The sequence below is a fragment of the Carassius carassius genome, chromosome 33 (genome assembly GCF_963082965.1).
Source record: "Carassius carassius chromosome 33, fCarCar2.1, whole genome shotgun sequence".
Taxonomy (NCBI): domain Eukaryota; kingdom Metazoa; phylum Chordata; class Actinopteri; order Cypriniformes; family Cyprinidae; genus Carassius; species Carassius carassius.
The window spans coordinates 12,742,378-12,814,466 of NC_081787.1; the positions used below are offsets into that span (position 1 = coordinate 12,742,378).

General features: G+C 36.1%; 3 protein-coding genes across 3 annotated transcripts; 1 reads left to right on the top strand and 2 right to left on the bottom strand.

Annotated features, from left to right (window-relative positions):
• Positions 1-7,877: 7,877 nt before the first annotated feature.
• Positions 7,878-13,014, top strand: LOC132114238 (alpha-1A adrenergic receptor-like). The gene is made up of 2 exons (XM_059522345.1): positions 7,878-9,040; positions 12,389-13,014. Exons 1-2 carry the CDS (start codon positions 8,083-8,085, stop codon positions 12,886-12,888), a joined length of 1,458 nt encoding a protein of 485 aa, XP_059378328.1. The 5' UTR covers positions 7,878-8,082; the 3' UTR covers positions 12,889-13,014.
• Positions 13,015-13,290: 276 nt separating this feature from the next.
• Positions 13,291-16,980, bottom strand: LOC132113747 (eukaryotic translation initiation factor 4E-1A-like). The gene is made up of 8 exons (XM_059521716.1): positions 16,854-16,980; positions 15,694-15,797; positions 15,490-15,585; positions 15,298-15,361; positions 15,102-15,215; positions 14,848-14,987; positions 14,152-14,281; positions 13,291-14,059 (listed from the first exon to the last, which is right to left on the bottom strand). The coding sequence occupies exons 1-7, from the start codon at positions 16,869-16,871 to the stop codon at positions 14,167-14,169; spliced, it is 651 nt and encodes a 216-aa protein (XP_059377699.1). The 5' UTR covers positions 16,872-16,980; the 3' UTR covers positions 13,291-14,059; positions 14,152-14,166.
• Positions 16,981-17,401: 421 nt separating this feature from the next.
• Positions 17,402-42,349, bottom strand: LOC132114128 (alcohol dehydrogenase class-3-like). Its single transcript, XM_059522255.1, has 12 exons — positions 42,293-42,349; positions 42,040-42,177; positions 22,488-22,599; positions 22,272-22,370; positions 20,472-20,611; positions 19,923-20,064; positions 19,725-19,812; positions 18,932-19,151; positions 18,581-18,841; positions 18,183-18,318; positions 17,731-17,869; positions 17,402-17,616 (listed from the first exon to the last, which is right to left on the bottom strand). Exons 1-12 carry the CDS (start codon positions 42,347-42,349, stop codon positions 17,592-17,594), a joined length of 1,557 nt encoding a protein of 518 aa, XP_059378238.1. The 3' UTR covers positions 17,402-17,591.
• Positions 42,350-72,089: the final 29,740 nt, after the last annotated feature.

Consider the following 72,089-nt stretch of genomic DNA (forward strand, 5'->3'; position numbering starts at 1 on the left):
AGGGTGAGTACCAGAAGGCTTGATCCTCATTATGTCCACAGTGAGGGGTCTCAGGAAACTTAACATTTCTCATGATGAAAATATCTCTCCTTCCCCCTTTGGATTTAGATCTTGGCACAGACAGATATCAAGAGAGCCATCCCAACTTCTCTTATTCTGGAGATGTTTATAAATTTCCTTAAATGTCCATTCAGCAACTGTCACTTGTTTGCTCCCAGAATATCTAAAGATCAATTGCAGCGGATGTCTCTGCTCCCATAAGTATGTTGTACACAGATTAAGTATGCTATTTAAACCATGGCTTTACCGCTTTTACACAGACAACAGAGGACACTTAAACCGATGATGACAATTTGAGACAAAAAATCCTGTTTCTATAACTTTCACAGGAAGTCCTAAACACTACTGTTCCCTGAGGAGTTTTTTCGGCAAGTGTTGAGTGTCCCTCTGTGCTTTCAGCAACTCGCCTGTGTCCTCATTGTCGAGAATATAAAAGACCAGATCAGAACAAACTATTCTTGGCACAACCAGCTCCTGGTGCTTGTATAGCACTTTTTAATATACCCAAAACCATGCAATTACATAATTAAAAAGGTTTAAAGACATGTAAAAGTGTTATTTAATCTATATCAACATCAAACTGATCAAAAGCTTCTAAAATTGAACTTATATAAAATGTAAACAATGTAAAACCACTTTCTGAGAGAGAATCCCAGCATGAAAGATGTTTTGATTTGCCCGATTACACTTGAAACGAGTATCGGTAAACTAAATTCACTGGCATTAGTTCCCCCCGACCAGGATCAATGCTGCTTTCAAAGACTGAATTCCTCAGCCACTACAGATAAAGACACCATGTGTTTTACATTCAGCTGTTCACAATGTAACCGTGTGCATTATACAATTTCTAGTATAAGGCTCATGCTGTTAGGCATCATGGAGATGGAAGCTACACTTTGACCTTACCACTGCCATTCAAGGTCTTGCTTGCTTTTCTTTCTTTCAGATGCCATAGATCTCATGAACAAAATAACAGTGTGGTATTTTCCTTAGATTTGTTAAGGTGCTGTCACATTACCAAAATTTCAGCAAAATTTCATGAGCTAAAAAGGGTCCTTTGTCCATTGTCAATAGTTTAATGATGCCTGAAATGGTAACAATTTACAATAATGTCCTATTAGCTAATGTTGGTTAATATATTTGTTAATGTCAGATAATAATATATATATATATGATATTATTATATATATTATTCAGACGAAATTACTTTTTCTCTGGAGAAAGCAATATTATGGATAAAGGGCTTGCATAGGATTTGAAGATAAAAACATCTTAATGATGCATTTGTTTATTACAAACATACAGCTTTACACTTCACAAGATGTTAATTGAAGGACTAGAGTTGTGTGGATTACTTGGGGATTATTATGTTGCTTTTACCATCTGTTTGGACTCTCATTGGACTCTGTTTGACGGCACCCATTCACTGCAGACAGGGGATCCATTAGTAAGCAAGTGATGTAATGCTTAACCTGATAACGTCACCGACCCCTTGGTGGGATGCCAATGTTTACTTCACTATATTACAAGTAATTCCTAATCTAATCATGACAAACTATATATCGTTGGAAAGGTCTAAGACTCCTAAATAGATATCTGATCTTTTTTTTATTATTTATTTATTATGTAGGAAAAGTATTAGATTAATGTATGGCAAGATTGCACCTCAAAAACCTACACCATAACAGGAGTTCTGACCTTTGTCAAAAAAAAGTAATCTTTGTTGCCTTTTTCTCTATCACACTTTAGAAATCATCAGAAATTATATATCACTTGAAAACATAAAATCTCAAAATTCATCCTTTGAAATCCATTTTAAAATCAAACATTGCATTACCTTGAAAAATCATGTTACAAAATGTTTTCAGGTTTGGATCATGCACTTTCAAGTTTATTTTCAAATATGTGAGTGCCAGTTAACAGGTTAATTTCCCTGAATCTGTTCTGATGAAGAAACAAACTATTATATCTTGCATGACCTCAGGGTGAGTATTTTCACAGATACAACTTCTGATATGAATAGTGTTTTGGTAAATATTAGAATACACATTAACTAAGATTAATAAATACTGAAGTATTTTTCATTGTTATTTTTCACTTATGTAGTCAACTAATTTCAACAAACTGAATCTTATTGCAGTGGTTCTCAACCCTGTCCATGAAGTACCCCAGCACTGCACGTTTTGTATGCTTTCTGTTGGTCAGTGCAGCAAATTTACTTGACCATCATGAACCTGATGCAAAATCTATTAAACAGTTTGAAATATTCCAGATCACATGGATTCCTGTTGAAATAGATTTCACCCATGAAAATTCACAGAACAGCAGTAAATGTGACCCTACCTTTCCCAACTGCCTTCCCACTCTTCAACAGCACCCAAAAGGCCACTAATGTACCCAGACACACATTTCAGACAGGATATTTCTTCCAGAAAGCCCTCTTTCTTTCCTGTCACAGCCGTCAGCTCAGACTGACTGTAATTCAGACAAGCATAGCTGACACTAGGAGCAAGAGGGCATGTTCAGCCCCAGTTGCCTTAGACTTCCTCCTTGAAGTGTAAATGAGATTTGTGTCCCTTGGGATCCACATCATGTCTGTAACAAAACTGTGTTGGTGTCTGTTTGACCTGAGATGGAGGATGAAGCCACATCAAGAGGTCCGAAAAGGTGCTGGGGTTTTAAAAAGGTGTATTATGAACACCGTGACTTGAGACAAATGTGTCACAACAGGGTGCTAAGGAGCATTTTACTCATGAGACACAAGGCTGGCTGTACTTAAGGCATTTGAACATGATTTTACACAGGCGCACTTTCCAAAAAGAAATGCCACAGACAAGTTTTTATTACATGCCCCTAGCCATTTTATTGTCGCACAAAGGAAATGTTAAAATGACATGCTTTATTATGTGAAGTCTTTGTGTGAAATTTGCATAATGTACCCAGCACAGGGACTTTATTTCTAAAAGTGAAGGCTAATTTATTTTTACTGCACTTTAGCTTCCGAAGGTTTTGTCGAGATAAATCATATACATTTTAATAAATGTCAACATGTAGACATGTTATGTTGGCTTAGAGAGCTATAACTGCGCTGACAGTTTGCCTATTCCTGAAGCTCTCCAGAGTATCTTATAGTCTGAAGCACAACAAAATACGATCGAAAAGAGACATGTTAAGATTGCAACATTAATCTGACACCGTTTTAATATGCACATTTCTAGCAAAGTGAAAAAAAGGGTTTGCATTTCGGCAGTAAATAAAGTAGTTCAGTGCAAATCATATTGTCAAATCTTAGTAATGAAAATAAGAGTGAGAGGAATTCCCAAAAGATAAGTTAACAGTAATGGTAAACCTGATAAATTAGAGTAATACCAAACTCAAGAAGTGAGTATTTCTTTAAGATGGCCCTGTGGAAAAAAAAAAAAACAAGGAAATGGAAGTAAACTGTCTTAGCACATTTCATATTTTACAAGTCTCACAGACAAATACTAGAACTTTTGTAAAAATTTCCAAGATATATCTTTTTACTCTAACTCTTATAATTTGATAGGATTCTTTAGGGGAATTTTGAAATGCCAGATGCTTTTCTCTTGCTAGAATTTTATATTTAAATGTAAAACAATTCTCAAAAAGTATGAAAAAAACAATCATATGTATAAAAAATAAAAAAAATAACAATAATAATAATAAGTGTATATATATATATATATATATATATATATATATATATATATATATATATATATATATATATATATATATATATATTATTATAAATCTTTGGCTTTGAAATAAGGTTAAAACAATAAAATTCATACATTAATGGCATTTTTAAAAAAGGCTAACTAAATTATGGAGGCATGGTGAAAAGTCTCATGAATTTTATTTTATTTTTTTCATAAAAAATAACCCCTGGGACATAAAAGTGCCTGATGCTGATGAAATACTCACATGTTAATTAACCAGAATGGACAGGGTATCTTTAAGTCCTAAATCATTCATCAAGACCAAGAAGGTCAGAAACATAATTTTAAATCTCATATGTATAGTAAACTAAACCTCATGGGAAACGTCAAATCTCCATCTGATAAGGCATTTAAGCCTATAACATGGTCTAGATGTAGTGGCATGTCCCGTTTCTCAGCTCCGGTACTTTCCCCATGCTGTAGAGAAGGTGATGCGCTCTTAGTTCCCACAGTCTGATGACTTGGATATCAAAAATTCCCTAGCGTTAGTTAAAAAATAAAAATAAAAGCATAATAATAATAATAATAATAATAATAATAAATAAATAAATAAATAACTTCTCTCATCTATGCTTAAGCATGACATGCTAACATTTTTTTAAAACCAGAGAACATAGACTACTGAAGACAAATATAGCTGACTTGCTGTAAACAAGCAATCACATAGTTTACTCGAACTGATGACGAAGATGTATTTGATCTGTTCTGTGAAAGAACATTATTTTATATCAAACAACCCTATTTTGAAAATGGTCTTTTCTACTGCCTTTGTAGGCCTACATACTGTATATAATTAATTTGTCCTATATGAAGAGTTGGGGTTAGGTCGCTATGAGTTTTCCTAAAAAATTAAAAAAATAAGTTTCTGACTCAAGGAAAGAGTCATATGTCAAAAGACATAACGGTGAGTAAATAGGACAGAAGCCCTATGGTTTGATCGACTGTATCTTGCAGGGAAGTTTATACTGTCCAAGCTGCTGGTCTCCCCCAGGATTTTAAGTCAGTCAGCTATTTCCATTTAAAGCCACTCAATACCACCTGAATTCTATATAAGACTATGTTATGTGAGCAATGTTTAGAAAAAAAGAAAAGAAAACAAAAAAACATTTATTTTCAGAGTTATCTCAAGGCATCGTAAACTGATTTTAAATGGATTGATTTGGGTTCTTATTTCGGGGCACCAGTAGATGCCATGGGCTTGATTAATAACCAGGGAGGTCAGGGGGTTGCAGTGTTCCCTTGCCAAACAAAACGTCTTCCAGGTGCGTGGACAACCAGAAATAACTATCTCAGTCAGTTCTCTGAAAAAAAGAGGTACTTTGCACATGGACGATCCCTCATGGCAAGTTTTAAATGTACCATCAGCATGGACTTTATTATGTTGTCAAAGAAGATTCTACACCTCTGACTAGAATTAATCGTTATTAAAGGTCACGTCTTTCGTGTTTTTTTAAGCTTTGATCGTGTTTACAGTGTGCAATATAACATGTGTTCATGTTTCGCGTGTAAAAAAACACAGTATTTTTCACACAATTCACTTATCTGTATACCGCTGTTTTCACTGTCATAAACTGTCATGACTTCCTTGTTCTATGAAACCCCTTCTTCAGAAATACGTAACGAGTTCTGATTGTGCCAGCGGTTCCTTTGTTGTGATTCGACATCAGCTTAGCGCACGTTACCCTCCTGAAAACGCGATTGGGCTAGTTTTGGACAAGTTTTGAGAAGCAAGTGAGCAGGATTTGTTTTGAAAACCTGGCAATCCTGATCTGAATTCATGTGCTGGAGATGTACAGTACTTCTAATCACAGAACGCCTTTACTGACGAGATGCGCATGAAAACCGCATTCAATTTTTTGCACAGCGCTACCATCTAGTTAACAAAGCTAAACAGCATTGCCCTTTATGTAATAAGTTACAGAAACTGTTAAACGCACCAAACTGTTAAACGCACCAACTTAAATAATAAAATACACTTAAATACACCGGTTGTGGTCCATAAACAACGCCTTCTCCAGACAAAGAGGGAACTGCTCCATGTTTCAGGAATAATCTTTGTGCGAATCCGGCATTAAACTGATTGAGATTGAGGAAGCTGTCCTCAGCAAAATGTGCTGCACATAGTTTTACATGTGGATTTTAATTTTTGGGAACCGAGTTAAACATAAATTGTAACCATTGATCTCTAAGTACAGCGTCCCTGGGAAGGCCAAACAAAGATGATTGGACTAAGAGATGAAAATAGTGTTTTGACGACATGGCGACAAACACACTCTTCAAACGCAACTCTTCCTCCTTTCTCCGTGCGAGCGCAATAAGACCACACCCCCTTTTTTGTGTATTCCTGTAAGCGGAGGTTAGTCAAAAAACAGTTTTGGTGACGTCATTACTGCAGGAAGTAGAGGGATGTAGTCCAAATGGGTCGTTCGTTGTAGGGGAATTCTGTTTAATAAAATATCTCGCTTGGCATTGAACTTTGAGCTTTAGAATTTTACAGATATTATTTATACTCTTAACAACAACATTACACACTAACTAAAGTTTAAAACATGCGATCACGAAGAACGGGACCTTTAAAGTAACCGCTTGTTTTATTCATCTCTGACCTATTTCATTCCCAAGAACTAGGTTGAAAAATAGACTAAAAGAAAACCTAACTATTTCTCAATATAGAACAATATAAAACAAGGCAGATATAAGTAGACAATAATTTATATAAACAATTACAAATCAGGAACAAATCATGTGATCAAATTCATACTGCTTTTAGATCATTTTGCTTTTCAATAAATTATCATGCTTATACTTTTAATATATAATTCACCTTTCTTTAAACACATGTAGTAGAAAAAAATGTCATCAAAATTATAAATAAATTAGCTTTATGATATATATTGATGCCATTTGTCGGTCTATAGGCATGTCATGTTTCTTTTTTGTATATGAAGCATTTTCGACACTTTGGGAATGTTTTCACATGATGCTAGCAAGTCAAGTCATTTATACAGTTTATATATATTTATATACTTTATTTATACAGTGTTTTTTACAATACTGAGTCAAAGCAGCTTTATGGTGTCAGACAGGAAAATAGTTTGTCAATAATGCGAGAGGACAAAACAAAGAGTCATTTTCCCAGCTAATGTCAGTTCATTGATGATTCAGTAATGTCACCATCCAGTTCAGCTCTCTTCCAATAGTACAATCAGTCAAGTGTCCCCAACTAAGCAAGTCAAAGGCGACGGTGCTACATCGAACCAAAACTCCATTAGAAAAAATCTTGGGAGAAACCAGGGTCAGTCGAGGGGCCAGTTTTCCTCTGGCCAGACGAGCAACATTAAGGTTGTGGGATCAATTCACAGGGAATGCATGAGCTGATAAAATCTATGAGTTAAATGCAACAAAATGAAAAATAATATGCAGAATCAATTTTTTTTTAACAATACTTTATAACAAGAATGGGACATAAGAAAAGCTCTCTATTCCTGGCACACTTTGGGATTAAAACCTCATGTCTCCAACCCAATGAGCTCATCTTCAGACTCCACAGGAGATAATGAAGGCTTTGCATGAAACAAAATTGTGTAACAAAGTTCGCATGGTTATGTGGTTTTGTCTGGGCTCAAGTGTAAAGTATAAAGCTTTTAGATAAGTACAGAAAACAACCTGTGACATCACACTAGTTTATTGCTTCACAAAATGTTCTTGTATACTTGAATTTTCCTCGATGGTTTGAAAAAGCTGAAAAAAGTAGGCTTTAACCACATGGCCATTAAGTATTTCAGATGTAGGTTCTTGCAATAGATAATTACCAATGACGTTGGAAGAAGGGCCTTTTTGGAGTGCAAATTTGTGAAATACTTGCAATTACTGAGTGATCGGGTTATTCTGGCCAATTTTTTTATTTATTTATTTTTTGCACCATTCTACACCAAGTTTCTCGGTGTAAATTTTAATTTGTAGAAAACTATGGAAAAATTATTTAAAGGTTAAAGACAATTCAAAACTCTCCAGCCTCCACTATAGTGTATTGTTTTTGCTTTTCAGCTCTTACTCTGAATAAAAAAGAAAGAATCAACATTTACTGAAGCAGGGATGGGCGGTATTAACGCCTTACCCCTGAGGCAGAGACTCTTGTTTCATTACATGAGTGCATCAGAATGACAAGGATGCTTATCAGTAACTCGTGCAACTTTCTAGACATTTTAATAGCAACCGGATTCAACTGGATTTAAGCAGCCAACCAACGTGTCAGCAATGGAGAACATTTTTCGCCAAAATGAACCAACAAAATGAAGATGAAGTCACACAGTCGTGGGGAAGCGGTTATTTGGATGTGCGCGAAGGGTCACCGAAGTTTTCCAACTCTCCCGAGTTAAATGGCACAGAACTCGAGCCACTCCACCTGTCCCGTGCCGTCCCGCTCGGCTTGGCTTTGGGGACTTTCATCATCTTCTCGGTGGCTGGAAACATCTTGGTGATTTTGTCAGTGGTGTGCAATAGGCACCTGCGATCTCCAACTAATTATTTCATCGTTAATCTCGCTATTGCCGACTTGCTCCTCAGCACAACTGTGTTACCCGTATCAGCCACATTGGAAGTACTGGGTTACTGGGTGTTCGGGAGGATTTTCTGTGATGTTTGGGCAGCGGTCGATGTGTTATGTTGCACCGCATCCATCATGAGTCTGTGCGTAATCTCCATTGACCGTTATATCGGAGTGAGCCATCCGTTGCAATACCCCAACATCGTGACGGGACGCAGAGCCTTGCTGGCCATGCTGGGGGTTTGGGTTCTGTCTTTGGTCATCTCCATCGGACCCCTGCTAGGATGGAAGGAGCCTCCGTCACCGGACCCCACGGTGTGCGTAATAACCGAGGAACCCTTTTATGCGCTCTTCTCATCGCTCGGCTCCTTTTATATTCCCTTAATTGTTATTCTATTTATGTACTGTCGTGTTTATGTAGTGGCTAAACGGACTACTAAGAATTTGTTAGCCGGTGTAAAGACGGAAAGCATGAATGCAGGTGAAATAACGTTGAGGATTCACAGGGGTTCGCAGGTGCACGAGGACTCCGGCGCAGCAGGCAACAAAGGTCGCGCGCATCAAGGGAGGAACTCTCTGACGGTCAAACTTCAGAAGTTTTCCAGGGAAAAGAAAGCAGCTAAGACCTTAGGGGTTGTGGTTGGCATGTTTACGTTGTGCTGGTTGCCATTCTTCCTCACTTTACCAATTGGTAGGTCTTTCTTAAACACAGTTGCACAATTTGTTCCCCTCCCCTTTCATGTTTTCACACTATGGGGTACATTGTCACAAAGAGAGCTGCAATTAAATAGCATATTATGGGACTTTTTAAAGCATGTCTCTTAGCCTGATCATCTAAAAGCTAACTGCCCTTACACATCCTGATGCCTTATATATTGCATGTGCCAGTCAATATTTGTTCTAGTGTCATGACTTAGGATCTATGAAAGGTTAGCAAACAGCAATTAAGATGAAACAATCCTCAGAAGGAGTTCATTTAATTACATTTAATGCTCAACAAATAATGAATCATCTTAATTGCTCTACTGATTCCATGTCATGATAGTTTGGTAAGATAAATAGAAAATTATAATAATTTAATTACATTTTACTATACTAGGAACAACACAAAATACAAAACAACTAGGACTTTCCCATACCAACATAATATAAAGTTAATAATAATAATAATAATAGTAGTAGTATACAAAAATAGTAAAGCAATAATAATAATAAATAATAACAATCAGGAAAATGTACTTAAATTACAGTGGAAGTATGCATTCTGTGTTATGTTATTCAGCTAGATTGTGCTGCCTGTACACTGACAGTGATTCATCCCATGAGCCTTCTGCAGCTAAACATTAGTGGTCAGTGGGAAGACCGCAGAGTAGGGGGTTAAGACAGAATAAATCTTTTTGCACTTTATTTCCTCCTCCCTCTCATGGGGCTCAGAGTGTGGGGTCTGCCGTATCTGCCGTTTGGCTATCACAACAGGGAGTATGAGAACGAGGCCCTGGACCGCAGCCATTCAGACTCAAAGGCAGGTTATTATTCATTCATTAGCTTAGTAGTCATTCCTGTCCCAGACAGGGTTATCTCAGCAGGGCATGGTGCTTGGAAGTTCAGCTGGCCTGCTTCTTATTTAGGCATTTGTGGCTTTCTTTGGATTTTAGAAAACAAAAACTTAAATGGAAAACAGTAGTGAGTTTACATTGAATTATCGTAGCTCCCGAGGTCATATTTAGATGTTTCAAGTTAACAAGTTTGTTTAGACAATCTCAGTTTGGGTTTACATGGAAACGCTTTAAAACTTTGACATTTTTTAATTATTTCAACTCAAATCAATATTTCATGTTTATTTATTTAACGAGTTCCGGAATTGTTCAGGAAGGCATAATAAACACTAAACTGCATAATTCATCATTGTCAGAGGCAAGCGATTTAAAATCACTCCCCACTAGCTTTCTTTAATATGGAAGGCTGTTTCCGCGACTGAATATTAATGAAAAATGTAATTGTGACTTGTTATTTCGCAATTCAAATTTTATTTTATCTTGCACGTCTTGCAATTCAGATTTTATTTTATTTTTTTTTTCCACGTGGCATAAGCATCCATATAATGATAGAATACATCTATATTTATATAGATTTTTATATATGTAATAAATATTGTAGCTAATGTTTATGCAGTAAATAATGTAATATGACAATACAGCTTAAGAAGACCTGCTCATAATGTTGGCTGATTCATTGCTGAGGGGGAAAAAAGAAACAAATTACACAAGATATGCATGATATAAGTTATGTTACATAAATCATTGATATTTTTCTAAACATGTCATACTAGACAATGGACGAAAACCAAGTGAACCACTCGACTGCACATAACTTGGAAAAACAGGATGCAAGGTTGTGGACAGTATATCTCAAACTTTTTTGCTTCCTCTTAGAATCCTATTGTTTCAGAACAGTTACATTCTAGAAAAGCTCTTTGATAAAAGCAGAAATCAGAATATGAGACTATATTCTATTTAAGTGAGTGAACTGTTTTGGTGTTGCTTACATTAATTACAGGCTATTAATGTCTATGCATGACTTATTTTAAAATGTTAAAGCCTTTTAATAGATCTTTGTCACTTAAAGACTTGTTTGGCCTTGTTTTTTTTCAGCCAAGTCTCGTAGTTCCCATGGTACTTTGAATGCAGTGGGTCAATGCACTAGGGCTGCAGCCTTGAGATGCCTCTGCTTTATACACAAGGGATCTCAGACTGACGAAATTAATAGCACAGATCCACAGCTCTACCACTGCAATTTAATGAAAAAAGGGGATAAAGAACAATTAAAAACAAAAATTTTTGCTTAATATTATAATAAACAGAAGAAGCGTTTCATATTCAGGTTTTTAATTCATAACTGCTTCAGGCATCCACAAATTCATATATCAATTGGGCAAAAGGCCTGAATGATGATGTATTTTACTCTGCTTATTAGATAATCCCTTGGATACTAAACTCAATTACTTTCATGTAGTTTACAAAAGCAATAATAATAATAAAATAAACCTAGATTAAGTGATTATTATATAAGTTGTTTTGAGAACTGGCTGGAAGGGTGGAAATCATTTTAGTCGCTAATAATTTTATAGATATGTCAAACATGTCTAAACAATCAGACATGTTGTCAAGTCACTGCATTTAATTTAATGATCAGAAATTCAGACAATTGTAATATTTAGAAATTATATTTCAGAACACCACTATCTAATGCATAACATGCCCATTCTTCCAAGTTCCCATCGAAGAAAACATTTAAAATTACCTGTACTGTTTCAAAAGTTCACTATAGTATTAACTTATTTTTCTTATATTTAACTTATACGTATTGTTACCCCATAGAAATACAAAACTTGGTATTTAGTTAAAAAAAAAAAAAATAATAATAATAATAATAATAATAATACTTTTTTATTTCTAATTCCTCAATAAAATAAAAACAAATCAAGTATTTACATAAAATCTAAAACATTTATTAATTTAAACTTTTGTTTTTATGTTGATTTTGTTCTGTTTGTAAATGCTCTGCACATCTGGCATTCGATGTATTTTAATTTTCATAGTTTTCACACCAATTTGCAATGCGCAGAAAATTTGATAAGCAAGCGTTGCTGCCACCTGCTGGATGCTTAAGCAAATGACAGACCTTTAAATTAAAAAAAAAAAAAAATGAGACAGCAGGGGGCACACCAGTCATGTAGTAAAGTTATATGAGTGAGAGAAGAAAAAAAGGAACCCCACGTGTTATGGTTTGTTCTGGGTCCCACCTGTTTTTATACAGTCTATGGGTCCCACACAGCATCACAGAAAATATAACCTAAGGTTTTTCAGGAATAGATTTAATAGCTTAGACTTTCTCTAGATATGTCATTTTCAAATTCACAATTTTTGAATGAAAGTACTATGTAAATCAAGTTTGTAATCTGAATAACTCACAACAGTCTTACGACTGATGTCAATATTAATGTATAAAACTCAACCTCACCGATGTACTCTCTTTACAGTTGCGTTCAATGTCAGCCTGCGGCCTCCTGAAACCATCTTCAAAATCATCTTCTGGCTTGGTTACTTAAACAGCTGCCTGAATCCCATCATCTATCCCTGCTACAGCCGGGAGTTCAAGCTAGCTTTCATCCGCATCTTGAAATGCAGATGTCACCGCAGGAGACAGCCAGGTCGGAGAGCGTACAACTACCAGCGCGCGCACATCAACTCCTTCTACTCACGGCAGGATTCAAAGGACTCTGTGAACTATGGTAGTTACCTTAATGGGAGCCAGAGAACCCCGTCCTCTGCCAGCACCAGCCCTAGTTATCATACCAAAGACCTGTTGCATTTCCAGGAGGATGGATACAGACATGCCCGGAGCAGGACACCTTCTGTGTTGTCAGAGAGTATTTTGGATAATCATCTTGAGCCTGTGGAGGAAGATCCAACCCATTCTGTAGGCAATCTGGATCAAGCTGGTATCACAAATTGGCCTCAACAACAATTGAAAGAGTAGGAATGTCAAACTAGTGGCACAATTCTTTTCTTTTGTTTAATCGTCTTAAGTATTTCTGTGGTCATGAATAATACAAAGAAATCATATTTCTTTTTAAAATATTTCAATCTAATATACAGTCTGGAATTAGTTTCAGCACAGTGTGAATACTTTGGCATTCTTTAACAAACACGGCATTAAAGCAATTTTGCTGCACTTTTTCATTAATTTTATCTTTAAGATGATGTATACAGTAAACTTAAAAATTTGTTCTCGCAAAACTAGTTTTAGTTTTTTTTTTCATCATAGATTATTAACAAAGGACAAACAACTGAATTTTTGAGCAAAGGGAAACTAATAAATTTAGCTAAAGAGATATAAGCTAACTTACTGGAATAAGAAAATTCTCACATCTCAAGAATCTCAGAGCAGATTATTTATTTATCATCAACAGATGCATTTCAAAGGCTCTTCACTGGATATAGACAATGCACTGTACATTTTATTTACATTCATTTTCATACGCACCCATTTTCAAGAAAGGGGTCCTATCATTTTTTAGTAACAAAGAAGTCAGGCTACTCAATTAAACCCCTTAGGAAAAGGTGAGAACCGGCGATCAGTTTCCTCAATACTGCCTTGAACATTTCACATGAGGAATGTAAAACAAGACTGCAAAAATACACATTTATACAACAGTCTTTGAACAGAATCAACCTTTGACATTCTCAAGCTGCAATACAAGAATTATTTCAATAGTGTAATTAGAAATATCATGATCCGTTTACGGTCCAAAACACTGAATCCAAAGAAGAAACTTAAATGTGGAAGTAAAAAATAAATAAATTACACTTAAGATTTAGTAACTGCAACCCAACATAAAAAGGCAAACAGAATATGAAGGAAAAATATTCATACATTGAACTGAATACACTTTTTACCCCCACCAGCAAAAGAGCAGTTCATAGTACACTGACATAAAAAAAAAGAACAGGGCTCTGTTTTTATACACTATAGAGTTTTGTAAATACAACATTCCTCTGATTAAACCCTTCCATCTACGAATCTGATGGGCTTTAATATCCCCCACAGCATTGTGTGAAAGGTCAGATCCCAGGACAGTTTTGTTTTGGTCTGTCTGTCTCTTCTGAAGATGATTAGAATTTGATACAGATTCAGTCTCTTGCAGCATCTGAAATGAAATTATAGCATGAACAATTTATGACAGGATATTTAATATCATTGTAACGATATGAACATTTGAAAAGAAATATCAATGCTCACTGTTTAAAAGGCTCCTTAAACTACAAACTTATTCTTGGTGGTGGAACCACTTTTGGTGGCTGTGTCCGCATGTGACTGGTATCCAATGATGACTTTCGGAGGCACACCTAATCTTTCCTTATACACACGTCTGTGAATAGACAATTTTTTTTTTTTTAATTATACATTTAAAGACAGAATCAAAAAGTAACATTAGATTTGGGTTTAAGGCTGCTCTATGCCTGCTGAAAATTCAGTGTGCAATGCTGCATAAAAGTCAGACTAAATTATGCCTGCTCAGAACCACTTCAGTCGCTAGTATCAACAAAGACAGTTACAATTGCGAAGCAAATGCATTTATTTCACCTCTGAGCAGCATTGAATAGTCTGAGTAAATAAATGCCACCTAAATACCACTTCAGAAGCACTTCTGTGACACCTTTGCAGTGGAAAGTTGGCAATAATCCACTTAGTGCTCTACCTAATAACTACAAATTAAAAGAAAGTGAAAAATAAAGTTGCACTGAAATGCAAGTAGCAGCAGATCTTTTCTTCTGTATTGTGATATACATCCAAGTGTAACAGATTAACAGAACAGAAAAGAAAAAGAAAACAATCTTGGGCTGGAACTTCTATGCACTTCTATGCACATAAAAATCTAGGCAGATGAATACAAGCTTGAAGGGGCAAGGTTTAAGTGAACTAAATGATTTTTACCCTATGTGTACTATAGCATCTTTGTTCTCATAGTCTGTTGTCCATATCGCTATTTTGTCTCCCTTTGTTCGGATGTTGACGACAGCACCACAGACGTCGTCACTGTGGTCATCAAATGCTTCTCCCACAAGGCACAAAAGCTGGAAAACAAAACCAGAATTGAAAGACATCTCAACCTTTATAATCCACAAAAACACTATATATAAATTTTGCAGCTAATGCAGTTACACTAACTGGAGAGAGTATGGATTTACCGTCTCCAACCAGAAGCGGTCCAGGTCAGCTCTGCGCTGCTGTTTGGACAGGGTGATCAGCCATCGGCCGCCCAGCTTGTTTCTCTCATCTTCCCACATGGGCTCAATGCCATCCTGCTCCAGAAAGAGCACACGGATCATTTGAGATAATTTCAAAAATACTCCCATAATGTTATAATGCTATATTGTGCCTTACCTTGAAGAGGGAGTAGTCACATCCTGACATTAAGTTACTTGATAACTGAATGTGATTGTATAACCTGGGGAATCAAAACCTCTGTTAGTGTCACAGTGTTGCTTACAACTCACTGTTGTCTGTTTATTTAATCAGTGGTTGGTGAATCTATCATGCTGTCTGTTCCGTTTCAATTCTCTCATTAATACTTACGCCCAGAAGTCTTCCACCGTGTCAAACTTTGAGATGAGACGAAGATTAGCTTGCCATGTTTTGCTTTTGTCATTTTTAAAGAACCAAAGAGCCCATCTGCCAAATGAAATACCCATGATAACTCTTCCATATAGATAGATAGATATAGTTATAAAAAAAATACATACACAAAACATGAAACATATGTGCCCTGGTTGGCTTTACCTGTTCTGCAAAGGATGTTTAATGTAATCTTCAAGACTCACTATCTCTTGCTTATTTTCATCATTTTTTTCTTCATCTGAATTTGTTGGATTTGTTGAAGTTTCCTACAGGGAAAGAACAGAACAATTTACAAACATTTTAATCTTGTGTTTTGCAAGCTGAATGTGGCATTATTTCAAGGAAAACTAGGCATCCTCATATTATTATATATTATTATATATTGTTTTGTCTTATTTTAAATAATTGCAAGTCATCTCGAAAGTTTCCTGAGGTCCCACTGTGTTAGAGTAAAGGTTATAGATTGCCTTAGGACAAGTCACAAAATAATTAAGCTGAATTTATTACATCAAGGTGCTATTACTTTTACTAATGAAACGCGATTTTAAATGCGTTTTGCTCATTCCAAAATATATCATCGGAACTATATAAAAACTATTATGGATCTATATTATTGAACTATTATGGATCTTTAAGTTTCTCATAAAGCTGCACTTTCTGGAAGTGTACATAAAAAGTCTCTAAAAGGGTGTCTGAGGAAAGAAAACCACAATTATATTTTTTCTTTTTCGTTTTTTTTTTTTCAGTGATAAACAGGTATGTTTAGAAAGAAAAACTAATCTTACAACCAACCAAGTAACGTTAACTGTCTAAAATTCGACACACTGACTAAAAGTTCTCTACAAAACTAAATTAACATTTCACGAAACCAAACAATTCCACGCATATTTGTATCTTGACTAAAGGTCTCTGATTTTTAGCTACATTAAGCGATGTGTCCATACAGAGACTAAAAACAATCACATCATCCATATTTTCAGTGGCACATCAGCAAAATATCATTCTAGATTACCATAAAAGAACAGATACAGTTTAACAACATGTTCAACTTTCAAAGAAAACATCAAATACTCACAACACTCCTCTTCAGATTAAATAAAATAACTATTTAACACTTTTACACAATCTCCTTTAAACGAATATGTGCGACAGGCAAACACATGAGCTCATTTGACTGCTTTGAGAGATATCACTCCACAACAACATATCGTTTAGGATTAGCTTTTAGAAAGCCCTGACAAAAATAAAACACGTACTTAACATTAATAACTACCACTGTTGTCATCGCATTAATAATTGTAAGAGCACTTATATTTACTAACCGGTTCAGCAGTCGCCATCTTCTACAAACATGAAGGGTCTTTCCGTGTGTGAAAACACCATTTGATTGGCCCAACTCAACCGAACACATGTGAGTCAATGAGTAGCAAGCGTCCGGACAGCGACCCCTACAGGACACCGAGAGAAGAGGACTCCCGCCGTAAAAAGCGGTTTCTGATTCATGAACACTCCACTTACCAAGAAAAAAACACTTACGTAGTCTATTTATGCACATAAATATAAAAAAAAGGATAATTCTTCTTTTTTTTTTTTTTTTACACGGTGTATTTTTACATTTTGTATAACTAAAAGTAGAAAGTAACAGAGAAAATATTATTTGAAAAACCTAATTTGAAAATGTTATACTATTTTAAATTTTTAACAATGTGTAATCAACTGGATTGTTTTGAACATGTTGATATTAATCAAATTATTTATCTGGTCAATTTTTATGGTTCTAAATGTTCAAGATTTATAACTTACAACAGAATATACCAAGCCACTAATGATGCAACATTTTGACTATATATAAAAATAAAAGCACAGAATGTTCTGTTTGATAATCAAATTTATTCATTGTGTAACTGGACCTCTACACGCAAATAACCATTATCAGAACAACCTCTAACACAACAGTCAACACAGCAACTACTGAGACAAGGATGTTAATGATTAGCATGTTTGTTTCATGGCAGGACAAGGCAGAACTTGAGTTTGACTGAGTTTGTTGAACTTGAGGCTCAAAGCTGCAGGACAGTTCGGATACTGTGGAAGACATACAAAAAGTTTGCATTTTGACAACAATTTGTACACCATAATGCACACATATAATATTACAAATAACACCAGATAAAAACAGCCGTATTATAATGTATGCACCTCTTTCCAGCATGCATCAGGTCAAAAGCCTCATTGATCTGGGCAAAGGGCAACGTGTGAGTAACAAACTCATCCACCATCAGCTTCTTGTTCATGTAGTCATTCACTAGCTTAGGGACACTCTCCACACTCTTCCATCCTAAAAGACAAAAAGAAGGTGTATTACCCAGCTATTTGTAAATGGTAACATTATATAATACCAATAATTCTATAATAGTTATAATAATAATTATTATTATTATTACACACACACACAAAAGCAATAATAAAATAAGATTATAAAACAAAGTAAAAAAAAAATTATAACACAATAAATTATAAATACAAAAATTTGTATTTAATGAAATAAATAATAATAATAATAATACAATGTAAACAAAACAATACAAAGATTTGTTTATTAGAAATACATATAATTAAAGTGAGAAAAAAATAAAAAATAAAATACCCACCACCAAAAGCTGTGCCTTTCCATGTGCGCCCTGTGACCAGCTGAAAGGGGCGGGTGGAGATTTCTTGGCCTGCTCCTGCCACACCAATGATGACACTGGTTCCCCAGCCTTTGTGACAAGCTTCAAGAGCAGCTCTCTGAATTCAAACATGACAACAAGAAACATGTCAGCAATAACGGTCATCCTTAACCTAAGCTGTATAAACAAATGTATTTGGAATTATGCACTTCACATTAGTAACAATAGTGAGCATTATTTTGGCTCTAATTTAGAGTTACCATGGAACCAAATAAGCTGTGGAACAATGACGACTCCAATTAAGCAGTGCACAGCTGGGTGGCTGCATTAGCCAGTTTTTATTCAACCCTAACTAAATGGCAGATATTTCTGTAGCTCACCATAATGCCAACATTGCCAATGCATTCAAAGGAGTAGTCGACTCCTCCATCTGTCAGCTCCACCAACACTTCCTGAATGGGCTTGCTGTGGTCCTTGGGGTTCACAAACTCGGTGGCTCCAAACTTCTTGGCAATTTCAAACTTGTCTGGGTTGATGTCAATGCCAATGATCCTGGTGGCGCCGGCTGACTTGCAGCCCATTATGACTGCAAGCCCCACTGCTCCCAAACCGAACACAGCACATGTAGAGCCAGCCTCAACCTGCCAGGGTGAATACAATTCATGTGCCATTCTGAGGCAGCAGGAAATATTCAGATATAAAGAAATACTCATTAATTAAACAAAGCAGACCTTAGCAGTATTGATGGCAGCTCCATATCCAGTGGAGATGCCACAGCCCAGCAGACACACTTTGTCCAGGGGGGCATTTTCATCCACTTTGGCCAGAGAGATTTCAGACACCACGGTGTATTCGGAAAAGGTGCTGGTACCCATGAAGTGGAAAAGCTTCTTTCCTTTACAGGTGAACCTGGAGGTCTTATCAGGCATCAGACCCTGACCTTGGGTCACCCTTAAAAAAAATGACATTACAACTAAGTATCTACAAACCAAACTATTTCAGTTAGCATTAACAATATAAGGCCTACGCTACCCTTCAAAGGTTTGGGGTTGGTCTCTTATGCTTACCAAGGCTGCATTTATTTGATCAAAAATACATTAAAAACAGTAATATTTTGAAATATTAAAATACATTTTGATTTAGTTTTTCTTTTTTAAGATATTTTCAAAGTAATTTATTCCAGTGATGGCAAAGCTGAATTTTACTAAGTCATTACTCCAGTCTTCGGTGTCACATAATACTTCAGAAATCCTTTTAATAGACTGATTTGGTAATAAAAAAATAAAAAAAACTTTCCTTCTTAGATCAATTGAAAGTTCAAAAGAAAAAATAAGTTACATTTGAGCTAACTTAGTTGATTTTTTTTTAAGTCTTCTGATTTTTAGTGATTTTTGCCATTTAATGTGTCATAATAAATGTATTATTTCTTGCTTAAAAAAAAAAGAAAAAAAAATTACCTCAACTTTTTAACAGTTGAGTATTTCCACAAAGGAAAAATGATAATGACATTATTTTCAAAATTACCTGATTTTCTGACACAGGTTGGTTTTAGGATTTTTACAAAACTTGCACTCTCCGCATTGAGGTACATACAGCGGGATAACAGTATCACCTTCAAAAAAAGTATAAGAGCTTCAAGATTTCTCCATAACACCAAAACGGCTCACATTTTACACATTGAATGTCATTCACGTGAGGGTAAATAGTCCATTTTGGACATGCCTGGTTTGAATTTGGTGACCCCTTCGCCAACACTCTCAACAGTTCCTGCCCCCTCGTGACCCAGGATGACAGGAAACAAGCCCTCAGGGTCACTCCCACTCAGAGTGTAGGCGTCAGTGTGACACACACCTGTAGCATGAACCTAAAACATACAATCACGAAGACTTCTCAGTTACAGACTTTGAACAGCTATGCATGTATTCATGAATTGATTGCTTAATTATTTTAAATAAAGAACACAAACGCTCTTCTGCATAATCATGCTCAAGATAAGGGTCATTGAGAAATCTGTCACAGAACATGGTGTTTTGACAGAGTGCAGCTGCAAGGTGGTTTGTTACATCTTTAGTAGAGCCGGTGCAATTACAAAGTGAAATTTTAACTCTATCAGTTAAGAAAACATCTCAAAATCCTCTGATATGTCTGTTTAAAATGTTAAAAACGAAGGTTTTATGGAGCACCAAAGTACTCGGTGTTATCTACAATTAATCCACATCAAATTACCTATAGCTTTTGTCAAAAAGAACAATGTTCAGATTAATGGTTTACCTTCACTCGAACTTCATGGGCTTTAGGTGGAGCTACTTCCACCTCTTCAATGGAAAGAGGCTTACCAGCCTCCCAGGCCACTGCTGCCTTGCATTTGATCACCTGAGGATGAATTAAAAAGATTTCAGTTGATAAACACTCTTAAAAGAATGGTTTTGGTAACTCCATTTCCCATAAAATGAAGTTTATGTAAGCCACTGATCTGGATGATATTATGCAGGTGCAGTTCGAGATGCAATTAGACACACAAAAACAATGCAGTTCATGTACAGTATTAGCAAAATCGGCCCAATATATAGCGAATCTCTATTTAATATGCTGTAATAAATCAATGCTGAAAGCTCGGTGAATGGAACAATAGATCAGACTAGCATGTTTCTGATCTTTTACGCATGCATTGTCATATATCTGAAAACAAAGGCAACGGAAAACAGGTCAAAGCAGCACAACGGATATTTGTATAAGTTACCTATCTCTGCACTCCTGTCATGCACAAGTGCTGCTACATATTTGAAACCGTTTTTGATTGAACGTCTTGACGCTCGAGGTTTTTCACAAATAGTGCAAAATTACGAACAAGAAACACAACCAAATACACACTGTATATACTTTACGTATTTCAAAAGGTGAGCGCAAATTTCGCTGCCAACTTACTTTCCCATTTGTGGCCATACTTTTCTTCCACCAGCCGGGGAGGAAGGGAAGGAGGGGTGTGCCAAACTGAAGAACTCTTTCTTCAACCAATGGGAGACCAAGATATGGCAACGCTTGAGCAAAGTTCGTTGTTTTTCTCAGCGCAAGCAGCGTTTTTGCATTTTGTTGATCTGTTGCTAAACGATTTATCTTTTGAATTACAAACAATGAAAGAAATAAAAGAGCAGCTTTCCCTGCAATTAGAAATAGAGTGTCAAAGCATTTCTGATGCCTGTACTTTTGTAAATATATCATAAGTTATGGCTGGAAATGGAACTTCAGGTCATCATGTGGTCTTCCATTGTCCACGTGCATACATATCAGGACAGTTTTAGTAGTTGAAATAGGCTGGTGTGCTTGTATTATATAATAATCACGAAATCAGTAAGGAACTGTGCAATATACAGTTACCAAAATGTCATCCTTTAATGTCTGAAACGTTGCTACTTTTTTACAGTATATTTGGAAGTCATATTCTATTTATCAGCAACTTAAAAAAATGTATATTGATCTTTAAAACTAGTCAGTGAAATAGCATTGGTTCTGCACTGAAGATCTGGAGAGACAAAGAAAAAAATATATCCTGACTTAACACCTTGTCCATCTGTTGATAGCACATAGCACTGCACAACTATGTGGCTAACAATTATGTATTCCACAATTACGTAATCATTCAAAACAGCAATTAATTAACAGTCCAAATGCTGATTCAGGCTTCTCAATGGGACTGTCCCAGCAGAAGAAACGACGTATCCCATACTGTGAGACCTTCGTCATCTTCCACCTGCAAAGCAATGAAGATGTTTTATTTTATTAAAAAATACAGAATACAGATATAATATTCACATATAAACACTGCTATTCAATGTAGCCTTGGTGATTATGAGAGAATTCTTTCAAAGACATTTAAAAAAATCTTACAGATCCCAACTTAAACATTAATGTATATTCAAAATGTATAGTATAATTATATTTGTGGATTTGTAAAGGCATAAAAGTGAGTACATGATGGAATTTAAATTCTTGGATAAATTCTTCCATTAAACTGAATTCAGCACTTTCATCCAATTTCATCATTCTTTTCCGATGATCAACATCGCTAATTACCTCTGAATCCATGTCCACCCCCTCCAATCCTGCCTCCACCACCTCCACGTCCACCAAATCCTCCACATCCACTGCCACCTAGATCTCCACGAAAGCCACCTGCAAATACATCACTTTAGGGATTTATCTTCAAAAGTTACAGTTATGTAGATGTTATTACCAGAGATGATGATAAAACTGAATCTAACACCATACTGTTTTCTTGTGTGATTTTACCTCCTCTCGCACCTCTTCCTCCTCCTCTACCTCCACGGGGTGGCCCCTTTTCACCTGGAGGCCTCGGGAGGAATCTCTGGAGGGGCAGCAGCTTCATAGGGTCAATGAAGAACTGATGCAAGAGGAGAGAAAGAGAAAAGCTAATTAAAGATATCTGCATAATACTGTAGGTCACATCATAGGGAACTGATAAGAGGCAGAAAAGCCAAAGGAAGAAGCTAAAATTGCTTCTAAGAATCCCTTTGATATTCTGAAGCAATATCTGCTTCTAAGATATGGATTATTTTAAAAGAAAACCCACTTATCATTGTCTATTACTGAAAATAACAATGATAAGTGAAAGTTATTTGGTGTGACATGCTGTTTATATATATATATATATATATATATATATATATATATATACACACACACATACACACACACAGGGGTGCACATAAGTTTTTCAGCCTGGTTCTCAAATGAGCACCTGACCTGGAGTTTTGGTTTGGTACTCATACTGCACAAAGTGTGACCTGTTAAATGTAACCATAAAAAAATTATAATAATGATGATAAAAAATATTATTGCACTATTTTATATAAATAAAATAATTAACAAAATAATAAAGTGTAATAATACTATTATATTTAATTAATTAATATAATAGTATATTATTATAATTTATAAAACAATTATAATAATACAATTATTATAATTTTATTATCAATTATAATAATATACTATTATATTTAATATACTATTATAAATATAAATATTATATTAATATTATATCTCCTTTACAATTAATCCAGAACGCGGCAGAAGGATTAATTTTTAATGAGCCAAAAAGAATACACGTCACACCTCTGTTTATCAATTTGCACCGGCTTCCAATAGCTGCTCGCATAAGATTCAAGGCATCGATGTTTGCCTACAAATCTACCACTGGCTCTGCACCCATTTACCTAAATTTGTTACTTCAGACTTATGTGCCCTCTAGAAGCTAGCGTTCTGCAAGTGAACGTTGCTTGATTGTGCCATCCCAAAGAAGCACAAAGTCAGTTTTACAGACTTTTAAATTAAATGTTCCCTCCTGGTGGAATGACCTCCCCAACTCAATCCGAGCAGCTGAGTCCTTAGCCATCTTCAAGAATCGGCTTAAAACCCATCTCTTCCATCTTTATTTGACCCTCTAACTTTAACACTCACTATTCTAATTCTATTCTTTAAAAAAAATCTAACTACCTTTCTAATCTTTTTGTATTCTATATTCTTTTCATTTATTATGCAATTGTATGTGTGTGTATGTGTAAAGATCTCTAACACTAGCTTGCTCTATTGTTTTTTTATTCTATCTATTTCTTTTTATTTATTTTATTATTTAAAATCCCATGCTAGGTGTACTGTGTTAACCTAACTGAGACTTGTTATAGCACTTTTATATCATTGCTCTTTTTGTTGTTTTTGATTGCTTCCACTGTCCTCATCTGTAAGTCGCTTTGGATAAAAGCGTCTGCTAAATGAATAAATGTAAATGTAATGTAAATATTTAAAAATAAAAAGCAAGTATTAAATAACAATACAATTATTTTATAGCAAACGTATTAAAAAAGTATTAAAAAGGTGACCCACCTAAAAATATATAATAATAATAAAAAATACCATGTGAATAAGGTTTAAAACATCACTTCACATCTAGGAAACCAAAAAGACTGAAATTACCTAATGTAACTTCTTGAAAGAAGATGCCTTCATATTTTCAGAATGTTTGACTGAAAAATACTGATTAATTTGTTAAGAAATTTAAATAAAAATTAATTTAAGTGAAATTTAGCTCATTAACTCATCAAAATCTGACATATGAAATAATAGTAAAATATTAAAGTTATAAAAAGAACTTTAAGAACTTTATTGTTTATTATTATTAATCTCTCTCTCTCTCTCTCTCTCTCTCTCTCTCTTATATATATATATATATATATATATATATATATATATATATATATATATATATATATATATATATATATATATCATTTAGATTATTCCAAATATCATGTTTAAAAGAAACATACTGATATCTGTTTTTTAAAGGGATAGTTCACCCAAAAATTTAAATTATGTCATTAATGATGTTGTCGTAAATCCATAAGACCTCCGTTCATCTTCGAAACACAGTTTAAGATATTTTAGATTTAGTCCGAGAGCTCTCATTCCCCTCATTGAAAACCTATGTACGGTCTACTGTCCATGTCCAGAAAGGTAATAAAAACATCATCAAAGTAGTCCATGTGACATCAGAGGGTCAGTTAGAATTTGTTGAAGCATCAAAAATACATTTTGGTCCAAAAATAACAAAAACTACGACTTTATTCAGCATTGTCTTTTCTTCCGGGTCTGTTGTGAGCACGTTCATGTGTAGTGATATCCGGTTCGCGAACAAATCATTTGATTTAACTGGCTCTCCCTGAACCTGAATCGTTTGAAACTTTTGGGGGGGGGGGGGTGAACTATCCCTTTAATTCCAAATACTAATATGATTAATTTAGAATACTTTTCTAGACCTCAGTTTACAGAGTATGTAACTAAATACAAAGACTGACTAAGCTGACAAAAAAAAAAAAAAAAACGAAGAAAGTGACATCAAAGAGATTTTGAAGGAGAAAGTCTAGAGTTCAAATGACCTGTCATCCATGTAAGAAATATGAATGCATGCACTGACGAAACAGCAGGGGTCACTCTTGACACATGTGAGATGAGCAACGGCACATTACAATATCTCTGGAGTGTGAGAGACCAGAACATTTGGATTCTGATCAGGGAACTGCTGGCTCTCCTGGGTCTGCACAGTAGAAGGCGATATCTGTAAATAGAAGTCAGTTTCCCCCGAATCTCTCTACCTGCTTTTTTTAGTTTTTGGTTTTTTAGTTTAGTTTTTCTTGAATGCCGCAGGCAACTGTCAGCATCCAGCATGGGAACTTGAGTAGTGTACTGAAGAAGAGGAAGAGAGCGCTAGACAGCCAGAGAGAGAGCACCCTACATCAAGAGGAGTGCCTCGCTTTATGTGGAGCTTATTATAACCTTGTGTTGTATACCTTGTACCACAAATACCTTTACACTCTCCCTAAAACCTTTTAGAAAATAAATCCTGCCTTTATACCTGCACATCCTCAAACTCAACGATGACTGGAATTTCGACTTTATCTCTTCTTGGCTGATTGAGAGACACTACAGCCTCTTGTTGTCAGCACACACATGCTCAGAAACTGTGCTGCTTTTCATAGAGGAGATGGAAGACATACACAACCATTGTTTTGTATTTGCAAAAATGTTTCTGAATTGATGACACAGTTACAAAACCGAACTGTAAAACTATTTTTTATTCCTAATACCCTTGGCATTTAACGTATTTGCACTTGATGAGACCTTCATACTTTGTACAAAATCAGAAAATTTTAAATATTGAATAATATTTCATTTTAGAAGAGCCAGAAATGTTATCCATCAAGGGGAAAAAGCATTGAAAAGGTGTCTTAAAAAATGCTTGCCAATTTAAATTCCTCATTTTAATGCTCTCGCAAGGCTCACAAAGTCTTTACTTTGGAAAACTTGTTGTAAATTACCACAATGTGTAGCCACTCTACAAATTCCTTTTGCACCTTTTAGGACATGAACAATGTGATTTAATTGCACGAATGTGGAATGGTTCGTATCCTGTTGTATTGATTTCATGGTTGGGTAATCCATGATTGTCACAATGCCCAGTTAGATTACGGGATAAAGAAGGCCATGTGGCCTTTTAGACTGTAATGGGCAAAAAGTCTGTTAATTGCTCCTGACTGCTGAAAGTAAATTAATTATTGATCGCTTATACCACTTTTTTTTGTACTTACATAGCTTTACAAATCCTTTTTATCTCCCCTAAGTGTAAGTACATTTTTGCTTTGGCATAATTACAGCCCATGTACCACTAAGCACCTCATTAGATCCAAAAAGTTGTTTGTTCTGGATTTGTTTGGGATGCATATACCAAAACATGTCTCAAACACATTTTGTAAATTTTGCACATTTTTGTAATGGGCCTCATTTGGTAACTGAGAAAAAAGCACAAACAAACATACAAATAATAAATAGATAAATAAAAATATTTAATGTATATTGTTAGATTTATTTTCAATTACAAAGGCATTTAGGCTATAAAAAAATAAATGAAATAAATGTTGTTCTTTTAAAGTTTCTAGTCATCAAAAAAATTCTGAATAAATAAATAGCTTTCAGCACTGATAATATAATCAGCACCAAATCATTACACAGTGATTTCTGAAGGATCATGTTACACTGAAGACTGAAGCATGGCTGTAAAAGATTCAGGTTTGCTCTCTCAGGAATAAATGACAATATATATATATATATATATATATATATATATATATATAATGCACAGTACACACGTTGCTCACAATTGTTAATCAAACCCGGTGTCATTGGCTTCTTTTTCCCCTCGCTTAGGCTGCTGTGCACAAATAATGCTGGGTACACACCAAAAGATAATCGGGCTGATTTTGGGCCGATTTCCCCCCTTCCGACAATCCTAGCTTTGTCCCGATTCTTTTAGCGGATTTTATCTTGGTGTGAGGTGTGTTAAGAGTGTCCGAACCTAATCGGAAGAACATCGGAGCAGCCCGATCGCGAATCGTAAAAATATTCAACATGTTTAATATTTACGATCAGAAATCCTGATGTGTGGGAGGAACCCAGAGGACAAACGCGCGCTCTGGAGATTATCAGGTGAAACGAAACAATATCCCAATCAGAAAGCGAGATGATGGAAGATGGAAGCAGTCATGGCGCAGCACAAAGTGAAATTGATGTTGACAGCAGAGATGGAGGATCAGCTAGTTGATTTGTGGCAACAGCACTAATGTTTATACAACGTGTCGTGTATGAAATCATTCCAAACACTATCATTGCGATTTCTTCCTGCATATCATCCGCCATGTTCACAGTCGAGACTCTGGTTGAAAATCTGTTTGTGTGTGGTGTGCTGTCTTTGTCACATCATGGCACACCACACACTAAAGGAGCAAAACAGTTAAATATAGGATTTTTTATCCTCATGTTTGTGGTCTATCACATTTAAAAAATAGTTTAAGATGTAAAAAAAATTGTTTGGTGTGTACCCAGCATAAGCCTACACCATCATTAGTGGATATACACGTGGAGACAGAAGAAGAAAGAAGGAAAGAAAGAATGTAACTGAATGAAATAACTTATGTGGATGAGACCTTGCATCCAATCTGTGTTTAGGATGACACTGAATGCAAAGCACAGATCCAAGCCAACCCAAGACTGTGCATCATTATTCTGGCCATCGATTTTTCCATTGGGCCTCCAAAGGGCCTTGTGCTCTTTCAAAGGAAGTATATACAAAGTACCAGCATGACATAACACCATTTTTTTTTATTCTGCTTCAGGAGACAGTAAGCCCAATGGCTTAGAGGTATGCAAGAAGATATGCAAGTGTGCATGTGTGTGTCCATTTTAAATGGCACACTGTTCTCTCAGCCCGTGTGAATGTCACTCGTTCTATGATCAGGTTGAGTCAGTGCATTCTGAGTAGGAGAGGAGAACTGAGCATTCAGGGACATCTGAAGACAGGTCATCTGTTGCTTAGAGCCAGGCTGTGATGTATTCTGAGTTGGCATTTCACCTTTGAGATGAGAGACGATATGAGCTGGCATTATGTTTGTTTTCCTTTAATGCTTTGACGGGCTGGGTCCGATTTAACCAAACTGAGTGAAGTGTTTAGACCATGGGTGAGAACAGCAGTGATAAAGGTCATATCTGTTAAGATTCCAAAGTTATTTGGTGGTTTTGTGTCAGTAGCCGAGTTTACTGTAGTTTACCGAAAAGAAAAATATGGTTTTTGACTGTTTCTCCAAATTCAGTGTTGTCAAGAATTTCAATGAGTATTCATGTTTTCTTAGGTGGCAGATGGACACCTTGATTACTTAAGAGAATATCACCATAATGGTAGAGCTACGAAAAAAAAAAGAAAAGAAAAATCCATGCCACCAGGTCAGATAATTGTTAGCTACAAGCTCTTTTGTACTTTGATGTTAGTAAATCAAATACTTTAATGTATTGTAATTGGTTCCCTTTGATATCAGTTTTACACATTCCATCTCGCTTTGCCTTCTCTATTCCATTCAGTACAGCAACGATGACCAAGATTATACCCTGAAAGCACCTATACATACAAATAGCAGTGTCATTAGAGCTGAGAGGTTTTCCACACTCTCCCTGCTCCTACTGTTCATCCAAACAAACCTTTCAACAAAATCAGAGAAGATAATGTGTATGATTAGGTTTCCCATTCTCTTTAATAAATGATGGACGAGTGCATATCCTTTCCAGGTATCAGACTGGTCCGCAGGGCATTATTAGGTGCCATCACCTAATGAACTGGACCAAGGGGCTTTTGAATTCTTAAATGGGTCAAAGTAGGGTAAAGGATTTGTTAATGGATCCAGTTCAAAAGAACAATTTGTTAAAAAAGTTCTTGTTATACTTCTCTGAAGAACACATTAATAGGAGTTTGGTTGCACTTGAACAATAATTAATTATTGTTCTGTTTATTTTGATAAAATATGACTTTTTTAATTAATTTTGTCATTTTAAACTCAAGCCCCTTCATTCACATCCATACCTTCATCATAGAGTGGCAAGGATATTCTTCAATGAACTTTTGTGCTCTGTTGAAGACTGGACTATCCCATTAAGGTTCATAAAGGTTTGATCACATATTTAGGTGAACCATGATGTTGAGATCACTGAGGTCAAGTGTAGTTCTACCATGGTCATGGTCTTGAGCAAGGCACTTTACTTGTAATTAGTGTAGTGTAAGCCACTTGAGAAAGAGGCATCTGCTAAATATCAAAGAACTGCATGCCATGATTAGATATACACTACTGATCAAAAGTTTGGAATCAGAATTATTTTTAATGTCTTTTAAAGGAGTTTCTTATTTTCATCAAAGCTGCATTCATTTGATCAAAAATACAGGAAAATATAATATTGTGAAATATTATTATGATGTAACATAATTATTTTCTATTTTAATATATATTCAAATCTAATTCATTCCTGTGATGCAAAGCTGAATTGTCAGCATCATTACTCCAGTCTTCAGTGTCACATGATCTTTCAGAAATAATTCTATGCTGATTTATTTTCAGTGCTGGAAACTGTTGTGCTGCTCAATACACTTTTTTCAGGATTCTTTGATGAATAAAAAGGTAAAAAGAGGAGCATTTATTTTAAATAAAAATATTTTTAACAGTTTACACTACTGTTCAAAAGTTTGGGGTCAGTGAATTTTTATTCTAAAAAAAAAAAACTTTTATTCAGTAAGGATGTGTTAAATTGATAAGAAGTGATAGCAAAGATTTATATTTTTAATAAATTTTGTTCTTTTTAACTTTTTATTAATCAAAGAATCCTGAAAAAAAGTATTGCAGTTTCCAAAAATAAAACATAAATAAATAAAAATACAAATATTTGGCAGCACAACTGTTGCCAGCATTGATAATTCTAATAATAAATCAGCAAATTAGAATGATTTCTGAAGTATCATGTGACACGTTAGACTGGAGAAATGGCTGATGGAAATTCAGCTTTGCATCACAGTAATAAATTATATTTTATATTATATTAAAATAGAAAACATTATTTTATAATGTAATATATTATTATGTAATAATTAATTGGTACAATACCCCCAAACCCCCAACAAATTCTCTTCACTTTTTCATTATATGTCACATCAATGTTTCAGTAGCCACTGTGTTTGTGCCCAATATGGTTCCATTTATATTTAATATCTGCTTTATCCAAAATCCGCTGTGTTTGTGCCCAATATGGTTCCATTTATATTTAATATCTGCTTTATCCAAAATATTCTGCTGATCATAGGAGTGCTGAATCATGCAGTGCCAAGATCATAGCCCAGCAGACATTTTAATGTTATTAAAATGTATTATTAATTTATTTAGTATTTTTGTTAAATTAAGTAATTGATTGAAACTTATATATTCCAAATATAACTAAATGGCATGCAATGATATTAAAATTCACTGCTGATATTAAAAGATAAATTTGGAGAGAATGTTTTGAGATCTGCAGCAAAGTGGGAGGATTTGCAGAGACTGCAAAACAAAATTTCAGTTTGCTCCTCAGGCAAAGCTCGAAATGGTTTGGCATTGACTTTATGAACTTTATGGTACTTTTATAGTTTGTTATTGTTGTTTTTGTTGGTCGTTTGTTTGTTTTGTTTTTTTCCATAGAAAAATTCTCAGATGCCATTGTCCTTTAGCTCTGATGACCCAGTATCCTAATTTTTGATCACTGTGTTTACTGTTCAATGATATGTTTCGTCTTTAATTGAATACCCCTGGTACATAGGTTTGAATAAACATAGAGATGAGTAAGTAAGGATTTTTCACTTTTCTCTAAAGCATGCACAATGGTCTCCCACGCATAAGCTGCATGGACTGTATTCTATAGCATGCTTCACAGATGACAGGCTGAGATGCTGAAAAATGAAAGAAGTGAGTGATGTGAGGCGTCGCCAAGCATGTCTTATACTCAGAATTTGTGCACTGCATTTCCCATCCAAGTGCACACACACCCACACCCGGAGCAGTGGGCAGACCTTTTTTTTTGCAGTGGTTCACTGGGAGCAAATGGGGGTTTGGTGCCTTGCTCGAGAGCACCTCAGTCATGGGTACTGAAGGTGGAAGAGAGCACTGTCCTTTCACTGCCCCAGACCAGACCTAAAAAAAGGTCTTGGCTCCAGAACTGAGCACCTATTAGCAAAGATTGCAGATTTCAAATAAACTGAGATGAATGGGAATGTAAATGGATAGCTTTCAGCAGTTAATACAGACCTCTGTAGTATTGCTGGTCTGGGTAAATTTGTCTAAGAGAGAGAGAGAGAAATGTGAGGTGAACAGATAGAGAGAGAAGATAGGAGTCATTTAAGCACAGACACTTCCACCCACACTGATACTGCAGCAGCTCTTCATCTGCAGTTCTATCTTAAACACCATCGTCCATCCTTCCCCTCTCCCCCTCTCACTCATCTCTGAATTCTGTCCGTTGTATCCACAGTTTTTATTACAGTCCTTCTCAAGTGTGCTCTCGAATTCTGCCTCTACGCCATGTTTGTTTTGAAAAGTGGACAAGAATGTATCCTTTGAGATGGACATTTGTGTTACTTGGGCTTTCTTTTTGTCTTTTGAAATAATAAAAAGCTAAATAAAACACACACGGTACAAACACATGACTTTATCCGAAAACATTTTTCAGAGAAAAGAAAGAGATGGGCCTTGTATAGAAAATATAAAGTTGTTTGCATACAGCCATCTATGGTTCCATGAAGAAATCTTCCATTCAACAAAAGTGGAAAATATGTTATTTTGTTTAGAGTTTTAAAATCTTCTTCACACTAAAACAAAAATTATTGTTTTAATAACTGTTCACTGGGTTCTTTGGGAAACTAAAAATGATTCTTCAGTGGGATCACTTTGAAAACCCTCTTTTGGAACCTTTATTTTAAGAGCATGTTACCGATCATAATCTTTGTTTTACTTCATGGTTCAAATAAAGTACTCCAAGGAACCTTTAAAAGAATAGTTAATCCAAAAATGAAAAATTGCTGAATATTGACCCAAACCAATCCAAGATAGTTTGTTTCTTCATCAGGATACATTGGGAGACATTTCTCATCACATCACTTGCTCACCAGGATTCTCTGTAGTGAATGGGTGAAGTCAGAATGAGAGTTCAGACAGCTGATAAAAACATCACAGCTATCGACAAGCAATCCATACAACCTCAATCCAACAAGTAATGCTTTGTGAAGTGAAAAGCTGTGCAGAAACAAAACCATCATCAAGGTGTTTTAATTTTAAACCGCCACTTTTGGGCCAAAAGACAAGTTCATAATCCATAATGATGCTTTCTCCAGTGAAAAAGTCCATCCCCTGTTGTACCCCCCCCCCCCCCCCCCCAAAAAAAAACACTAACATATAATTATTATTATTATTATTATGTATTTTTCGTTTCTTTTTTTTCTTTCATTTTTTTTTTACTGCTGTTTTGGACCATTTTCACTTGTAAACAGTGCTTTATCTGTGCATATTTCTCTCCTGAGATGACATTTTCATGGGAGAAAGCAATATTATGGATGAAAAACATGCCTATTTTAACCAGAAGCATCTAAATCTGGGATGGCCTGAGGGTGTAAATTAACACTAAATTTCTGAGAACTAGCTATTCTTTAAACTATTCTTTGTTCTATTTTATCTCAACCTCACTTTTCTTTCATTATTTTCCCCCTTTTTACCTCAGTTTCTCTTTACATTTCAGTTTCCCATTTGGTTTTGAAGTGTATTTCAGATTGTCAATGCTCATTTGAGCTAGCATTTACTGGTGTACAGGCTGCCTTGACAGTGACAGGCATGTCAGTGCATAGCAGTAGGGGTCCTTGTTTCTTCGTCTTGCCAATTATGCTCTGCCTAACTGCCTTTCTTTCCACTGCAGATAGCGGTAGCTTCATATCTTATGGTATGTTTTATTAATTGGGACGTCTGCAAAATATTGACCCCAGTATTTGTCCAACCTAATCGTGTTTACTGTGCTTCCCAGCGGCATGTAAATAATCCCAAATCAGCTTTAATGAGTTAGGAGAGAGTTTGAACTGCCTGCGAGCATGAAGCGTGGATGATTCCAGCTTTAGGAAAGGGGAGCAGTTGGTTTCTATCACGTTAGCGCCAGTGCTGTGGCACATGTTTGTAAAAAAAGGGGCAGTGGTTGAGATAGGTGAAAGGGTTGAAATGAACACGAGACTGCCATTTCGCGTGTGCATGTGTTCATGTGGGGGTGTGCTGGAACACTGTGAATAAAAGTGTTTGATAACGATCCCATTTGATCTATGATGTGATCATTAGCATTGATGTTATAATTGATTCGGTCAGCAGAAAGAAAAGCAGAAATACAGAATCAGGATGTGTGGGAGTGTGTATAGATAGATTTGTGTGCATATCTGTTAATATATGCTAATAACCAAGTGTGAACCTCTTGAAGAATATTTAAAGGTTTACTCGGCATGTTCTGTGAACATGTTCAAGAATATTCAAAGGTTAATTCTGCAAGTTCTTATAAACATGCAGTAGGCATAACTTTATATGACTCTTAATTTAATGCATCCATTCTATTTTTTTATTTATTTTTTTATTTTTTTATTTTTTTGACAAATTATCTTCCAATAATACATGTCAATGGCATATTAACATTATATTGTGTCTAATGATCTAGGTGATCATATTGGTTAGTCATTCATCTCTCTCACTGACAGCTTCTTAAATCTTTGTTCTAAACACAGACTCAGCAAATCTATGAATACCCAGGCATATAAGATTCATGACCACATTAGGGCGATCACTAATGTGTGGGATGAGAAAAGGAACAGAGAGCAAATGCATTGGCAGTTGAAATGTAATTTGAAAAGTATAATGCATCCTTTAATGCAGCCTTGGTTTGAGGAAAAAGAGTAGAACTACAGATCATTTCAGTCACTATAATGAACAAAATATAACATATAATGTAATTTTTGTGGTTAGTGAAACACTGATATGTGTTTAAAGTGCAAACAGTAAAGAAGTAATGTTGTAAAATATAATTTAAGTAGTAATAGTTAAATGTAATTTATTAATGTGATTAATTTTGAGCAGTCATTTTATTGTAACATTATTATGTTCAAATGTACTTTATTAATGTGTTACATTTTGAGCAGCTGAATGTTCAGCAGTTATTACTCCAGTCTTCAACATTGAAAAATCATTGTAACATACTGATTTGGTGCTCATGAATTTTATATTATTGTCAGTGTTGAAAGTACACTACTGTAATACTGTAGTACATTAAAGTAATACTGACCTCAATCTTTTGAAGGGTTTATGTCACTTGATTGGAATAATCTAAACTAGATGTAAACTAGCTTTTGATATCTTTGATTCAGTTTCATTTGTCTGCCATTATTCAGTTATTGAAACCAAACGCCAAACTTTCAAAATGCATGAATTTAAATAGAATATGTGAAATAGCATTTTACATCAATGCCACCTTTTTCAAAAAAAAAAAAATGCATATTTATAAATATTATCTAAATATTAGCATTTGTGCACTTGAATAATACACATACATCTATAAACTGCACTATCAGCAGTCACATTTAATCTTAGTAACCCACCCCACAACCTCAAAACCAGTGAAGTATTAGAAACCACCTAACTGTGACCTTTCATTACCCTTTTCCATCTCTGAATAAAGACTTGACCCCATCTGACACTTATTACAGTTCTCTGCAAGGGAAACGGCCCTCGGCTGGCTCTCTGAGGAGCGTGGACCCGAGGTGACGAGGCCTCACTTCAGTCCATCATTGCGGCGACCCACGTGAGTGTGTTATGTGGTGGGTGTATTAGCGGGTAGGTGGATTTAAGTGAGAACTGTATTTTAAACAGCCCCGTGGACGTGTATGCATGTGGGCTGGGGGGTTACAAGTTACGATTCAGGTGAGTTGTAGCAACATTGTTTGCGAGTGTGTGTTTCATGTGTATCAGCAATTCTGAAGAGCACCTGGAGTGTAATGGAAAGCGGTAAGCAGTGTTGTGATGAACTACACTGAAGCAGCCGGTGGCGTTCACCTTCAGAAAGGGTCACATGCAGCCTCCGTAAAGAGCCTGTAATAACTGTTCTCCCAGCCAGAGCCTACTGGTACAAAACAAAGCAACTTGCACCGATCCGCAGGAATCTCTTTGTGTATGGGTAGAAAGTGCTCATTGATCAGATTTTATTTGGTAATCGCTTTTTCCCGTGCAGCTTTTGTGAAGAGAGAGTCAGGCAGATGTCAATTAGACTGCAGCAAGCTGGCACAAAGTGGGCAAGTGTGACGGTTCTGGAGATGATACCCTCTTCACCTCTCCAGGAACAGCTGGCCGTTGTCAAAAACCTCATTAGGTGAGTGGCATGATGCAGAGCTGGTCCGGCTAGGTCAGTGTGACACATCAACACTCACAGTACTTGCACTACTTCCTCCTTCAGGAAACAACTCATCACGCCAGCTGATCCCTTTTGATTTCTGGTAAACAGGCCTTAATTAATCTTATTGTCAGTCTGAGTATTTTGACTATGGAAAGATATTTTAATGCCCGTTCAAGTGTTCATATGTAAAGATTGCAAAATATGTGCCTGAATTATACATAGTCAGACAGAATGGAAGGCTTAAAGTTAATCTCACTGCAGAACTTTCCACTGGCCTCTTCCCTACCTGTCCAACACAATGAACCCTCAATCCCACTGAGCATACTAACCCAAACAACATTTAATTTAATCATCCACACACCTGGCTCCTCTCTCACTCTACTTTGTCTTCTAGACATGTGGCTTGTGCAGACAAGGCAGGAGTTTTCCCAAAATGTAATCCAATCCGCTGTGGTGGACTAGAAGACCAAGGATGCCCCCTCGATGACATCCACTTCATCAAAACTCTTCCCACGCCTGGTCCCTACCTTTGTAGTGAAAGTGCCTGTCAAGAACAAAGCAACTGTAATGGCATGTTCAGCGCTGTGGATGGGGAAAATGAAAAGAATGACATTGCAATGTCACTCTGCTGGAAAAACTTTCAAAAGGGCCTTTTGCTCCCCTTTGTCTCCGAGGTTTGGATCATGTCTAGATGTATTGCCACTCATTCCTTTATGTCATTGCAGGTTCACGTATTGTCCATCCATATAAAATCATTTAGCTTTTTAGTATGCATCGACCATACGTGGTTGCGATATTACCCTCCCGGTGAAATAACTCAGTATGATAGGTTCAATCCAGAGAGGCCTGCTGTAACACCAGCTGAGTATTAATTTCACATCTGAGCTTGAGAGCCATGAAATGGCTTCCCTCTTGCCTTCCAGCTTTATAATCTAACATTACACTGGGTTCTGGACCACACAGTCCCATGGGGCGGTGCACCTCATGGTAGATACACCACAGGGAGAAAGACAAAATCAACAAGATCACAGGCTCCTCAGGGGCAAATGCAGGCCTGATTGCATCGAAAGAGACCACTGTCACCTCCCTGCTCTTCTCCACTGCAGGAGTATGTGAAGTGTCTTGCCATGATCCACTGGTTGGCCTCTATTAAATCATTCAGCTTCAAACAAGGGCAGGCTAGAGGTCGTTATACATGACTCTGCCCACTACAGGTAAACTGCATGAATCTCAGCATGTTGAAGGAGTAGATGCCGAGTTGCCATATCCTTCATATTGATATTAATTACATTATTACATTATTTCTTGTTTGACTATTAATCAAGTTATGGCAAAAGTGATATGTGAAACCTTATGTGCACTTATGAGATATTAAAGAATCCTGCTTTATGCTATATTTCTATTCTCTAAGATGAAGACTTCATAGTGTGTGTGTAACGAACCATACTGATAAAATTCTAGCTAGGGCTAGGCGGCCTTGAAGATCTGATAAGTTTTCTGCGTATGTGTGTAAGTACCTGACTGTACAGGGAGAAGCTCAAACAAACGTTCAACTGCCAATGTCCAGCGTATCAGATATACGTCTTTGGAGAGTTTATCTAGGTTTTGGAACCAATCAGAATTTTGTTGACTTTTACATTGATGCAATTAGTATCCTCTGTCAGGGTATAATTGTTGTTGAATTGTACACAGAGTGGCCTACGAACTCCATCGAGAGTACTCAAGCTGACTTCTGCTGATAAAGCTGCAAACTATTTTTTTTTCTTCAAATAATTTTATTATTAATTGAACAAATCTCTGACTTCCTGGTCTTCATTCATCATATCTGGTCCTTGGGTTTTACATTCCCCTACAATGTAAATAAAAAATAAATAAAAAATATGTAAATTAGTGCACCATCTTATTTATTTATTATTATTATTATTTATTTATTAACATTAAATGATGTATTACTAATTTAGGCAGTCATAGCTGGATTTCTTAACTGTTGACCAATTTTTACAAATTGTACATGTTATTTATTTATTTCTTTATTAAATTTCAAGTAGAAAAGTCAACTAAATCATTAAATATAAAAATTACTTAGAATGTGTCTTTTAAATACGTTTATTATTTAGGGCTTTACAATGCATACATGTTCACAGAGAAAAAGTTAAGTTTATACTTTTGTAAAATATGAAATGTATAATGCCGCATTCCAGGCAACCCGTAACCCGTGTTTTTCCAGCCTTAAACCCGCGAAAGTGCACTGGAACGGCAGTCAAACCCATGACTTCCCACCCATGAACTCGTACTAGATTGATGTACTCCCAGTTCCGAGATCTGACCTCACACAGCACGCGAAACAACGATGGCAGCCCCTACAAATAATATTGCCTATACGGATGCAGTGTTTATGCAAGTGGTACACGCTGAAAAATTGATTTTAGGACAATGTAACGTTGATATAAAATAAAATTTATAATCTGGCTACAATTCCTTGCGCTCAGGAAGTTTGGCGTGACTTGTCTGGAACGGTACAAAGTTGTTAGTCGTGGTTTGAAATCGTGATTACGAGCTCAAAAACCTGCCTGGAACACAGCATAAATCAACTGCTTTTTAATTTAAAGTGCCCATATTATGTCTTTTCAAAATATGTCATATTCCAGGTTCTTCAAAGTAGCCACTTTTTGCTTTGATTACTGCTTTGCACCCCGTTCAAAGCAGGATGATTAATGCTCTTGGCATTCTCTTGATGAGCTTCAAGAGGTAGTCACCTGAAATGGTCTTCCAACAGTCTTGAAGGAGTTCCCCGAGAGATGCTTAGCACTTGTTGGCCCTTTTGCCTTCAGTCTGCGGTCCAGCTCACCCCTAAACCATCTCGATTGGGTTCAGGTCCGGTGACTGTGGAGGCCAGGTCATCTGGCGCAGCACCCCATTACTCTGAAATAATATGAAGAAACAGAACAAACTGAGACAGACTCAATCCAGAAGCAACACAGACACAGCGACTTTTTGTTATGATGTTTACCACACAAACAAGCTACAGTGTTTGAGAGTGGGTCAAGTTGTTTGCGACCAGCAAACATAGAACATAGTCGGTATTATGCAAATGTGTAACAATGTGACATGTATCTGTCACGGAAGTGGGATTGTAATTACTGAAGACTCGTTTATGCTGTTCAGAGACAATTCTTTCTTTTTATAAAAAAAAACCTTTTATTTATAACTTTTTATAACTTTGCATATTGTTTACATTCACATACAGCTACAATACACACTGCATGAAAGGCGATATTCAAAATGGCATAATAAAGGCACTTTAAACAGGAATGAACAAGACTGTAAAACGTATCATATTTTATAAATTTATAATTTTTGAAAATATATAAAATGCATTTTATACATTTATCATTAGTGAAAAACAAACTGTAAAATAATCACTCAATGTGTTTTTAAGATAAACTAGCTTAGAGGCTGCAGACAATCCACATTTAAAAGAGACAAACAAGATCTGACAGAAAACAACCAAGATCCATTGACAGATCCAGTGCTCCTCCCCCAGGAACTAAAACCATCTCAGCAATACAATGCAATATGATTCGGCCAGAAAAAGGATTCTCCAGCACTCCTGGCAGCATCTTCAGAGTTTGATGTAGAAAACAGCAGCATGTAGTAAACAGCGGGTGAGAAATCAGGACATCTAAATGGGGAGAGGAAACATAAAAGGACAGTAAATGGGCTAGAAATCGGTTGGCAGCACAGGACGGCACTTCTTAGGTAGAGTCTCCTGGAGTATAATGTCTACCTCAGAGGAATAAAAGATTGAAATTGTTTTGGGGTTTAACACCATCAAAAGCTTTTCAATATTTTTTTTTTTTTTTTTTTTTTGAGAGAGAGCATGACATCAGCTGTAGCAGAGGTAATGCTGAGTGTCAAAGAGAGAGCTTTTACTGCTTTGGAGAAGCCATCTTGGTGATGACAATATTTACATAGCTCCCCTGCAGTTTTCTAAACTGAGTGATGTTATAATGCTGTTCTTTTTTTCAGGGTAATTAATTTCACAACCTGGCAGATATAAATAATAAAAGTGGAATTTATTGACCCGTTTTATTATCTTGATGCAGGAGGAAAGAGGCTCTGAGGTTTGTAAATAAACAAAGATTAATTATTATATGTAGAACTGTGTTTGTGTATTGGATTCTGTTGAAGAAAAATACCTTGACCTTGAACATCATTTGACCTTTCATTTCTGCTGTTGATCCAACAATGTGAACATTTGAGTACACTTGGCATAGTGTGGGACATTCTCTTGGATCAACATAGTTGTTTCTTCCTGGAACAACATTTTTGAGCAATGACCACTGATTCTAAAATCACAGGTCAGTGATTGGTTGAAACTAATTCTGGATCAGAAAAAAACAAGATTTGTGGTTCTACTTGTTTTGTTACATTTTCATTTCAGTTTTGAGTCAAGGAAGTCAATTTTCAGTCAAGGAAGATATACAATTGGAGATTGTTTCACAGTCTTGGGCCAGCAATATAGAAAGCATGATCAATTTTGAGATGTGATCGGGAATTGTTAAAAGAAACTTGTTTGATGGTCTTAATATTACACCTGGACTGTAGGTCTCAAAAAGCTCAGTTAAGTATTCTGGCGCCATTCCGTGGAGTGCTTTAAAAACATATATCAAAATTTATACTGTATCCTAAATTGTACAGGTAGCCATCCCAAAGAAGCTAACAAGGGAATAACATGATCCATATTTCCAGCATTCATTTTTAACCACCGTCTTTATCTGTTGATCAAATAAGAGATGATTCAAAAATGAAACCCAAATTATTTACTTGATCCTACAGGCACCCATTCCATTGGCCTAAGTTATTGTTTACCTTCTGGCTACAAGCTGTTTGGCCAAAGACAATTTCTGTTTTGTTTTTTATTCAGAAGAACAAATTTTTAAGATATCCACAGCTTTACTTCCTTCAGACACTTGAGGAGTATGGCATTTGGAATCTTACTACTGGGTCTCAACAGCAAATAGACTAGAGTGTTATCCAAATACAGATGGTAAAAAATACCATACTTCTTAAAAATAATTCCCAACGTAATCTTGTAAAATAAAACAGGACTGGACCCATAATGGACCCTTGTGGGACCTCACAGGTAAAAGGGGCTGAAGCAGAGAAATAATTACAGACTTCACTGAAAAGGATTTACCTTTCAAATGAGAGGATAACCATTTTAAGACTGCCCCCTGAAAGCCAACAATCTGTTTTAAATGAGACAGAAGGATCCAGTGATCAATGGTGTCAAAGGCTGTTCAGCGAGTACTGTGTCCACCCCTAAAACCATACTTGAATTTATCTAAAATATCATTTAAGAAAGTAGTTTAAGAAATTTTTTGAAGTACCTTAGATAAGCTAGGCATTTTCACATTTTTTTTAAGATAGGTCTCAATGTAGATTTATTTAAGGCAAAGGGTTACAATACCATTCTGAAAACTATTATTAATAATAGATAAAACTTGGACTTACAGTATCAACACCTTCTTTAAGAGTACATGTGAAACTGCATCACTGGGGCAGGATGAACGATTAGGTGGAGCATAATAAGCATCTCTAATATCAGTGAGTGACACCAGTTCAAAATGACTTAAAGAATATATTCCAGTTATATCTGTTAGCACTGGGTTAGCAGCCATAGATGAAAAACTTGCTTTGACTCCATTTATTTTCTTGACAAAAAACTTGAAAAATTACGTTGTCTGCAATAAGGTCAAGCCAGGCTTTATTCTCAGACACAACAGTCAATTCATAACAACAAAAAACCTCGCGTGGTTGGTTATTAGCAATCATATCAGGCCAGTAGCTTGCTCTGTAATATTTTACAGTTTTTTTGGTATTTTGTCAGACTATCCCTTAACATTTGTAAGGAAACCTATAATTTTCCTCCACTTCATGTCTGCTTTTCTACATGCCCATCTAAGTGCACAAGTCTGTTCATTTAGCCAAGGTTATGTTTTGGATTTTCTTCATTTAATTTTGCATGGAGCAATGGAATCCTTAATATTCATACAAACAGAATTAAACATTGTAATCATCTCAACTGAAATAAAAGAAGGAGATGCAGATTCAGTACATGGGATTTGTGAAGAGGAAATAAAAGCATTTAGAAATGTACTGGTGTAAATTATGTAAAGCCTGAAGTTACAGTAACTCTGGACCTCTGGACCAAATCTTGCCTTCACTCTGCACACTGCCCTTTCCCATCTTGACAAGAGGAACACATATGTTAGAATGTTGTTTGTTGACTATAGCTCAGTATTTAATACCATAATGCCCTCTAAGCTTGTGGTGAAGCTCTGGGCTCTGGGTCAGAACAGTTCTCTGTGCATCTGGATCCTGGACTTCTTGACAGGCAGACGATAGGTGGTCAGAGTTGCCAGCAACATCTCCTCCCCTCTGACCCTCAACACTGGGGTACACAGGGCTCTGTTCTCAGTTCTCTCCTGTACTCCCTGTACACGCATGACTGTGTAGCCACACATAGCTCCAACGTCATCATCAAATTTACGGATGACTCAATGGTAGTAGGCCTGATCACAGATGATGATGAATCAGCCTACAGAGAAGAGGTGCACACCAAGAGATGTGTGAGGAAAGCATAGAAGATCATCAGAGACTCCTGCCACCCAAGCCACAAACTCATCTCACTGCTATCATCAGGGAGACGGTACCGCAGCATCAGGACCCAAACCAAACAGAAAACGAGACAGCTTTTTCTCACAGGCCATCAGACTACTGAACTCCAGATACCAAACAACAATCACCCACCTACCCCTCACACTGGATTCCATTTACACACCAGCCACACTGACTCTGATAGCACTGTAGCATGTCTTGCACTGCATAGTATAGAACACTTGCAGCTCTGTTTACTACTGCACTGAACTTCACATTAAAACACTGCAGTATACATCACTGTAAGTCATATATAAAAGCTATAGATTCATAAGTCTCTTTAGTATACTGTGTACTATGTGTATAATATGGAATTTTTTTATTGTCTATTGTGAAAATTTTGTATATTGTGTAAATTTGGTATTTATGTATACTGTTAAATTTTGGTAAATGGACTGCATTTATATAGCGCTTTCAACAGACCCCATGGCCATCCAAAGCGCTTTACAAGTTGCCTCACATTCACCCATTCACTCACTCATTCATACACCGCCTGTGGTGTCAGCCATTTAAGGCGCCATCCAGCTCGTCAGGAGCAGCTGGGGTTAGGTGTCTTGCTCAAGGACACCTTGACACTTGGTCAGGTGGAGCCAGGGATTGAACCACCAACCTTCCGGTTTGTAGACAACCTACATGAAACACTGAGCCACTGCATACATGATACATGAGTATCTTTCCAAAAAATAAGTGTGTAAGTTTCTGCACTTCAGAATAAAGTAAGCTTTGCTGATGTTGCTAAAATGATCCTTCAAATATTTTTCAGTCTCTCTATACCCCGTTCCACCTATCACATAAACATCCACAGTATCTTTTGCATAGTCATCATTTTTACTCGACATTGACACAGTCCTCCTCTAGGCTGTGAAAATAATTACAAACAGTACTTCAAACTTGTCTGACCAAAGTTTCTCCATTCCCTTTCACTCCCTCCCGTTTCTCTCTCTGTCCCAGAAGTCCATCGCTCATCCTCCTACATGGGCCTAAGTTGTTGATAATGAGCTGGGATTGAGGCAGCAGAACTGTGGTGGAATTTGAATCCTCGTGCCTGCAAGCAGCTGTCTCTATCTGCCTCTCCTATTACTCCATGTTGCCTTAACTACTTCTTTAAATTTTAGTGTGGGGGGATTTAATAGAAGTTCTTTGTTCAAAATCAGCCGTTTCCAATGCGGATGACTTAAGATCAGACGTCAGCAGGCAGATAGCTAATGCAACTAAAGAGAAACATTTCCCTCACAGACTGCAGGCAAATTTACAGCTGAAGAAAAGAAAGAGGACACAGAAGACTATGCAGAAATACAATGCATCATTACAAGGGCTAATCAACTGGTATTTGTGTGCATGGCAAAACTTCACATGATTAAAAATGATCATTGAACTTTAAACATAATAAGTGGCTTTAATTGTTCATTTAAATCTGACAACATCTTCACTAAAGTTGTCCTCTTGTTTTTCGAGCTTCATTTTATGAGTCCATAATTGTATCTTAATCTTACAAGTCCATTATCACTGCAATGTTAATCTGCTATCTGATTAAAAAAAAAAAAAAAAAAGTAAATAAAAAATGCTAGCTTCGAGTGAATGTGGATCAGTTCTGAATAATATTGGCTGCTCTGTTTTACCTCACAATGCAGTAACCTTTATGGGATACACACTTTTCACCCCAGGCAAAATAACATTGCCCCCTCTAACAATGGCTCCCAGTTCCCTTGTATTATTTATTGTGCTCATCATTTCTGAATTGAACATTTTTGTTCTTCATACAGGCACAAGAGGCAACATGACATTTGAAACATACCCTTAAGTGGGAAACACGGGAATTGTTCAACCCACAGAGCAGCACCTTAGTTTCTGATGAGCTGTTTTAATCCAAAAGATTTTTTTTTTTTTTCCCTCTTTCACTGTATATTGAATATTGGGACATATCAGGACTTTTTTTAAGGGCAGGTGAGTTCAAAACTACCATTTGCAAGTCATATGTAAGCCTGTTTCCACCATGAAAAAGAAAGCAATCAAGCAAGCAAGAAAGAAAGAAAGAAAGGGCCTTTTAATCACTCAATTCTTTATTTCTCGCAGTCAGAAATGCAAACTATTGAGGAAAGCTTGAATTATGAGATAAAAAAGATGCAATTACTTTTGTATTTTTTTTACCCTGCAGTGGAAATAAGTTTCTATAAAACAGGATTACAGGTGGAAATGGTAGATTACACAATTAAAAACAACACCCACACGTGAATCCTAAAAAAGAGCAAAGGAACATAGCATCAGATTCAGCAACAAGGAGTTAAATTGATATGGCAGCCTGCCTCCCCTCAGGCCACAGTTCTGAAGACAGAGGCTCCAGATGCGTTGTCATAAACTAAATCCTTTTGGGAGATACATGGGAAGATAAAAAAGCATCACGTTCTCATCAAGATGGATAGGTCATGCTGAATGTCAGCAGGTAACATTTAGGCATCAGATGTTTTTGGAGAATCATTGTGCTGTATTAAGGCACCGTCCCATCAGCTTACAGTGACTTTTAATTAGAGGGACAACATATATTCCAAAGGTTTCACCACATATTATGCTGGAGAGGGAAAAAAGCCACAGGCAAATCTTTTCTTAATTAGATGGCTTGTACATCTTTGATTTTATTCGCTCATTTCACTTACATAAGTGAGGGTCAGATTATCAGACTAGAAATATGATTTTATTAGATTAGATATGAGAAAGATTCCTTTTTATTCCTTCCTTATTATATATCTCATGATTCTAAGTATATATCAAGCAATTCTATAAACTCAGAATTGCGAGAAACAAATTCGGAATGGTGCTATTAAAAGTCACAATAATTCATCTTCCGTAATGACCAAATCAATGATCTAAGAGGTCAAGAAACAATTAGCTTCTAATTCACAACCCATGTTTGGAACAAATGAGAGAAATAGAGAACAGAAAAGGTTGATTTCTTTCACATGAAACTAAAATTGTTTTTGACCTAAAGAAATCACACTTGAAAAGATAGCAAAAGCAATTTTCCACATCCATCACTGACATTCATATCTTATCTGTCTAATTTGTTTTATATTCTGCTTTGTTACTCTGAGTAAAAGACTTTCTTTAATTCAATGACCTCTCATTTATGCTGTCAGAGTTACTGTTTCTGTAAACTCTTCATAAAAATTGTTTCATGAATATTATACCCCATGTTAGTAGAAAGGAGAGGGGTGGATTCCAAACACTTTTAAAGATGTCATTGAATCAAATGCAAGTGCCACTCCACTGAAACTCTTTTAAAATATTTGGAAACATTAAAGTCTTGCATTTTTTTTTCATTAAAATGTTACATAAGGTCTCATAAAATGGATTCAGTTTCATAATTCCCTGCAAAAGCTGGGATAAAGATGAATGTCTTGCCATTAAAAAGTAGTTTCATTAGCAGTTATGCACTCATCTATTTTGACAGGCAGCAATGCATGTCAAAATAGTGTCTGACTATGTTAAACAACCAAATGTCATTCATTGCTGCCTTACCCTTTACTTTCAAAGAATAGCTGAATGCCTCGTATGTGAAGGCAAATGTTCTAGTCAGAATAAAGACTCTGTCGGCCTCATTAGTATGTATAACTGACAACTGCAGGACTAATGAAAGAAATATTGGATTTTCTCTCTGTATCACAGGGCAGCTTTTGTTTTCTTAATATGCTGAAGTTGTAATCGTTGTACAGATTCACAACAGAACATAGATAACATAGCAAATGTTTAAACTGAGAAAGTTTACAATTTTATGCACAAAATGAGCTCATTTCAATTTTGATTTCTGCTACAGGTCTCAAAATAGTTGGGACGGGGCATGTTTACCATGGTGTAGCATCTCCTTTCTTTTCAAAACAGTTTGAAGACGTCTGGGCATTGAGGCTATGAGTTGCTGGAGTTTTGCTGTTGGAATTTGGTCCCATTCTTGCCTTATATAGATTTCCAGCTGCTGAAGAGTTCGTGGTCGTCTTTGACGTATTTTTCGTTTAATGATGCGCCAAATGTTCTCTATAGGAGAAAGATCTGGACTGCAGGCAGGCCAGGTTAGCACCCGGACTCTTCTACGACGAAGCCATGCTGTTGTTATAGCTGCAGTATGTGGTTTTGCATTGTCCTGCTGAAATAAACAAGGCCTTCCCTGAAATAGACGTTGTTTGGAGGGAAGCATATGTTGCTCTAAAACCTTTATATACCTTTCAGCATTCACAGAGCCTTCCAAAACATGCAAGCTGCCCATACCGTATGCACTTATGCACCCCCATACCATCAGAGATGCTGGCTTTTGAACTGAATGCTGATAACATGCTGGAAGGTCTCCCTCCTCTTTAGCCCGGAGGACACGGCGTCCGTGATTTCCAGCAAGAATGTCAAATTTGGACTCGTCTGACCATAAAACACTATTCCACTTTGAAATAGTCCATTTTAAATGAGCCTTGGCCCACAGGACACGACGGCGCTTCTGGACCATGTTCACATATGGCTTCCTTTTTGCATGATAGAGCTTTAGTTGGCATCTGCTGATGGCACGGCGGATTGTGTTTACCGACAGTGGTTTCTGAAAGTATTCCTGGGCCCATTTAGTAATGTCATTGACACAATCATGCCGATGAGTGATGCAGTGTCGTCTGAGAGCCCGAAGACCACGGGCATCCAATAAAGGTCTCCGGCCTTGTCCCTTACGCACAGAGATTTCTCCAGTTTCTCTGAATCTTTTGATGATGTTATGCACTGTAGATGATGAGATTTGCAAAGCCTTTGCAATTTGACGTTGAGGAACATTGTTTTTAAAGTTTTCCACAATTTTTTTACGCAGTCTTTCACAGATTGGAGAGCCTCTGCCCATCTTTACTTCTGAGAGACTCTGCTTCTCTAAGACAAAGCTTTTATAGCTAACCATGTTACAGACCTGATATCAATTAACTTAATTAATCACTAGATGTTCTCCCAGCTGAATCTTTTCAAAACGGCTTGCTTTTTTAGCCATTTGTTGCCCCCGTGCCAACTTTTTTGAGACCTGTAGCAGGCATTAAATTTTAAATGAGCTAATTAAGTGGATAAAAGTGTAAAATTTCTCAGTTTAAACATTTGCTACGTTATCTATGTTCTATTGTGAATAAAATATTGGCTCATGTGATTTGAAATTCCTTTAGTTTTCATTTTATTAAAATTTAAAAAACGTCCCAACTTTTCCGGAATTCGGGTTTATATTATATCAAGTCACATATATGTGAGAAGAATATTTCAGATTCTTGCTGTTTATTTTTATAAGACATTAATGTCTCCTTTAATGCAATTATGGAAAACAACAACAAAAACAAAATAAAAATTCGGTGCCCTTGAATGTGGTCTAGTGATGCCAGCCAAAGTACTGCAGCTAGACTAATCAATTATCACATAAGCAAATGTTGACAGGGCACATGTTTATGCAGGGATCAGTTTATTTCCATGCTGCACAACCTCTCCACAATATCATTGTGAAAGCACACAGTAAAAGAGATAAAACTTTGCCTCTCATTACAACCTGAATGACTCAGCAAAACACCCACAATCCCTTACAAAGATGCTCCTCTCGAATTAATCTCTGCTACAGTTATTACAACTATTTGAAGGTATTTTGATATACGCTGGTTATGATTTAAACGTTGATTATGATGACTTGATTATATCAATGTTCCCTGATCTATTTTTGTAATATTCAAATTTCTATCATTCTTTACTTCCTATTTTGATGATTTTTACCTAAAATTGTGGCTTCAACTATTAATGTTTGCTTTATCAGAAGTGTACTTTGATTAGGCGGCCACTACATTGTTTTTTATACACTCTACACAACTCCTTACTGTCTTTTGTCTCATGAAACAGTGGCAGAAATCTTTTTTCTTTCTTTCTTTCTTTCTTTTTCTTTCTTTCTTTCTTTCTTTCTTTCTTTCTTTCTTTCTTTCTTTCTTTCTTTCTTTCTTTCTTTTTTGTGTTACTGTCCAAAAGTGTGTGATTGGGAGGCTATTTAAAATGTTTTTGTATTAAGTCTCTGATGCTCACTAAAGACACATTTATTTGATCACAAATGCAATGACAACAGCAGTATTCTTAAATATTATTACAATTTAAATTCCAAATTATTCCTGTGAATGCAAAGATGAATTTTTAGTCTTCAATGTCACATGTTCCTTCAGAAATCATTCTAATATGCTGATTTAGTGTTCTACTATTACCAATGTTAAAAACAGTTGATCATGAAAAATCTAGATTTTTAATTTGAATTTTTTTTATTTATTTAAGGATTATTTGATGAAAAGAAAGTTCAAAATAACAGCAATTATGTAAAATATAATTTTTATGTAAATGTCACTTTTGATAAACTGTTGCAATACTTTGGCTGACATCAGACCACAATCAAGGGCACCAATTTAATTTATTTTTCTAATTTATTATTTTTATTTATATATATATATATATATATATATATATATATATATATATCATAGGCGTCGATTTCGGGGGGTCATGAGTCATTTTGTACCCACCACTATTTTTTTTTTTTTTGAAAACCTCGAGTTCAATTTAGCCGTTCTGCTGCTGCGCTGGCTACACGCTTTTCTGTTCATTAAAACTGCAACAACTGTAACATTATTTTCTCTATATGACTATCGCGCTTCTTTTTTTTAAAGAATGTTTTTCAAATGAGTTGACAGTTTGGAATGGACAGTGAACGAGCGGGAACGAGGCTACCTAGTCTTTGCTGGGATTGGCCAGAATTTCTGGCGAATGTATCATAGGCGAGCAAGTCATTTAGCCTTCATACAATATCACAAGGTTGCATCCTAGTGCCATGGACTATAACATATCAAAGTGATAACCTGTAGAACAAATGGATGTTGTTGTACACACAGCATGGGTCTGCAGACCATTGACACAAAGGTAAGACGCGATAACTTATGTTTATTAAGATTTGCTGGTATTATGGCTAGGTCTTGTGCATTTGCACACAAGTGATCAGCTGTTTTAATTCTTCTCTTGCAATTAATGTTACGTTAGACTTCCTTAGCCACCAACTTAATTAGCTAGTTACGGTTTGCGTTCATACAGCAAGTATTTGGGGAGATGATTGTTGAGTAGTCAGTATCTTGTCTAATTATTGCTTGAATCTATTGCTGAATTCTGGAATAGTTGTGATGATGATGATGATGATGAGGAATGGATCAAGTTTTAGTCAAAATGCCTGATGTAGATTGGATGGATGCATGTTGTTGTGAATTGAGAGCAGTCAGATCATGGTGTGATAGTCAATAGTGTTCATCTGTGCTACACATATTTTTGCTTTTTCAATCTTGATAAAATTTGTAGTGCTTAAGTTGTGTTGTGTGTAGATATGGTAAATTGTACTGGGAATTAAATCAAATTATTACATGGCTTGGTTGAATTCCACTGTAGAATGAAATCTGTTATTTCTTGATAATAACACCGTTGCCATGATATGAAGCAGATTAGTGGGTCATATATCATATGTCTAATGCTTTGTACGGCTTTCTTCTTCATAAAACGAGTCGGACATCATCACATTTTTGTATACATTTTTATTTATTTACATTAATAAGATACAGGACGTCTTTCAAAACATGACCTGCGCGAAAGAGAAAAAAAAATGCATCATTGTACCCAGCACTTCTGAAAATGCACTTCTGAATGCGTCTCTGTCCCCACCACATTTCAAACCAAACTGACGCCCATGATATATATATATATATATATATATATATATATATATATATATATATATATATAATTGCATTAGAGGAGACATTAATACCTTATAAAAATAAAAAGCAAGAATCTGATTTTCGGCTCCTTGCTTATTAAAAGTAAAAAAAAACAAAAAAAAACATATTTTTCTCCCTTCTGTGATCTGTGATGTCTTTCCGCCCAGAGCACCAAGCGAGTCTGAACTATTTCATCATAAACACCACAATTTATACTAGGGAGGGAGGAAGTCATTCTCTGTTTCACCCTTCTGTCTTGATTTTTTTGTCTCCAGAGCCAAAAGCCTCTTTTCTTCACCTTTATCGCAGACTGTGTCTTTCACCATCTCCCCTCGGCTACGCTGGGCTGACACTAAACACATCTCAGTGATACCAGTGCTCATCGGCCACAGAATTAAAACAGGAGGGTGAAAGGAGGAGGAGTGCATCTGCAGAGGAACTGCCCGGAATAATATTCATTTTGTTCGTCTGCAGTCTCCAGTGTAAGGGCAGCTCACCACGGACAGATAGATTAATTTCTTCAAGTAATAATTGGAAATATTTTCATTCCCTTGTTCTTTTTTTTCTCTTTTGAGAAACTTTGATGTGCAATCACACATGGAATGAAACAATGAAGCAATATTCCACTGAGCTGCCATGTGTATTGTTTTGAACCATCATCAAAGCACAAAAGTGTTTTTGCAAAAACTACATGCCATAGGTTTTATACCATAAAAAATACATCCTGACAGCTTCTGAAGTCTTTGAATTGCGGTTTATTCACATAAATTGCTTAAAAGAAAATTACTGTTAGAGTTTTACATTCCAACCAGATTTCAAAACACTTGCTTGATGTCTTTATTCACATTTATTTAGCACATACCTAACAAACCATTTTTTTCCATACTCAGCTAATAAGTGAGAGAACCTTGCCAAAATGATGTCAATGTGTTGAAAAAAGAAATTAACAATAAATAAAATAAAAAATCTCCTAGTAACAGTAGAATGTTCACTCCGCTGCATTCTGTCTGGTCTTTAATAATTGTATTAAAATAAATAAATAAATAAAGCAGAAAAACAAAAACATTCATGTTCATGGAAACATTATCTAAAACAATTTTTGTTGGATGTTCCTCAAACATTTTAGATATTACTATTTTCTAAGTTCAGATGGTTTAGAGACCATTACAAAGTAACATTCCCATAATATTTGCAAAAAGATAAAAGGTAACTTTCTCTGGTTTTCTCAAATGTACACATAACAAAGTAAAAATAAATAAATAAATAAATAAATAATGTTTCTTAAAGATTTATAAAGCTTGATGTTTTGAATGTTCAGAAATAATATTTTCTTTACTTAATGGGCACATTAGCAAAATGTTCTTAGTTTTGTTAACTGGGAAGAAACCGACATCATGAAGAGCTACAATACCTGGAGAAAATGATCTGTTATTATTCTCATGTATCTCAAATGCAATTAAACAAGTTATGAGCTAATTCACCAGTGTTGTCCCCATGAGCTAACCATGCTAATTGGCCAAATCCAGCTAACACAATCCTAAATTATAGTTGTATACCACCCGCACCTTGCTATTTAAATTGAGTAATGTTAAAGGTATGCAGGGAGGGATTGCCTGAGATTTTGATGCATTGTGTGAGTAAACATCATCCATCTGATGTAACTGCATTATTCTTGAGCTGCAGTCTTTGTGACAGTTTATTAGGTTTGTTATTGAGTCCATGTGTCATTGTCGGTGGGAGTTCTTCAGGCCGAGCGTTACATCTGTCACTTGTGATTGCTGATGTAAGCTATGCTGAAAATGAATGCCTGAGCACTTCTAGCATTTGTCTTTCATTTCTGTATACAGAATGCATGAGCTTGAAACTTACTGTATATACTGTACTTTATACTGAACTTATGGGCTGAATTTCACTTTTCAATCCTCAAAGTTTCAAAACCCCTGAAGTTCTAAAAACCCTTAGCAATAATTGTATTGATGCCTGTACTATTATTATTATTCTTAACTCAGTGGGTTTGATAGTTGAGAACCAGTACATAAAAAGATTTTGAAAACTGAAGCAGTTGATGCTGTCAAGTCTGCTGAAATGAAAATACATTTTAAATGTTACATTGTCCCCATTTATACCCAACAACCATCTCAAGCCAAATTCACATGTAGCCAGAAATGCATCTACAGTGCTTTTGTAGTGTAAATGTTTATCTACCCTGATGCATTCTTGATGACTGCGAAGAACTGTCCTCAAATGCACTAAAACAATGCTTGTTTTACTGTGGCAAAGATTATTCTCTTTGGATAAAAGCATCTGCTAAATGAATAAACACTGAAATACAAATAAAAATAGGACATGTAAAGTGCATACAACTGAACTGCATTTTTAATATTAATACAAATTTAATACAAGTGCTTAGCTAAAATGAGCATTCAGCTCAAACCATCCTGGCAACATTGCAATTTAGGTATATTTGTTTGTGCTAAGTGGTTATTGGAGAGAGACAGAGATGTGTTTAAATACCAGGTGAAAATGACATGAGCAAATAATGTGATGAATAAAATTTAAATATTAATTTAGGGAGAACTATCCCTTTAACACCAGGAGAGCAAGAGTGCTGTTTTACAATTAGTATTTGTAGCATGCTAAATTACCTATTTTTTTTTATTTTCCCCACCGTTTTTCTTTTAATTGTAATTAAAGTTTAAGTGATTTTGTTATGCTTTTTTTTTGTCTTTTTTTTCAGTAGTAGTTCTTCAACTTAAACATCATTTGTTTCTGTTAGTTGCCAAGGATTTCTGATTTTTATTTATTGTAAGTTTGTTTTTCATGTAATAGTTATGATTTATGAGTTATGAGTATGATTTATAGTTATGAGTTATTTATTCATTCATTTTATTTCAGTTAACTAAACACATTTTTAATATTTTCTGTTTTAGGTTTATTTAACAATACCAACAATGGTATACAACAGGCCAGGGCCATTTAGCCCTGCAAATAATTTCTGGCTATCTGTAATTGTTGTATACAGTTTTCTGTTTCCCTGATTGACCATATATGGTCAGAGTATCAATAGGGCCCAGGATATACAGCGATCACGCCTAATCCTCCAAATCTTCCATTAAAGGCCATGTTGCAGGTTAACCACCACTTTCGATTAATGGGTACATAAATCACTCAAGATATGTATATCATTTTTAAAATGTCTCAAAAAGACCAGTTTTTTACGTTTTTGGTATTAACAGGGTTTTTTACGCAACTGGGTGATGACGTCACGTTGGGGAGAAGTGGAGGAAAGGTAGCCTCAACCTAGTATGATGCCGCGTTCCAGGCAACCCTTAATCCATGTTTTTCTAACCTTAAACCCATGAAAGTGCACTGGAACGGCAGTCAAACCCGTGACTTCCCTCCCGTGAACTCGTACGAGATCGATGTACTCCGAGTTCCGAGGTCACACAGCACGCCAAACAACGATGGCAGCCCCTACGAATAATACTTAAGTACATTTCAGAGCTCCAGTCTTCCATTTGTGATTTCCAGCAAATCTAGTCTGATACCACCACAATATCCACTGAACTCCAGACTTTGCAACAGGTTTATAGTTTCAAACCTCCTAAAACTGAAGCATTTTGCAGCATATTGCTGAAAACACTATGAAAATTTTTTACTGTAAATAGCTTTTCCCTAAACCTGCTGTTACACACACACACACACACATTAATACCCTGACCCAAACATATTTACATATTAATTAAACTGCATTATCATTATTCCAATATATTACTTTATTTGTGCATTTTATCTGTAATTTCTGATAACTGAAATTACGTTATTCCTAGTCCATTGAGTAAAGGGCTATGTGATTCCTTCTGAACAAAATAGCAACAAGACAAGCCTCTTTAAATGGCCTAACTGAAATCTACTAAACTGAGTTTGATACAAGCAGTGGAAACACTTTTAAATAAGAACACCACAACAAAGCTTCAGTAATATAATAAGCAAATCCAGGGGAGATATAATTTAGTCATGCTCCATTTGAATCAGTGTTCTAAGGACATCTGATGAGTTTACAATTATTAAGCAAATGTTGCTTTAATTAAAGAGATAGATGGATAATTTGGTTGCCATTTACTCACCCTTCTTCGTGGAATATTAAATAAGATCCATTGTGGGGTGAATTATCCATTAAAGATTTAAGTATACACAACAAAGGACAAATCTTTGTCACACAGGGTTGACATTACGTGTATGTGAACCTTTTGGCCTTCCCCCTTTTTTTTTTTTTTTACTCTCACTACTTTTCTCTTTCTCAGGAGTCACTGAAAAATATTTCAGGTTTGTATCTTAGAAGAGATATCTACTCTAGCCAGTTCTTGTTGGCCCTTTGTAATAATTCACTATTGATTTTTAGCTTTATAAGCTCTCAGTTCTATTCTATGACATTTTCAGCAGAGAATGATTCTTAAAGAGGAAGCCCGGGGTGCACATTCATCAATAATCTCTTCTAAAGTGCCACCAAAGACAGAGCACCTCCTCTCTCTCTCTCTCTCTCTCTCTCTCTCTCTCTCTCTCTCTCACTCTCTCTCTCTCTGTGTGTGTGTGGCTCATTCCTTCTATTGGGTGATTTGGGAATTCTGTAACTTAAAGGTGCTGTAAGTAAGTTTTTGTCTAAAGCATAAAAAATACCATAATATTTACCACCAGATATTTAAGAAACATGCTAAGTTAACATATTTGTTTATATGAAAAACAATGCTGCAGTCAGTTATTCTCCTTTGAAAATGAACGTTCTGGGCCGGAGTATCTGTATTTGTTTCGGTTTGTGAACCCACCCACTGCTAGCTTACTCAATTGTGTTTTGCCAGTTGGTGGGAAACACAGCATATTTCATTTCATTCATCGTCATGCATGCTCGTTCTTGTTGGTGTCATCAAACTGACAACCTGCATGTGCATAAAGTCAGAGGAGAAGGGTCAGGTCAAAAACATATAAAAAAATAAATGTAAAAAAATTTCTAATTTCCCCTCTTGTCAAGCCCTCTGGATAACTTTGCTTTCAACTGACTCACACCCTTTTTTGGATTACTCTTTTGTCTTACCCTCTATATACCTGTTTGCCTGTTTTATGACCAAGCATTTAAATAAAAGCTTTGCAGATGGATCCGCATGTCTCCCATCTTGTTCGCTCCGTAACAATAACAATAATAATATGCTATAGGGTTGTAATCTATGTAAATTCAAGTTCAAGTTGCTTTATTGGCATGACATTTGTATTATAATATTGCCAAAGCATTTTAAGTATACGTAAAATACAGAATATAATTACACTTTCAAATGAATGAAGGAGACAATAAATGTGTAATACATAAAAGAGAGAGAAAAAAGCAGAGAGTATCTCTAATATTAATTATAACAATTGCAATAACGTACAGTGAAGAATATTTAAAATAACCAAATTAATACAGTGTATTAAGCATTTTGTATGGCGTGTATGGTGTATACATATTTTGCAGCTAATATGGCTACCAACATGTTATCCTCTCCAAGTAAATAGCGGAATTAAATTTAGAGTCATTTAGAGTAAAGAATGAAAACTTCAGTGCTGCAGATTGTGGAAAATATATGTCCCTTGTAGTGGTGTTCTTGGAACAGACAAAAAAGAAAGTTTTCTCATCCTGTATTTGAATCAGGTCACAGTGTTTGCATAGTTGCTGTTCTCTCGGCATCCAGGAGTTTTTATGTTTTCCTTTCTCTATTTCTAAGTCGTAATCACTGTAGAATTGGTTTAATGATTGCTTGATTTGTTCCCTTTTTGAACTGGTAGATTTAATTGGCCAAACTGTGATTTTATGGTATAAATGCCCTCTTATTCAAGACCTTTACAGCTAGACCAAAGCCCCTTAATGCTGAGACACACAATATTGTATCCTCACAGTATTGTTCCAGCAGGGACAGGCTCTTCTGGAGATCCTCTGCTGTGGGAGATGGAAACAGGTCGTAAGCATACAGCAAGCATTTTACTTCAGTAAGTGATTCAATGAAAAGCTTTACCAGACTTTTTGACACAGACTGTGATCACACTCAGGCACTTAAAATTGATTAATTATAACATCATTATTCATAATGGCAAGAAAACAAGGATTCCAAACAAAATACATTCAGGCTTGGGAGACTGAGAGTTAGGTAACATGAGGCTAATAATGCTTTGTGCTGTTGTTTTCCGACAAAAACTGTCAAAAGGATGGTGCTATTAAGGAATGTATTTTGTTGGATATATTACAAAAATACTAATAGGATTTAAATGAAATTGAGGGTACAAGGGAAAACAACAAAAAATAAAATGATTAGCAATTCAAATAATTTTCAAAACAAAACATTTCAGAATGAGTTGAACTATGATCAAAGAAAGGAAACATGGTAAGAAAAAACAACAACACTGTAATTTTGTATTATTGTTTTAATAAACTGTACACATGGCATCACCTTCATAAACCAAAGTTAAAATTATTTTTAAATTCTTTAAAGATTCTCATCTTTAAAAAAAAAAACTAAGTTAAAATTATTTTAAAATTCTTTAAAGATTTTCATCTTTAAAAATTGGCAGTTTGATATTTCATCCAGTATATTAAATGATAAAAGATGGAGGCACAAAAATGTGCGGCATAACATGAATGACCCCTTTTCATTTCACTCAAATCACATAAAGATCTCACATTCACAGTGACAGAAGGAAAAGCAAATCTAGCGCTACATGCTTGATAGCAGAAAAGATCTCCTAAATGCATACATATTACATTTGCATTTTATAAGTTTACATTTCTTTAGAAATGTCAGTTCAAAATAGTTACTTTGTGTTAGACGGAGGAACAGTTCTGAAGAATGTGCATTTGCATTCCGTTTGGCGAACTTCATAAGACAAGCACGATGCTGGGTCGAGAGTATTCCAACTTTATATGACATCACATATAAAATCTGTTAGAGCTGACAGTTAACACATGCATTTGAAACAAAGAAAATAAACGTAATCTGCTGCATTGATATAAAAAGAGCCTGAAGCTAAAGCTCCATAAAAAAATGATTCTTAAGACTTCATAGCTGTGACTTGCGTTGCATGGCTTTTTGGCTGCTTCTATTACTCATGAGGGTGGTCAGCATTTTGTTTTTTTGTTTTTATATGAGTCATGGGCTTACTACTCTCTCACTTTCTATGATTACTACTCTCTCTGTGTGTCAGGAGCCAGTTTTTGTACATCAGAAGCTGTGCTTGATTAGAGCAGTGCCATGGGGCAGCTCTGGGGCAAATAAGGTTTTCCTGACAAGTGCTCTCATAATAAAATTTAACAAGGAGAGAACTGCCGCGTCAAAATGTAATAAAACATAATCATATATGTATGTATTTATGTATGAAGATTTTGCTATAAATAATAATCTTTCCATTTGTATTTACAACAGGACCTGCATTTTCATGGGTTACATTAAAATATTTTGAGAGAAATGAAAAACACTTTGTGCATCTAAACTAATAAAACAACGACGACAACAACAACTTCATTTTCAAAAGTCAATGGATTTGCAACAGCTGAATGTAACATTTTTGACAAGCGAAATATATGTCAGTGCCTGAATAGCATACAATTTATATTACATAAACTTTGTTCCACTTAATACGAATAATGAACTACACAAAATATATATATATATTTCAAACATGTTTTATAATTACCCTAAATTCAAACAATTCACCCTTCATGCATGTTGACATCCGTCGAAAAAAAAAAAAAACTCATAAAATGGTTTTTAGTTTTACAGCTAAAAACATCAAACCTACAATTATTCAAACTGTGCAAAGCAACCAAGGGTCACAGTTTAAGCGTGATGTATAATAATCTGCCTGCTGTTTCCCATCATCGCTATGAGGGCTTTGAAGACCCCTGTTGCTTTGCTACAGGTCTTTGTTTGAAGCAGTTGTTGTTTCTGCCAAGAACCCTAGAGTTGTTGTCATGCTTGTAATGTCTCCATCATTTACTCTCTCTGTGTGTTGTATTTACTCTAGACAGCTCTCACTGGGTATGCTCAGGAATGGCTATCCAGTCCCCAAGATCTTACATTGTGAAGTTGTTTTAAGTGAAGTGACTCCAAAACCTAAAAAAGAAAAGAGAAAGTCGACCCTGGTCGACGGAGAAATCTTGACATCATCCCTCGAGTGATGAACTGCAGAGAATCTGCTTTAACCTTTCTTACTATGGGCTCTGCAAGTACGCTTACCATTTGTCTCTTTCTTTCACTCTGTCTATTATTCTATTTTTCTACATTTATCCTCTTTGTCTATTTCTTTTTTTTTATGTGTTTTACTGGTTTAGGTCATTTGTGTAAAATCTTCTAAAGACATCCGTGTATAATAAGTTTGCAAACCAAAATTTTTGTTTGTGGTTATTGTTTGTCCCTTCAGTCCTATTCATTTCATTATCACATAATGGGAATGACAAAGCTGAAGGCCCCCATGCAATAAAATACCCTTTTGATTTTATTTTATCCCAAACACAAAAAGGAAAATAAACAACACTCTCTTTTTTAAGGACACCCAAATAAATGCTAGTTTGGAAGAGAAGATAAAATCTGAAAGCCTTCGCTGCAAAGAACTGCTTTGTACAATTCAGTGGGTATGAATTTGTTGCAAGGGATGTTCAAAGTTCCATAAAGTTTGATGAAACAAGAATTTCAAGAATTTCTTCTCTCCCAGTTGTGTTGCTCCTGCAATTTTCAATAAAAAATAAATACATACATTTTTTGATTATCAGAAACTTTAGGGGAAATATAAGAAAATATATGATAAATGATGAAAATATAAGATGTGTGTACAGAATAATAGCATATATATATATGTTTTTTTATTTATTTTTGCTTCCTCCCCTTAAAGCCCATGTGTATATATACACACACACACACTCTTGCTGCCGATAGCCACACATACACTCTGTGGCAGCTACGACAAGGTTTCTGCGACAACACATCATAGTGCCACTGCAACCTACCCTGTGGGTTGCTCACACTGTCGGATTTCCAAAACAACTCACGTTAGGTCAGTGGAATTGTGACAATCTCAGGCATATTCGATTGTTCTCTCACAGCTAGATTTGTCTGTGGATAACTTTCTAAAAACTCTGTGGGCTTCAGTGCAGCCTTTCAGAAAAAAGTTCTCGTAGGTTTAAAAATGTCAGCCTTGTCTTGAATCTGCTCAGACAACAGTAGGCTATAAGACATGACTCAGCAGGAAGCCGTGCGGTCCATTTAGTTCAGCCTAAATTTGGAAATTCTGGGACATTGACATGACAGTAAATTACCTAAACTTTCTTCTAAGGCACAGTTTGCTAACAATGGCATTCAGCAGGATCACACACAGCACACCTTTTCTAGCCATGCTCGACCTTGAAGTACTAGCAATGCAATGTTTAGCTTTTAAACTCTTCCACAGCTCAAAGACAAAATATGCAACACATTTCATCTGTGTTTTTTTTTTTTCTAATGTAATTGATCACCCTTTTTATTCATTTTACTGAGTGATAGAAGTTCATGTTTGTCAGTGGGTTGAGCAAGGCTCCCTTTCAGTCAGTCAGTCAATCCATCCATCCATCCATCCATCAAACTGCAAGGTTTCTATCCATTCACCTATAAAAAACTGCCAAGCTTTAAAGAGTCTTTTTTTTCCAGAATATATAAGGCTTTCTGTTGCCTTTCTAGTTAAAAAATAAATTATATGAATTTATTTGAACTGCAATTCATTTATTTTAGATTTCTTTGTGTAATTAAATTCAAATTGCAATTCCACATCATGTTAATAACTTCAATTCAAAATCAGGAAATGTAGAATTTAAAACAACTGTATGTAAATTTTATAAATTGGCTGAATTTTGTGAGTCCTGAAAGATTCCTATGATCCTAGGTCAAAATTTGTATTCTTTGATCACAATTTTTACATGTTCACAGACAGCCGTTTAATGACCACTGAGATCAGTGTTTTAACTGAAATGTCAGCAGTCAGGGCAAACATTTGACAACAGTCAAATCAAGAACCTGATGATGTAATTAGTGCAACAACACTTTGTCTTTTTTTCAATTTTTTTTTTTTTTTTTAAGACAAACCATTATCAGAATTAATGCTAGAGATTGTTTTTGTTTGCCAACCACCATTTCAATTCTGCATGTGAATGCAGCTCTCCTTCACGTAACGTGTCACAGACTGATGATGTTTCTTCTTCCGTATGGCCATCTTGGCAACTAGGTTGTGCAATCTGACATTATGACAACTGAGATTCCAGTGTGTACAGCTATTCACTGTAATATCAACAGTGATATATTTTCATCAGTGAATTTCACTCACATAACCGCAGGGTCTCTAAAGTTGAAATAAATGAATACATCTTTGTTTTTAAAGTCTCCCTAATACCATTCAAGTTACAAACTGCTACACCTGACCTGTGTCAGAAGCAGTGAATGAGACTGGCTTAAATACAACTAACACATGGAGATGAATAGTTATGCTGATGGAAAGACTTAAATCAGTATTCACCTCTTTACGCTTTACTGGGGATGTGGCTTGCACACTGAAGAAAACAGGGGCAAAGATTCTCATGAATTATTTTCCCTTCGGGAACTAATTTTAAGCTTTCTCTTACCTCAAGGTAAGATTCAGAATTTCTCTCAGCATCTTGGGGATCAGAAATTAGGATGCAAAATACCCATGAAGCTCCTAATGGTGTTAGATATAAAGCGTGAGAAGAGGCTTCATGAAATCTCAGTAAATTTTGAGATGTGTCTAATGACTGACAGAAGTTTGACTCCAGTCTGGATTAGAACAGCTGTGTAAATAAATAGTAAAAATAATTCTGCTTCTGGCCCAAAGTTTTTTTCCAGTCTTCTCAGCATACAAATTTTTCAAACTTTTAACATCATGTTATTCAGTGCTTTAAGTGGGCCGGTACGCACCGGTACTCAGTACCGCCACTTCCAAATATAGCTCTTGAGCGTACCGCCACCTCTGCGTGCGCCCAGAACGTGCTTTTAGCGTACCGGTACGCTCATTTGGACATCTGTTTTAATAGAGGTTTTAATCTTTTGCCTACACTGCCGCTTTTCAGAGCGCCCTTCACAATGCAAGCTTCCTAATTCATCCCACCAAGACAGAGACTGCATTACCCATACACCCTTGAGTTTTACAAGTGAAAAGCGCATGCGTCGCTTTTGCCGTTGTCAGTAGCAACTCAACATGGCCGGAAAGGGTGTGTGAAACGCACACATTCGGCTCGTTAAAATTCATATACAGTGAACAACGCTTAACATGCTCTCCTTGCATCAGACTCTGAGTACTAAAACAACACGGTCAGAATCAGACGACTCACTGGCTGACACCCCACCAAGCCAGAATTATATCGCTGCAGGTCAGACACAAGCTAATGAAGTAATGCAGTAGCTCTTTCAGGTAGGGTGACCAGACGTCCCGAAAAAGTCGCAATAATAACCAACTGCAGAACCATTACGTCATAACAGTCTGAGGACGACAGCTCCAGCCCGACTGTTTGAGAGCGGAAGTGGGCGTGGTAGCAGTCCGATGCCGGAAGTGTACGGAGTTCATGTTTAGACGTGTTTGTTTAGACTAGACAGTAAAAGGTTTTTAGACAGTAAAAGATAGACAGGAAAAGGTTTTTAGACAGTAAAAGATAGACAATAAAATGTTTAACTATGGCGGAGCACACTGTAGAAAAAGGAAAAGAAGAAGAGAAAGAGGTAAAAAGAAGTTATATATTTGAAAGATGCAACATACTTAACATTATAACGTTACGCTTATACAAAACCGCTCTGTACTGACATTTTTTGACATTTTGTAAGTTAGGCAAATATTTAGCAATATCACAGTATCACCTTGTTGGGTAACATATTCATGGTTTTTGATTTAATTTGTTGTTGGCGTTGTATTTTACAGCATTTGTTAAATTTTCTGACCATGAGAATTGCATTAATTGTATTTTATTTCAAAAAATTACTTTACATGCATCCTGATTAAACCACAATGTATTGTTGAGGACACTTCCAATCTCCCCAGGGACAACAGATGGAAATGAACTAGCAGCCAAATGTGGTGCATCTCTTCTCTTGTGAGAATAATTCTTTTAAATGAATTAATTATTTCATTCCTTTTTTGTACTCTTCTCTCATGAAGGAACCACAGATGGTCAAAGACCTCAGGACCACAGTTGGATGGCTGCGGAACAACTGTTTTGTGCAAGAGCCATCATATCTGGACCTAGAGAAGGAAGACCAGGAAGAGGCCCTTCTTAAACTTGATCGGGCGGAAAGAAAAGATGATCTGGAACTGGCCAAAGAGCCTTTCATGTTTCGGTTCCAGTTTCAACAGGACATGGAAGTTTATCTTTTCAAATGTCACGACGAAAGGCACCTCAGAATAAACTCCATGTGTATGGAGTTTTAATTTGTTATTTATTTTTCTCTTGAGAATTATTGTTGTCAAATTTGTGCCTGTATAATTTTATAAGATTTATTTTCTTTGGTTTGATTTTGTTTTATATAATTTACTTATTTATTTTGATCTTGTAATTTTATTTAATTAGAAAACAGCTAGTGTGATTTATTTAAAACTAATTTTATTTAAATTAAAATTTTTTGTGTTTTCAGTCCATCATATTATTGTGTATGGTGGTCTATGTTGGTTGAGTATTTAAAGTTATTTTCAATTGAATTGAAACTCTCAAGTTTTGTTTTCATTGGATTATTTATTTTTAATTTTATGCTTTGTCTAATGCATAATATTGTTAATCAATCTTAAATATACATTTTCAATTAAATCGTTTAAAACAAAGTCTTTATAATAACGTTGTTTTAAACTTTAAAACGTTCCAAAACACGGACGTGGTGTAATTCCTTGCCGCGCCCACTTCCGCTCTCAGACAGACGGGCTGGCGCTGTCATCCTCAGACTGTTATGACGTAATGGTTCTGCGGTTCTGCAGTCAGACCTATCTCCAATAAAAAATTCGGAATAGTCCCGAAATCTAAACTTTTGTCCCGAATCTGGCCCTAACTGTCCCGAAAATTATACTAAAGCAAAATCTTGAGTAGTTATTGTCTGATAAACATTAAAAACTGACTGCGGAGGTTGAGTCGTCCTGCAACCTGCCCCCGCCGGCTGCTCATTGGCTGCAGCATCTTTTTTCTAAGTTCTAAAAAAATACTGTAGGCAGCTACGCACGAATTTAGATGTTCATTTATCTAATTAATCTATATGCACAAAGACAATACGACCTTTTTGTCCCCTTTTTGTCCTCTTGATGAAGAGAGAGTAAGTTGCTGCAGCTGCGAGGAGGACAGTGATGCACGTGAACAGGAGTGATTGACAGTTCGCGGCACTGTGTACAAAAAATAAGTTTAAGCTCATTAGCGTTAGCTTTACAGAAAGGTCTGATTTACGCACTGTTACAACAGTCATTGATTTTTTTTTGTTCCTTTTTACAATGACATTTGAGTTCATGATTTTAATGTTGTTGTTTCTTGTGGCAGACTAAAGAGTAATGAAAGAAGGTTGACCTTTGAATAAAAATGTGTTTAGTTAAGGTTTGAAATTCATTATCTTTTATTATAGGCTACGAAGTCTAATATCATAAGCCCCCCATCCCGTCACCCAAGACCGCAGACACCCCCCCCCCCATATAGCCTATATATATATATATATATATATAGGCTATAATAGAGTACCAGCACCTCTTTTGGGCCACTTAAAGCACTGATGTTATTGACATATTTTCAATTTCATTGTATCATGGAGCCGCATGTCCTGTAAAATATGAATGCTAAGTATACTAATTACGCACAGTGTAGTGGTACACATGTTGAGATTGACCATTCAAAATAGTAGTTATATACACACACACACAATAGACATGACACTTGATAGATCTTTGACAAAGGAAGTGGTCTCAAATTGTTGATCTCCTCTTGCTTTTCAGCAGTCCATTTCTGTTCAGTCTTTTGTCCTCCGAATCTGTAATAAACATTATGATCTCTATCTGCTTCAAAGGCCCTCAGCAGAGCTGGAACAAGCACTTACAAGAGATAATGTAAGAGTGAGAGTGAGTAACAGTTAATGGGTCTACTCTCCATGCAGCAGTCTTATTTCAGCTTTTATCATTGCAATACACAGCCAGATAAACAATTGCATTTAGAAAGGGCTGTTAATTTGCCTCTGTAGAACATTTTAGGCATGGTCACGTGATTTCCCTTCATCGGTACATTGAAGAAATTATTCATTAGAGGACCTCACTTGTTCATCAAGCAGTTAACTTTAAATTGTGTGGTTTGGGCAAATGCTGTTGCTGAGGATAATAACAATAAAGCATAGAATAAGATAGAATCACCCTCAGCTGTGGTAATGGCTTGGATATTGCCTTTATTCTTTTGAAACACCAAAAATAGGATATATACAGTGGCATAAAAAGAAGTATTTTCTCATAATAATTGGACATTCGGAGAAAAAAAATGGATTTTCACAAATGCAGCATTTTTATTTTGTTATTTTGTGATTAAAAATAAATAAATAAATAAATAATTAAAGTTTAATTTTCTGTAAAGCTTCTTTCAAATAGCATGAATTGAAAAACATTAAACAAATCATTTGAATGTGATCTGAAAAGATTCAAATGAAAATAGTTAACAGATTACCCATAGTTAAAATTACCCATGTTTGATACATAAATGCCTCTTTTAATACTGGATTCAAGTCAAAACTTTAACTTTGACTTTTTTAGTCTTTTCGAGTTGGATCTGAAGTTGTCTTCTGGATTAATTTCCTGCCGCATTTGGAGGTCTGAGGCCTTCACTGTGTCCAATAACCTTTGCTTTGTAACCCTTTCAAGAAAGAAAAAAAAAATCTCTGCCTTTTCAGCTTTGATTATCGCAGGGGCTTCCAGTCCTTCTCCCGAAGGGCCACTATTCCACAGGGTTTAGCTCCAATCCCAGTTAAACACACCTATACTAGCTAATCAATGTCTTCATGATTACTAGAAATTCTGCAAGACATTGGTGCTCAAGTTGTAGGATTGGACACCACTCGAGATTGCCATTATATGCCTATAGATTCTTTGTGCTGATTACAAGATTGAAAGTTTCAACATATGTGCAATTTACACTCAACAGACCCACTCACTAGTGATGCGCGGGTCGGTTTTTTTTCCAACCCGCGGGTCCCGCTTTTATGAAATTATTTGACCCGCCCTGGCCTGCCCCGCAAATAAAGTAAAATTTCTAACCATATCAATATAGGCTATAGGTAATTGCACTATGATGGTTCGTTCGTGAACAAATCTTTTAGGTGAACGAATCGTTCTCGTTTATGTAATCCACTGCCCATTGACAGTAAAAGACTCATTTCTCATTTAATGAAGTTCCTCCCACAGCAGCACGCGAGCACGGCGCTATTAGCAGCGCATGCGCAGCTCGTGAACAGCTCTATGAACTGTTTCATCCTGTCAAAAAGAGTTACTCAAGATGTGACAGAGCATGTGTCTTGTTGAATGTAGTGAACGGATACGATCTTCTCGTAGGTGAAAGAGTTGAATGAACTGATACATCTCGTTTGTGAATGAAATGAATGAGAGTATACAGGGTCAGTGAGCCAAGCATGTAAATCTCGATCAGCAATCAGCAGATACAAAGCACAGTTATAGGTGCACATACGCTCGTTTTCATATTTGGAATACAGAACATAACTCCACGTTTAATCCCCGATAAAACCTTGTGCTTTGTTAATCTGAACAATTTATTTAATGCGATCATGCACACACTTTAATAAAGCCAAATCAGTTTTTTTTCACAAGTAAATATGTTCGTTGACTTAAGACATAACACATAAGACACTCTTTTTCGCCAACTGCTGGCGTATTTGTGTAATATGAAGAAATGGTCACTGAACGAATCAGTGAATAAATCATTTTGGTGAACGAACTGAAAATCAACGAATCTCTTGAAAGAATCAAAATTTCCACCACTAAATTCCATGCAATATAAATGGATTTTTAAAAATTTTGTTTTTAGTGACCCGCCCCAACCCGCCCGCAATAAAGTGCCAATTGCTTAACCCGCCCCAACCCGACCCGCAGGTTACCCGCGGGGCCCGAGGGTTATGAGACGACCCGCGCATCACTACCTTTCACGCTGTGCTAGTCTCTCTAGAATGAATCAATTGTTTGTTCATTATCTGACTTGGCTCGGTGTTCATTTTCAGTTCTCTCTTCACAGCAGTTCAGTCAGTGTACTGTTTGAGTAAATGAATTACTCCGGGATATTGGTTTGTTTTAACTCAGAAGGAATTTCAGCCACATTAAAAAAGTTAACAGCTTAAGTCATTTGTGGATTAATGCATATAGGAGATGCGAACTGTTTCAAACGATTCAGTTCAATTTGTTGAACTGGTTCAAGAAGATCCGGTAACATCGAGTGATTTGTTCGCGAACCGGATATCACTAACATTACACTTTAGTGAATGCGCTTACAACAGACCCGGAAAAGAAGACAATGCTGAATAAAGTCGTAGTTTTTGCTATTTTTGGACCAAAATGTATGTATGTATTTTCGATGCTTCAACAAATTCTAACGGACCCTCTGATTTCACATGGACTACTTTGAAGATGTTTTTATCACCTTTCTGGACATGGACAATATACCATACACACAGTTTCAATGGAGGGACTGAGAGCTCTCTGACTAAATCTAAAATATCGTAAACTGATGTCTTACAGGTTTGGAACGACATGAGGGTGAGTCATTAATGACATAATTTTTTTGGGTGAACTAACCCTTTAAATCAAGTTACCACCTCTACCAAAAAAAAAAAAAAAATCATTTAATAAATGAAATGAAATAAAAATCAGTAATCCAAATGCTTTCTCACACCACCACCAGATACAGTATATGGGCATCCAAAAGTTTTGTGATTACCATCACAAATGTATACCTTTACAGTATTTGACTTTGCTTACTTATAAATCTGCCCTAATAAGTTATTAGTTATACATTTCTAATCTTTAAACATTGCATATGATTTATTGAGGCGACATTTTGAGCATTTCTCAACTAGATTATCCTATACAGACCAATATTTTGAGGCAGTTTGTGCATCACACTGTAACCAGTGACGTCTTTGTCTGGCCCCCAGCTGCTTTAGTCTTATACTGGTGAATTGATTTCTGAATTTCCAAGTGTTTCTATTGTCGTCAGTGTCATTTGGCTGAATTCAATCCACAAGATGATTGATATATTTAGTGGTCTCCAGTCTTGTGTACTGTATGCACTGGAAACCTGAGTCCACTTTCATAGGCAAATTATTTGGTTATATAAAGTGGAGGTTTCATTAAACAAGGTTCCTTAGAAGTACTTATGTGGTTGAGAGGATAATTTCTGTCTCAATGTACTCCACTTATCAGCCTCTCTGTTGATGAACAATCAGCATAGCTTAAAGCACTTATGCAATTGTAATAATGGAGCAATTTCATTTTGTAACATCCAGGTGCCAAACAAGTCTATCTTTTAGTATTGTGTATACACACAAAAACACAGACACACATTTGGGTGGTGAAGAGAGAGATCAGAGGGCTCAGATGCTTAGAAGTGACATCAGTGAAACATGCCTGGACTATTAGTATGTGACAGCTTTAGCCATTATCTATTTCCCCTGTCTGTCCAAAAGCCTTTAGCCAGAGACAGACTTTGAGAAAATGGACGGTATGATGACAGCTGCAGGCAGTCAGAGCATCCCGATTCCCCAGCATCGGGGTTGCACTTAAACAGGCAAAATGGAGAGGCAGGAGGAAAGAAATTGTCTTCCTCAATATTGTAAATTTCCCCATGTTAAGATTCCTCTCAAACCACCAGAGCAGCATGCGCGGCAGGGGTACGAATGCAGCCTTACTCTTGGGAGAGTTACTTTCTTTTCTCCTTTATCATTATACAAATGCTTCTGTCTCTCACTCTCTCTCTCTCTCTCTCTCTCTCTCTCTCTCTCTCTCTCTCTCTCTCTCTTCTCTCTCTCTCTCTCTCTTCTCATCACCCTGTTTCCCCATCCCCATGCAGCCCCTAAGGAGGGAAGTAATTGAAGGTTCAGATCTCTTCGGTTCCGGCTTTCTCTACTTGCTGAAAGCTTACGAACACTTCTACTGAAATGTGTGTTCACCCCATGTGATTCATGAAATCTGCCTCATTTCTTTCTGCAACCTGTGAATGTCATGGTGCTTCATCTGAGTGGAAACACACATCAAACTTGTATGAACTAGAGAAAATAACAGAAAACAACATGGGATATGCATACACACATATAGATATATAGTTGAATGATGAATTCTTTATATGAGAAGCGTAGCTTCCCAAAAAATGTAATCAAAATATGGCAGTATTTTTGAGAATTCTTTCCTCTGCTGGAAGAGACTACATGAGCATCAGGAGTGCTTTTTGCATTGAAATAAGGAAAATGTATCTGATAGATTACAGCAGGGTCTTCATGTATACTGTACATTAACGTGCTGTCTGGAACCCCAGTTTTTTCTATATGATCATTGGTCAGGCTTTCAAATGGGAGTAATTTCATTGTCAATAATTGAGCGTACATGGATGACATCATTTGAAATTATAACCACTCAGAGATAGAGATGCAGTAAGTGACAACTGCGCTTTTTTCCCTTTTGAAAAGAACCAGTCTAGATATGAAATTATGGATATGAATAGAAGTACATGTGAATGTACATTCATTATATTTAAAATGGCGCATGAGCACTAATTTCTGGCTGCTCTCAAAAATAAAAAGGTCCTATTTTTCTGAGAGAGGAAATAAGCAAGTCTTTTCATTTTAAATATTGGACTTAGTGTTCTAGAAATCCAAATGGGTCAATGGTATTTAGATCTGGTTATATGGACAATTTTGTAACTGTCAAAAAGATAATTTTGCTGTTTCTTTGAATGTTGTCATTGCTGTTCATCTGCCTGAGTCCTTATGTGAGCTCATATTAGATAAAATAATAACAAAAAATGTACAGTACTACTACTACAGTGAAATATGTTGCTTACAAAAATTGTCTTTTGGCCCACCAAGGCCACAGTTCACTAGAAAGACTAATGTGTTCACATAAAACTGACTGTAAGCAAATCATAAAAAGTCTTAATGTCCATCAGTAGGGTGGGTTCTTCTTAGAGAGTGAAAGTTAGAGTGAAATAGAGAGAGAAAACGACAGGCATGATGAAAGGAATTTGACGTGCTTCCTATGAACCACAACATCCTGCAGTCAGTGGAGCCAAACGCAAGTGTGTAGGAGTTTCTCACGCTGATGCTCCTCTACATCTCCTGCGGTGATTAGCCTGCACAAGCCTCATAAATCATGAACCCCACTCGGACAGAACGCATTCAGCAGTCATTTGCTGACAGGACTGCAGTGGGCGGTTTGACACAGTGCTAATAACGTATAGAAGTCTGGTGGGAATAGTCAAAAGTTCAGGGCCAGATTATTTGCCCTGGCTGCTTCTAATGTAAAAAAGCTATAATTAATATCCTGCTAGTTAAACCTATGACATGTACACTCTCCTTCAACTCCATGTTATCAGTTACCTGCTATTGGATACTGGTGAGAGAATTCGGATAAAAAGCCTGCGCTTCTTATTTCGGCAAACATGAAAAGATAGAATCCAAGAAAGCACAAAAGGGATTTCTACCTTTTTTTCAGTATTGCACTGTCTCGTCTTATTAATAGGCTAATGCAACTGTCTGTTTTAATACCGCCCAGCAGTTTTTGTATTTTTTTCTCATTTTTCTACCCATTCCTCATTCTATGTCCTGCTCCCCGCTAATCTAAGCCGCTCTGGCAGACGATAAGACAGGCCTCATCCAGCCCAACTCTCTCTCGCTCAACTTCACACTTGTTCCTTTAGCTATTCAACAGCCTTTTCAAGAACTTTAAGAAGAGAGGTGAAGGAAGTTTGAAACACTTTTGGGAGTGTTTTTCGTCTTTGTTGCTTAATGTGTTATTCCTGAATCTTTTCTTAGAGGTGATATTGAGTTTTTTTTTTTTTCTCTGTGCCCCTCAAAAGCTTAAAGGCAGAGGTAGTAAAGCTCCTTTGTTTTACACACAGACAGAAAGCCAGGTCTTAACAGCTTTGAAGTGCACAAAGCATCTGGGCTTACTGTCATCCCTATGTGGAGAGAAGGACTGATGTTTAGGATGAATTCAAACCTGCAGAATTAGATGCTTGCATTAGGCTTTATCTGCACTTCTGTTTCACTAAATGAGGCTGGACCTTGCATACAAATATACCACAAATCTTCATTCTAAAGCCTGCAGATCTATGGATGGTTACAGACAATTTCCTTGTGTTCTTTAATTGTCGTTTGACAAGAACGGTGGACTCTTGGGGTGGTCAGTATTTCTGTGTTAACATGCTCTTTTGGCCTCCATCCATTTGAGTTGCAAATTAGCTACTTAAAACTTGTTTTTGCAAGGCTGTTTAATGTCAAAACACTTCACATGTATAGCATATTTATTGTACCATCTGTATTAAAAGGTTAAGCTACATCATTCTCACTAGGAGAGAGTTTAATGCTGAACTTGAAAGCAGTAAAAAAAAAGTTATAATGTATTTATCAACGATCTTTTACAATCAAAGCTTTTATTATGCAACATAAAATACTGGTGTGATCTACTCACCCACTGTTTAAAAAAATCATACATATATTAAGCAAATCTGACTGATTTTAAACAAGCAATCAGGCAATTTATTGCTTGTTTAAAGTGCCTTGCAGTGCCTTGCTTAAGGGCACCTAAGTCGTGGTATTGCCGGTTAGAGTCTCGGGCCAGTAATACCATGACTGAGGTGCCCTTGAGCAAGGCACCGAACCCCCAACTGCTCCCCGGGCGCCACAGCATTATTGGCTGCCCACTGCTCCGGGTGTATCTTCACGGTTTGTGTGTGTTCACTGCTGTGTGTGTTCACTTTGGATGGGTTAAATGCAGAGTATGAATTCTGAGTATAGGTCACCATACTTGGCTGTATGTCACATCACTTTTCACTTTCACTTACATTTTCAGGTTTAATGACAAAAAAATCGGTCAAACAGACCAAACCCATTTAAAAAAAAAAATTGGCATTATTGATATAAAATAGACCATGCACTGAAGTATACTGAAATGTTAACCACTGCTTAAGCGTCTATTGATTTTTTTAAAAGTTAAATTTAACCTACTACAGATTCACTTACTTTATTATTGCCTTTATTGCATTATTGTTAATATTGTAGATATAGCTGATTAAACTCTTAAGTGACAAACAGAGACGTTTACCAGTTTACCGGCTTTCAGCTTAAACAACTCATGCAAGGAAATTCTCATCATTAGTGAATCAAGTATTGCTACATTTTTAAAAACACTTTTAAAAACATTGTTGAAAATGTGCGATTTTATTTTTTGCATTGTTTTATTTGTTAATAGTATGTTTTAATTTAAGATAATTTGGCCTTATCTTTTCAATTGTCACATTACCAGTTTTGCCTTACATTTTAACTTATGTTGTGTTCTTGTCTCCTGAGTGTCCTGTCCCAGTTTTTAGTAATTTTTTAGTTTCTTTTCTGATTAGTTGCCCTTGATTGTGTTCCCCAGGTGTCCCTTGTTTCATGGTCATTTGTTAGAAATGCATATTTCAGCTACATGTGTTTCCTGTTCCTGGTTCTAATTTTGCTCTTCTCATTAAACTTCCTGCAATTAGATTCACAACCCTGCAGTCTTTGCTTACCAAGTTACATCAACATTTTTATCAAAACTTTACAGACCACAGACAACCAGTATTAATATAATATTACTGGCTTATAACAAGGTGACTGGAACGTACATTCCATACTGTTTCTATGTACAAAATTTGCAACAATATACATCCATATTCAAAGCAGAAATCTTTCTCTATAATGTATTATAGTGTTTTTTTATCACTGAAAAACGC

Bases quoted from the DNA above. Each gene is read 5' to 3' on its own strand.
- LOC132114238 (XM_059522345.1), top strand. From the start codon at position 8,083: ATGAACCAACAAAATGAAGATGAAGTCACACAGTCGTGGGGAAGCGGT. The intron at 9,041-12,388 runs GTAGGTCTTTCT...CTCTCTTTACAG, and splicing joins CTTCCTCACTTTACCAATTG to TTGCGTTCAATGTCAGCCTG.
- LOC132114128 (XM_059522255.1), bottom strand. From the start codon at position 42,349: ATGGCCTGTGAGAAAAAGCTGTCTCGTTTTCTGTTTGGTTTGGGTCCT. The intron at 42,178-42,292 runs GTACCGTCTCCC...TCTTCTCTGTAG, and splicing joins GTTTGGGTCCTGATGCTGCG to GCTGATTCATCATCATCTGT. The intron at 19,152-19,724 runs GTAATTTTGAAA...ATTTTTTTTAAG, and splicing joins AACCTGTGTCAGAAAATCAG to GGTGACCCAAGGTCAGGGTC.
- LOC132113747 (XM_059521716.1), bottom strand. The intron at 15,216-15,297 runs GTAAGGCACAAT...TTTCTGGAGCAG, and splicing joins GTGACTACTCCCTCTTCAAG to GATGGCATTGAGCCCATGTG. The intron at 14,988-15,101 runs GTAAATCCATAC...TTTGTTTTCCAG, and splicing joins ACCGCTTCTGGTTGGAGACG to CTTTTGTGCCTTGTGGGAGA.